Raw genomic sequence first — 72,089 nt, forward strand, 5'->3', positions numbered from 1 at the left:
GTAAAGGGTTAATAAAGTAATGTTGTTGTATATCTAAGCAAGTGTTCCTGCATCCCTCTTCTGCACTATAGGCATGGCTTTTATTCTGTTTGCTCCATTTCTAAAACTTTTTGCTCATGTGCATTTTTGTATTTTTTTACACCTCTAGCACTTTAACGTCCTGAATTTTTATTTGCCTTAATTTGTAGAATGAATTTGAGTTTTAGCCTTAAAAATCTTAAGTTTTCACTATCTTTTGTTTCTTGTCCTACAACTGTTATTATTGATCACCATGACTTCATTCAGCCTTTCCTGAACGTCTATGACAGGCAGAGAGAGTGCTGTTTCTGGTGTGATCTTTTGCAGCTGACATTTCACTGTTTTAAACGAACAAGAAATTAGATTGCTCATAAATCACTTATTCTATATAAATACAGCGTAATTGCCCTCCGAAAATCCTCTTTTTCTTGTTCGTTTTAGAGACCTTGATCGAAACTGATTTTAGATGTCAGAAAGGATGTATTTTCTCTGTATTTCCTACATTGGTTTGTCGAGATTTTAACTTTATATTTAGGCTCAGATTTCAACTATAAATCGTACACTAATTAATAGCAGTAAATACTGATGTTTTGCTCCCTCTTACCACAAAAATATATATGTTTTGTAGCTGGGATGAACTTTATTTCGTACGCGTAGCTACTGCGATTTGGACACGAAGCGGTTAAAGATGGCGGCAAATCAGGCACCCAGAGAGGGGGGGGGGGGGGGGGCGTCTTCTCGCCTCCATAACTAAAATGCCAAATAGGAGTGGCTTAAGCGACATACACAGTCGTGTAACTGACAGTTTGAGGTAGCCTATCGTGTAAATTTCGCTTTGTTGCTGATAGGTTAAGCTTTCGAAACTCTGCCCCAAAGTCATGTGACTGATTTTTCGCCCTGTTTCGTTGGTTAAACGCAATGATCACAAGCACCACCATGGTAACTGGGATGTGTAGATTTTAATTCCGTTTGAATTATAACTGTACGTACTGTCTTCATATTTGGCCAGGGCTTTAAAGAGAAGGCGCGCCAAAAAATTTCGGTGCCGTCGTCTCCGCTTTAAAGGTACAACCGTGCTGGAAGAATTTGACCTCGGAAGTTTGCCCAGCGCACTTCAAGTACTGCACCTTCTCACACGTGTAGCCAGCTGCGTTGAGCCGTGGTTATATGATGTCATCTTTTATTTTATTATTTTATTTTGTGAACTTCCCCCAGATGAGTTCCGTTTTTCTGTATGGAGTTGGCTTTGCGACAGCCCTTGGGGTTTGTGAAGGTGCCCCTGGGGTCACAGGCGGCTCGTTTCTCTGGGGAGCCCTCAGACGCGCTGTGGCCGCCAGTCGGGTGAGACGCCAGCGGCATTTTTAATTTTATTTTCATTACAGATTCGTGTGGCGACATTATATATATATATTATTTCTGTAGTAGTACAGTTGTGTGCCAGATGAATCGCGGTAATGCACGAAGGTGATGTTTAATGCCTCACACGGTGTTGACCCACATGTTGTGTTTTGCTGAGCAGGAGAGAGAGAGACATTCAGCGTGTGACGCCAACGGGTTTTCTGTTCTAGAGGCTGTCATCCGTTGTGTTATAATTGTTTTTTCTTATTTCAGGTGTGTCGATTTTATGAACCAAATGTTAACGTACAACACGGGAAAAGGTGCATTGTCGAGTAAGATAACGGATATCGGGTTGTATCGTGGAGAGGACGTATAATGTGCTGAAAGATGGGAAGAGAAAGGGGCGATTTCTGCGCGCATTCTAATCATTGTGATTGATTTGATATTGATCTGATATGTGTGGTCATGTGAATGTACATAGATGGTGGGTATGGTGTTAATAATATATGATATGATATAATTACTTGTATATATCATATATCATTCTTTCTTTTTTTATATATGGTAATCCTTTATATATGGTAATTTATACAGTGATGAATTTATGAGTCATCTTGGGTATATTTCATATTCATTTTTATACTTGACTAGATGATATTATTTTCAGTATGAAACGCAAGGCGGGCTGAGAACAGCACCTGGGTTCTACCGGACTGTATAGCGGGACGGAGGCTGGGATACAGTCTCTTCCCTTCAGGTGTGTGTGTGTGTGTGTTAGTGAAGGTGCAGCGCTGTAACCCCTGTCCCTGTGTGTGTACCTTTCCCGATTCGAGTTAATAAATGTGTTGTTCAGCCCCAGTCCTGAGTCCCACGCCTGCTCCATTCCGTACCCAAACCCGCGGTCGATACCGCGTAGTTCAACACCGTTTGATGTTCTGTCGTGATTGTTGACGGTAAAGCTTAGATCTACTTGTTTTTAAATTTGATTATAGGTGCTGTATTTGTTGAGTGACACATGCCAAGCTTAGTAGTTAATGTTTCCATTGAGTTCCAGTACACCCAATAACTCTAAATAACAGTTTTTTCTCATGAAATATTGATTCTTAACTATGGCAGCGCGCCAAAAAATATTGCTTTAAATCAAGGACGTCGTGCGGGACGCATACACTGTCCACGCAGTTAATCTTGGTTTTCTTTTACGGCATGTCAGTCATTTCTTTTCTTTGCTCTTAGAAACAATAAGGTCCCTTTTTGTGCCTATCTATATGCTTTTGCTTAAACTATGATGTCAAGTTTACTTCATATTCCTTTTCACAACTTTATTTCATCCCACTGAAGGACCAAAACCGACACCATATAATGAAAGTATTGTCAATCGATTGTTTACATACGTACATACGTACATCGTAAAGTTGCTTGAAAGTCTCTAAGATTAGTTGTTTTCGGGAAACTCACCCCTGTTCTTTATCCTTCTGCTCTCACTGTGTTTATTACCGCCATCTACTGTCTCCTCTAACTGTGTATTGTCATCATGCATATCTTGTGTATTATTTATTGTTGTTGGTTTTGTCATTCTATTAAGAAGCCACCTTTCAAGGCGCTATATAAATTAATGTTTATTATTATTATTATTATTATTATTATTATTATTTATTTTTTTAAAGTTGTACATTCTGACGCCATGATATTTTTAGATTTTGAGATTCTCATATTTTTGGCTTCTACAACAAACAGTAACAATGCGCTTGAATGGTTCTGCAAAAGTTTAGCTGTATCTTTAAAGCCATCCTCATCCTTATCAGGTACAAAGAAAAGAAGGTAGGCTGGCTTCTGTTTGGAATGTTTTAGTTAGTTTTAATTTTTTAAACCCCAAGTAAACATATTTTGTACCTTTCTCTGAACTTTTTTGCATTTCAGTTCAGTTGTTTTTAAGCTTATTTTACAGTTGCTAGGTTCTTGAACTGTGCAGTATTTCTTTTGGGTTTTGTGCAAATCATATTCTAACGGTTGGGGGGAAAAAGCACAGGTGCCATCCCACCATTAAACCCTGAAACTTACCTTAGCCGATTCTTCAACTAAACCAGACATGTTAACTAAGTGTTACAGTATGTTCTTCGAATGTGTGTCAGCCAATCAGATTTCAGGACTGGAATTATTGGTTTTGTAATAGGGAATATAGTATGGAATCACGTATCTAAAGAAATGAATAATGATATTAATTTAAGGATCTGAATATCTAAAAATATGTATCTATATAGCAGGTAGTATTACTGTATTCCACTTTCTTTGTAAATACGGAATAACAGATTCACAACGCGAAGCTGTGTCACTCTTCTGGGTAAAAAAAAAACGTTTTGAACACCCTGTTTTTAATAAGCTGCTGAGTAAAGAACAGGAATGTTCCTGCTGTCAGTCTTTACCGAAGATATCCCTAATAGTATTAATAATGAATGACCTTGGACAAGCTGTAAACTCAAAGTATTACCCTGGTCCACATTCTTTGTAATCGTCTTTGTAAACAAAAAAACTTTATTTTGTGTGACGATATAATGTTTTCACGAAACCTCCTCGAGTTGTGAGAACACGTGCTTTGTGTATACAGCACATTGTGAATGTTTTCACAGCCTTCATTTTGTCGTTTTTATGGCATTTTTTGACCACGCACGAATATTCTTATGTCCATATCTTCGCAGGGGAATCAGTGCGAATTGTAATACTAATTAAATGACCGCGGGCACTTTCCACCCCCTCTACATTCTCCGAGTAGAATAGGCTAACCTAATGAAAGACAGTCCACCCTCCCCCACGGAAAGGAAAAGTGCCCGCAGGCAGGCAGTATGGTCAGTAACAGTGAACAGTTTTAACTGCACTGCATCCCAGAGAATACCAGGGCGCATTTTTTCTACTCCCTGGCGGAAACGGGCTTCCATAAGAATCAGTATAGCTTCTGGGAAATCCATTTTTCCTGCATTAAAGTTGAACTCGTTCAGAGCGCCGTACATTGCAAACTCCAAGTGTTTCATTATGAGCTGAAGACCCTCACAGCTGAAGAAGGATTCACAGCCGAAACAATATTATTAGAGTTCATAAAGCCTGTATTACGTACTATGCCTATGTCTGCAATACACCTTTGCTAGTTAATGCTACAGTACTTCACTTTCTCGGGCGTGATTTTTTTAGGTAAAATCCAGGCTAGCAGGCTTGTTTTGTGATCTTCCTAAGATTGTTGAGCGCGGTGTCAAAATGTTTCCATATGAAAGGCAGTGACGTCACCATCCTGAGGTGTGTGTAGTAGATCTGTGATGTGGTTGAGCGTGACTTGTGGTTCACGAATTGTAATTCTCCTAAAAAGAGAATTAAAGTTTCACATAACAAGGCATGAGGTGTGCTGGCAGCTGTGGGATGCAGTGGTGGCCTGGCACGTTGAGGTGGGCTTTCAGCTGTGTGTGGTCTGACGCAGTGGTGGCCTGGCACGGTGAGGTGTGCTGGCAGCTGTTTGACGCAGTGGTGGCTTGGCACGGTGAGGTGCGCTTTCAGCTGTGTGTGGTCTGACGCAGTGATGGCCTGGCACGGTGAGGTGCGCTGGCAGCTGTGTGGTGTGACGCAGTGGTGGCCTGGCACGGTGAGGTGCGCTGGCAGCTGTGTGACGCAGTGGTGGCCTTGCACGCTCAGGTGTTCTGGCAGGTGTGTGATGCAGTGGTGGTCTTGCACGGTGAGGTGCGCTGGCAGCTGTGTGGTGTGACTCAGTGCTGGCCTGGCATGGTGAGGTACGCTGGCAGCTGTGTGGTGTGACGCATTGGTGGCCGGGTACTTTGAGGTGCGCTGGCAATTCTATGATGAAGTGGTGGCCTGGCACGGTGAGGTGCACTGGCATCTATGTGGTGTGACACAGTGGTGGCCTGGCACGGTGAGGTGCGCTGGTGGCTGTGTGGTGTGACGCAGTGGCGGCCTGACACGCTGAGGTGCACTGGCAGCTGTGTGGTGTGACGCAGTGGTGGCCTGGCACGGTGAGGTGCACTGGCAGCTGTTTGGTGTGACACAGTGGTGTCCTGGCACGGTGAGTTGTGCTTTCAGCTGTGTGATGCAGTGGCTGCTGGGCACAGTGAGGTGCACTGGCACCTGTGTGGTTTGACGTAGTGGTGGCCTGGTATGGTGAGGTGCGCTGGCAGCTGTGTGATGCAGTGGTGGCCGGGCACGGTGAGGTGCTATTTCAGCTGTGTGACGCAGTGGTGGCCTGGCACAGTGAGGTGCGCTGGCAGCTGTGTGGAGTGACGCAGTGGTGGCCTGGCACGGTGAGGTGCGCTGGCAGCTGTGTGATGCAGCTGTGGCCGGGCTCGGTGAGCTGTGCTGGCATCTGTGTGACGCAGTTGTGGCTTGGCACGGTGAGGTGCGCTTTCAGCTGTGTGACGCAGTGGTGGCCTGGCACAGTGAGGTGCGCTGGCGGCTGTGTGGTGTGACTCAGTGGTGGCCTGGCACGGTGAGGTGCGCTGGTGGCTGTGTGGTGTGACTCAGTGGTGGCCTGGCACGGTGAGGTGCGCTGGTGGCTGTGTGGTGTGACGCAGTGGTGGCCCGGCACGGTGAGGTGTGCTGGCAGATGTGTGGTGTGACTCTGTGTGTGCCTGGCATGGTGAGGTGTGCTGGCAGCTGTGTGGTGTGACGCAGTGGTGGCCTGGCATGTTGAGGTGCACTGGCAGCTGTGTGGTGTGACACAGTGGTGTCCTGGCACGGTGAGTTGTGCTTTCAGCTGTGTGATGCAGTGGCTGCTGGGCACAGTGAGGTGCACTGGCACCTGTGTGGTTTGACGCAGTGGTGGCCTGGCACGGTGAGGTGCGCTGGCAGCTGTGTGACGCAGTGGTGGCCTGGCACGGTGAGGTGCGCTGGCAGCTGTGTGACGCAGTGGTGGCCTGGCACGGTGAGGTGCGCTGGCAGCTGTGTGACGCAGTGGTGGCCGGGCACAGTGATGTGCGCTGGCGGCTGTGTCGAGTGACGCAGTGGTGGCCTGGAACGGTGAGGTGCGCTGGCAGCTGTGTGACGCAGTTGTGGCCTTGCACGGTCAGGTGTACTGGCAGTTGTATGATGAAGTGGTGGCCGGGCACGACGAGGTGTGCTGGCAGCTGTGTGACGCAGTGGTGGCAGAATACGGTGAGGTGCGCTGGCAGCTGTGTGATGCAGCTGTGGCCGTGCTCGGTGAGGTGTGCTGGCACCTGTGTGACGCAGTGGTGGTCTGGTACGGTGCGCTGCCACCTGTGTGGTGTGATTCAGTAGTGGCCGGGAACTTTGAGGTGCGCTTGCAGCTGTGTGATGCAGTGGTGGCTGGGCATGGTGAGGTGCGCTGGTAGATGTGTGACGCAGCTGTGGCAGGGTTCAGTGAGGTGCGTTGGCAGATGTGTGACGCAGTGGTGGCCTGGCACGGTGAGGTGCGCTGGTGGCTGTGTGGCGTGACTCAGTGGTGGCCTGGCACGGTGAGGTACGCTGGTGGCAGTGTGGTGTGACGCAGTGGTGGCCTGACACGGTGAGGTGCGCTGGTGGCTGTGTGGCGTGACTCAGTGCTGGCCTGGCACAGTGAGGTGCGCTGGTGGCTGTGTGGTGTGACTCAGTGGTGGCCTGGCACGGTGAGGTGCGCTGGTGGCTGTGTGGTGTGACGCAGTGGTGGCCCGGCACGGTGAGGTGTGCTGGCAGATGTGTGGTGTGACTCTGTGTGTGCCTGGCATGGTGAGGTGTGCTGGCAGCTGTGTGGTGTGACGCAGTGGTGGCCTGGCATGTTGAGGTGCACTGGCAGCTGTGTGGTGTGACACAGTGGTGTCCTGGCATGGTGAGTTGTGCTTTCAGCTGTGTGATGCAGTGGCTGCTAGGCACAGTGAGGTGCACTGGCACCTGTGTGGTTTGACGCAGTGGTGGCCTGGCACGGTGAGGTGCGCTGGCAGCTGTGTGACGCAGTGGTGGCCTGGCACGGTGAGGTGCGCTGGCAGCTGTGTGACGCAGTGGTGGCCTGGCACGGTGAGGTGCGCTGGCAGCTGTGTGACGCAGTGGTGGCCGGGCACGGTGAGGTGTGCTGGCAGCTGTGTGACGCAGTTGTGGCTTGGCACGGTGAGGTGCGCTGGCGGCTGTGTGACGCAGTTGTGGCCTTGCACGGTCAGGTGTACTGGCAGTTGTATGATGAAGTGGTGGCCGGGCACGACGAGGTGTGCTGGCAGCTGTGTGACGCAGTGGTGGCAGAATACGGTGAGGTGCGCTGGCAGCTGTGTGATGCAGCTGTGGCCGTGCTCGGTGAGGTGTGCTGGCACCTGTGTGACGCAGTGGTGGTCTGGTACGGTGCGCTGCCACCTGTGTGGTGTGATTCAGTAGTGGCCGGGAACTTTGAGGTGCGCTTGCAGATGTGTGATGCAGTGGTGGCTGGGCATGGTGAGGTGCGCTGGTAGATGTGTGACGCAGCTGTGGCAGGGTTCAGTGAGGTGCGTTGGCAGATGTGTGACGCAGTGGTGGCCTGGCACGGTGAGGTGCGCTGGTGGCTGTGTGGCGTGACTCAGTGGTGGCCTGGCACGGTGAGGTACGCTGGTGGCAGTGTGGTGTGACGCAGTGGTGGCCTGACACGGTGAGGTGCGCTGGTGGCTGTGTGGCGTGACTCAGTGCTGGCCTGGCACAGTGAGGTGCGCTGGTGGCTGTGTGGTGTGACTCAGTGGTGGCCTGGCACGGTGAGGTGCGCTGGTGGCTGTGTGGTGTGACTCAGTGGTGGCCTGGCACGGTGAGGTGCGCTGGTGGCTGTGTGGTGTGACGCAGTGGTGGCCCGGCACGGTGAGGTGTGCTGGCAGATGTGTGGTGTGACTCTGTGTGTGCCTGGCATGGTGAGGTGTGCTGGCAGCTGTGTGGTGTGACGCAGTGGTGGCCTGGCATGTTGAGGTGCACTGGCAGCTGTGTGGTGTGACACAGTGGTGTCCTGGCACGGTGAGTTGTGCTTTCAGCTGTGTGATGCAGTGGCTGCTAGGCACAGTGAGGTGCACTGGCACCTGTGTGGTTTGACGCAGTGGTGGCCTGGCACGGTGAGGTGCGCTGGCAGCTGTGTGACGCAGTGGTGGCCTGGCACGGTGAGGTGCGCTGGCAGCTGTGTGACGCAGTGGTGGCCTGGCACGGTGAGGTGCGCTGGCAGCTGTGTGACGCAGTGGTGGCCTTGCACGGTCAGGTGTACTGGCAGTTGTATGATGAAGTGGTGGCTGGGCACGGTGAGGTGCGTTGGCAGATGTGTGACGTAGTGGTGGCCTGGCACGGTGAGGTGCGCTGGCAGCTGTGTGACGCAGCTGTGGCAGAATACGGTGAGGTGAGGTGCGCTGGCAGCTGCGTGATGCAGCTGTGGCCGTGCTCGGTGAGGTGTGCTGGCACCTGTGTGACGCAGTGGTGGTCTGGTACGGTGCGCTGCCACCTGTGTGGTGTGATTCAGTAGTGGCTGGGAACTTTGAGGTGCGCTTGCAGCTGTGTGATGCAGTGGTGGCTGGGCATGGTGAGGTGCGCTGGTAGATGTGTGACGCAGCTGTGGCAGGGTTCAGTGAGGTGCGCTGGCAGCTGTGTGACGCAGTTGTGGCCTGGTACGGTGAGGTGTGCTGGCAGCTGTGTGACGCAGTGGTGGCTTGGCACGGTGACGTGCGCTTTCAGCTGTGTGACGCAGTGGTGGCCTGGCACAGTGAGGTGCGCTGGCGGCTGTGTGGTGTGACGCAGTGGTGGCCTGGCACGGTGAGGTGCGCTGGCAGCTGTGTGGTGTGACGCAGTGGTGGCCTGGCATGGTGAGGTGCGCTGGCAGCTGTGTGACGCAGTGGTGGCCTGGCACGGTGAGGTGCGCTTTCAGCTGTGTGTGGTCTGACGCAGTGGTGGCCTGGTACGGTGAGGTGCGCTGGTGGCTGTGTGGTGTGACGCAGTGGCGGCCTGACACGCTGAGGTGCACTGGTAGCTGTGTGGTGTGACGCAGTGGTGGCCTGGCACGGTGAGGTGCACTGGCAGCTGTGTGGTGTGACACAGTGGTGTCCTGGCACGGTGAGTTGTGCTTTCAGCTGTGTGATGCAGTGGCTGCTGGGCATAGTGAGGTGCACTGGCACCTGTGTGGTTTGACGTAGTGGTGGCCTGGTATGGTGAGGTGCGCTGGCAGCTGTGTGATGCAGTGGTGGCCGGGCACGTGAGGTCTACTGGCAGCTGTGTGACGCAGTTGTGTCTTGGCACGGTGAAGTGCGATTTCAGCTGTGTGACGCAGTGGTGGCCTGGCACAGTGATGTGCGCTGGCGGCTGTGTGGAGTGACGCAGTGGTGGCCTGGCACGGTGAGGTGCGCTGGCAGCTGTGTGACGCAGTGGTGGCCTGGCACGGTGAGGTGCGCTGGCAGCTGTGTGGTGTGACGCAGTGGTGGCCTGGCACGGTGAGGTGCGCTGGCAGCTGTATGACGCAGCTGTGGCCGGGCTCGGTGAGGTGTGCTGGCATCTGTGTGACACAGTTGTGGCCTGGTACGGTGAGGTGTGCTGGCAGCTGTGTGATGCAGTGGTGGCTTGGCACGGTGAGGTGCGCTGGCAGCTGTGTGACGCAGTGGTGGCTGGGCACTTTGAGGTGCACTGGCGGCTGTGTGGTTTGACGTAGTGGTGGCCTGGCACGGTGAGGTGCGTTGGCAGATGTGTGACGCAGTGGCGGTCTGGCACGGTGAGGTGCGCTGGTGGCTGTGTGGCGTGACTCAGTGCTGGCCTGGCACGGTGAGGTGCACTGGCGGCTGTGTGGTTTGACGTAGTGGTGGCCTGTTATGGTGAGGTGCGCTGGCAGCTGTGTGACGCAGTGGTGGCTGGGCACTTTGAGGTGCACTGGCGGCTGTGTGGTTTGACGTAGTGGTGGCCTGGCACGGTGAGGTGCGCTGGTGGCTGTGTGGTGTGACTCAGTGGAGGCCTGGCACGCTGAGGTGCACTGGCAGCTGTGTGGTGTGACGCAGCGGTGGCCCGGCACGGTGAGGTGCGCTGGTGGCTGTGTGGCGTGACTCAGTATCTCAAATGAAACTCGCTATAGAAAGACATCTTGTTGAGAAATTCTTTATTTTTTGTAATTCTAAAGAAAAAACATTCATCAAGTCCTTCACAAATGTTTTGTTTGTGATTTTCTCTGTTGTTCCCTTTCACACTCAACTGAACTATGTGTTATGTCTTGTAAACGTAATCAAACATTTCACTTAGGTGTGTGGGTTAACACAAACCCATATTGTATGAAACATTCAGTTTTTCATTCACGTTTTTTCTAACAATTGCATCCATGCTAGGACTACAGTAAACAACACTTTTTACTAAAGTAAATCAAATTGTTCATTAAACAAGACACATTGTTTTAAATGTATGCAATACGACGACACTAAAAACAACACTGAAACTTTTCATTGAAATACTGGACGAGATTGTGCATATTCAATTGATTTCTCCTGGTGCTTTTTTCATCAGTCTTTTCATATTCCTGTTCTCTACTCAGGTGTCTCCTGTTCCTTTGGTGATGTCTGCTGTACACACATGGTATCATACACTTGAGCAAAGTGTGATACCACCGTTTGTTCTTCTCCTAAAATAAATAAATAAATAATAAATAAATAAAAAAAAAATAAAGATGAACATTGACAAAAGTCAGAAGCACTCTTTTCTTTGACAGACGAACAAAACAATGCAAGAATAACCATACTCTCTGTTCCTTACTCATTTCTACCTACCTGTTTGACCACTTTGTCTGCTTCAGTCAGGACAGGGTGCTGGGGCTGACTCTGAGCAATCTGAGAAGAGCTCTCTGTGATCTTCTCCCCTACAGTGGCTACATTGTACTCTGTTTGAAATCAAGGTATCGCCTCCGGTAAGTTCCTCGGTCCTTTTTGGGACTTGAAAGGGTAGAATCATTTTGTGACTACATTTCCTTGTCATGCACTGATATGTTTTGGTTTGTGTTCGATTACTGCAGGCGTTCAAGTACTTTCTTTTTGTTCTAGACTGGCAGTGTTTGAGATGGTAGGAACTTGTCATATTCTCAACTTATTTTCTCTATGAGACTCTGAATGCTCTGTAAACATACTATTTTAGCAATTCTTAGAAATCTGTCCAACACAAGTCCAACATTCCCTACATGATCTCACTCCATATTCAGTGTAGCTCCACTCTACGAAGATGAATTTGCTAATTAATCAGTCAGGGACACAGCTTATACTTCAGTAGTCTTAGATCATGTAATGATGATTATTGTACTTTAAAACTAGCAAAATCCCCATATCCTGTTCATTGCCCCATTCCCGGTCATGTGGATTGACTTATGCCTGAAGTGGTTAATTCTCACCTTGACATCTCGTAGAACAACTGAATCTCTACCAAGGGTGAATGTGTCCTTCCTCTTAATGTCTAAAAGAAAAGGTTAAAATTCATTGAAGCAAAATGCCACAACCCAAAATGTTGGGGAGGTCGTTTCCACAGTTATTTCATAAGACAGTGCTTGGAGTGAAACTACATGACCATGGTGAAGAAGTAAAAACACTTTACCTTGTTCCTCCTGACTGATGTCCTTATGCGTGTTTTGCACAGTTGAGCGTTTTGTGTCTTGTCGTCTGTGTAGGCAACAGCCCTCTTCCCTGGGATAGAACTAGATGATATTTAGACACGTTAATTTGACTTCTCCATTGCTCACATTGATGTGGATATGATTATAATGCTCTGTTTTGTGGGCTTCCCAAGAAAACAATAAATCCCTTACTACTTGTTCGAAATGCAGTAGCACAGATCCTAACAAATACAAGAAAGAGAATATCATTCCTGTTTTGAAAAAACTTCACTGGTCACCTGTATTATCTAGGATAAATTTGAAAGTTCTTTTACTTGTTTTTAAAGCTTTAAGCGACCTAGCACGTCTGTACCTTACTGAATGTCTGTCTTCATATGTTCCTATACGTGACCTGAGATCTGCACATACTGGCCTAATGCAAATACCACATGTGAAATGCAGAAAGAGTGGAGAGGCTGCTTTTTGTTTTTATGCTTCTAAATTATGAAACTCACTTCCACTTTTTATTAGGCAGTCAAGCTCGGTACATTGTTTTAAAAAACATTTGAAAATGTTGCTTTTAGTTAAAGTGGTTCTTTGTTCTTTCTATTTCTGTTTCTTTTTTTAGTTCTCTTTAATTGTTCTTATTTTATTACGACTTTCCTAATTTTTATTTATTTAATTGACATGTATGTTGCTTTACTGTATTGCTGTATTTTCCTTTACAACTGAAAGTATATCTCTCAATTTTAATATTTTATTTTTACGCTTGGTTTTTAAAGCACCAAAGCACTATTTGTATGAAAGGTGCTCTATAGATAAAGTTTATTATTATTATTTTTAATATTATTATTATACTTTGTTACATTTTTGGTTAGGACAAAGATTCTAGTAGAGGTGGCCTCTTTTACCCCGTTCCAAAAAATTGGAAAACTACCTTCAGGATACACTGACAATGACCATCTACTGTCTCCTCTAACTGTGTATTGTCATCATGCATATCTTGTGTATTATTTATTGTAGTTGCTTTTTGTCATTCTGTAAAGAAGCCACCTTTCAAGGCACTATATAAAATAATGTTTGTTATTATTATTTACATTTTTCATCGTAAAATCTGGCGAAGAGTCTTAAGAGAATATCAAAGAACACGTTGCTCTTACCTTTCCATTCCAAGAAATGCCCTCAGCTCGGATTGCAGAGATTGACCTCTCTGTCTCAAATTCTGAGAAACATAGACTCGATTGAAAAATGACCATTTCCTAAGATTTACATAACATCACCAGTCAACATTTGCCACTTGACATCAATAGAAACCATTGAGTACATGACATTTCCAATCAGTTTTCTTTCAAGGTACAATACCAATCGCCTTGCCAGAAGAGTTATACTGCGGTAGATAAATATTACAAATATCAGATGCACGCAGAGTTGTTTGGATTACTATGAAAAGATTGGCAAATATATTTATGTTCATTATATTTCTTGGAGTGACAGAGCTAAAGAGAAAAAAATACTTACCTTTATCTCTGCAGACAGGATCGCAAGGGATTCCCTTATACTGGGTTCCTATATAACAAATAATACATTATTCAAAAAACATGATATTTCTCTGTCCATTGGCAGCATGATTGTTTATCATTACAGTTTTAGTTAGCTTTAATTTTGTAAACCCCAAGTAAACATAGTTTGTGCCTTTCTCTGAACTTTTTGGCATTTCAATTCAGTTGTTTGTAAGCTTATTTTACAGTTGCTAGGTTGATGAAGTTCCTGAACTGTGCAGTATTTCTTTTGGGTTTGGTGCGAATCATATTCTAGCGGTTGGGGGAAAAAAGCACAGGTGCCATCCCACCATTAAACCCTGAAACTTACCTTAGCCGATTCTTCAACTAAACCAGACATGTTAACTAAGTGTTACAGTATGTTTCAAAGTGTGTATTTTAGCAAACACAACTGAAGTTCTGTTGTCTCCTTGGAGACACCTGGAACTGGTGTGATGCTGGTTCTATGACATCATTCGTTCTAAATGTAAATGCAGGTATTGGCACAACATAGTAAATTGATGTAAAGTTATGGATCCATTCATGATTTTCACTCAGTTTGAAAGAGTTCCTGTCGTGTGGTTAAACTTTGTGTTACGGAGGGTTAACTGGGGTTCTGGCTACTAGTTAGGCTTGGTCATTCAGTCATCTGGTTCATGAAATAGGATGCTAAGAGATCTGTGTTTTAGTTTTACTGTTTGTTTTTGTTCCATAGAATAAGAAATGTTTCATTAATATTAGTAATAGAGTAGCTGTTTCTCTAAACAGTGTGTGTCACTTTGCACTGCAGGTGTGCCAGGTAGAGACCATTTAAGAACCCAAAAATATGCTGTCATTTACTGCCGTGGCTAATTTCTGTTAACCTTGTCTCTCACTCACTTTGATGAGCAAAATGTTCATACATAAAGCATACATTTCTGATTGGTCAGAAGAAGCTTCTTAACATATAAGGTATAAACAAAGTCAGAAAGTTAGGCACTTAGGTCAGCCTTAGGCAGTTAACCAAGACCATAATCCGATAAGAAGCTATTCCCTTTCATGTTGCTAAATCACATGTAGGATACATGAGTTACACCTCCACTTAAGAGACCTTAAAGAGACCTTGGCCAGCCAGGAGTGTAGAAAACCGTAAAACAGTTCTTGAGGACCTAATTGTTAACTCTTAACAGGCAAAGGTTCCTTCAGTCCTACGAGAAATATTTTAGAATTGAACTAAAGTGTGTTTCCGATACAGGAGCATATGTCTGTCAGGACCTGTTGGAGAGGCCCTGCATGAGAACCCCTGGCTGCAGTTCCACATCCCCCTGAAAGTAAATAGAGCCATAAGCACGGAGCTAAGGACACTGCTCCAGGACATGCTGGCTGTCAATCCTGACCAGCGACCAGAAGCCATCCAGCAGAAGAAGCAAGTCAGGCAAGCCATGGCACGAGAGAAAACATCTTTGTAGTGACTGATAGCAAGATGTCCGTGACCAAGGGCAATTCGTCTGAGTAAAGTCTGATTTCATTTTTATGTCCCGAAAGGCCACTGCCTTTGTGCTGTAGATTTCTGATTTAGACGGGCATTTCTATGGACAACTTTGACTTTTCTGTGGGTCCAATGAAAATAAGTTTTTTAACTTATTCTTTGTTACAGTTTTCGAAAGTTTAAAGACATTCACTGAGTTGACGATAAAGGAAAAGTTTCATCTTTCACCTCTTGGAAGGTAGGCCGGTCAGAGGTACAATATATGTCTTCATGTCTTCATCCTCCATGTTTGTAACTACAGGTTTCACAGTGTTGAGCTAAGACACAAAAACACCTACAAATGGCAGTTCCAAATGTATAAACCTGGGCTGAAAAAGTGTGTACAGTATATACTCTGTGTAGGTCTGATAAAAGTATTCGAGTCAAAGTGTCATATGGATACAAATTCTCATGATTTTGTATTGTGTGTTTTTTCTCTGTTCTGCTTTATTGAAAGAAATCAGATGCTCTTCCTGAAACTTACCTTAGCTGATTCTTCAGCTAAACCAGACAGACTTCTGAAATTCTCAAATATTATCAAATCTTGTTGGTGCAGAGGTGGTGGAGCCCATTACCAACAGACTCACAGCTGAAATTGCTGTGAAAAGGGCTTCTACCAAATATTAACATGTGGGTGAAAATGTATACAATTGTAATATTTCCTTTTTTCCCATTGAAAGTATAACATATGTGGTGTGAGAAAGAGGTCCTCATTTAATTGCATGAAACTCTGGCACTGGCGCAACAAACTGAACAAAGTTCAAGGGGGTATACGCTTTCTGTAGACACTTTATTTCCTCTTTTTCCATAGTCTAAGAAATGATTTGGGAAACCTGTGGGACACTGGAGGTCATTATACATGAGCCTCTTTCTGCACCTTTTAAGCCATTGAAACCTAGTTGCCTTGTTACAAGGTCTAATATTACAGTAGGTGTGGTTTCCGTCTCCTAATTTCTGAGAATGATCAAATTGGGGAATAAGTTGTAGGGAATACCACTCTTGCACTTCTAAGAAAAGACTATCTCAAATGAAACTCGCTATAGAAAGACATCTTGTTGAAAAATTCTTTATTTTTTGTCATTTCTAAAGAAAAAACATTCATCAAGTCCTTCACAAATGTTTTGTTTGTGACTTTCTCTGTTGTTCCCTTTCACACTCAACTGAACTATGTGTTATGTCTTGTAAACGTAATCAAACATTTCACTTAGGTGTGTGGGTTAACACAAACCCATGTTGTATTAAACATTCAGTTTTTCATTCCCGTTTTTTCTAACAATTGCATCCATGCTAGGACTACAGTAAACAACACTTTTTACTAAAGTAAATGAAATTGTTCATTAAACAAGACACATTGTTTTAAATGTATGCAATACGACGACACTAAAAACAACACTGAAACTTTTCATTGAAATACTGGACGAGATTGTGCATATTCAATGGATTTCTCCTGGTGCTTTTTTTCATCAGTCTTTTCATATTCTTGTTCTCTACTCAGGTGTCTCCTGTTCCTTTGGTGATGTCTGCTGTACACACATGGCATCATACACTTGAGCAAAGTGTGATACCACCGTTTGTTCTTCTCCTAAAATAAAGATGAACATTGACAAAAGTCAGAAGCACTCTTTTCTTTGACAGACGAACAAACAATGCAAGAATAACCATACTCTCTGTTCCTTACTCATTTCTACCTACCTGTTTGACCACTTTGTCTGCTTCAGTCAGGACAGGGTGCTGGGGCTGACTCTGAGCAATCTGAGAAGAGCTCTCTGTGATCTTCTCCCCTACAGTGGCTACATTGTACTCTGTTTGAAATCCAGGTATCGCCTCCGGTAAGTTCCTCGGTCCTTTTTGGGACTTGAAAGGGTAGAATCATTTTGTGACTACATTTCATTGTCATGCACTGATATGTTCTGGTTTGTGTTCGATTACTGCAGGCGTTCAAGTACTTTCTTTTTGTTCTAGATTGGCAGTGTTTGAGATGGTAGGAACTTGTCATATTCTCAACTTATTTTCTCTATGAGACTGAATGCTCTGTAAACATACTATTTTAGCAATTCTTAGAAATCTGAAAGCAGTGTTACCTGTATCATTTTTTGTCTTGGTAGTAGTATTGCAGCTCCAACATCAGCACTTAAATAATGGTTTGTGATGTTACTTGTCCTTGGAGTTAGTATACTCCTGAGAAGTCAAGAGAAATCTTACGTAAGCATTAATTATGTTTCACTTTTGAAAGCAAGTACGTGTCAAGTACTTTGAAGGCATTTGTTGATACTTTTAAGCACTTTCGTTGATTATTATCATCCTTCAATTAGTTATTACAAGTCCAACATTCTTACATGATCTCACTCCATATTCTGAATGTGGGAATACAGTTGTTTTAAGGAAATGCCACTGAATAGATAGTAGCTGCACTCTACAAAGATGAATTTGCTAATTAATCAGTCAGGGACACAGCTTATACTTCAGTAGTCTTAGATCATGTAATGATGATTATTGTACTTTATAACTAGCAAAATCCCCATATCCTGTTCATTGCCCCATTCCCGGTCATGTGGATTGACTTATGCCTGAAGTGGTTAATTCTCACCTTGACATCTCGTAGAACAACTGAATCTCTACCAAGGGTGAATGTGTCCTTCCTCTTAATGTCTAAAAGAAAAGGTTAAAATTCATTGAAGCAAAATGCCACAACCCAAAATGTTGGGGAGGTCGTTTCCACAGTTATTTCATAAGACAGTGCTTGGAGTGAAACTACATGACCATGGTGAAGAAGTAAAAACACTTTACCTTGTTCCTCCTGACTGATGTCCTTATGCGTGTTTTGCACAGTTGAGCGTTTTGTGTCTTGTCGTCTGTGTAGGCAACAGCCCTCTTCCCTGGGATAGAACTAGATGATATTTAGACACGTTAATTTGACTTCTCCATTGCTCACATTGATGTGGATATGATTATAATGCTCTGTTTTGTGGGCTTCCCAAGAAAACAATAAATCCCTTACTACTTGTTCGAAATGCAGTAGCACAGATCCTAACAAATACAAGAAAGAGAATATCATTCCTGTTTTGAAAAAACTTCACTGGTCACCTGTATTATCTAGGATAAATTTGAAAGTTCTTTTACTTGTTTTTAAAGCTTTAAGCGACCTAGCACGTCTGTACCTTACTGAATGTCTGTATTCATATGTTCCTATACGTGACCTGAGATCTGCACATACTGGCCTACTGCAAATACCACATGTGAAATGCAGAAAGAGTGGAGAGGCTGCTTTTTGTTTTTATGCTTCTAAATTATGAAACTCACTTCCACTTTTTATTAGGCAGTCAAGCTCGGTACATTGTTTTAAAAAACATTTGAAAATGTTGCTTTTAGTTAAAGTGGTTCTTTGTTCTTTCTATTTCTGTTTCTTTTTTTAGTTCTCTTTAATTGTTCTTATTTTATTACGACTTTCCTAATTTTTATTTATTTAATTGACATGTATGTTGCTTTACTGTATTGCTGTATTTTCCTTGACAACTGAAAGTATATCTCTCAATTTTAATATTTTATTTTTACGCTTGCTTTTTAAAGCACCAAAGCACTATTTGTATGAAAGGTGCTCTATAAATAAAGTTTATTATTATTATTTTTAATATTATTATTATACTTTGTTACATTTTTGGTTAGGACAAAGATTCTAGTAGAGGTGGCCTTTTTTACCCCGTTCCAAAAAATTGGAAAACTACCTTCAGGATACACTGACAATGACCATCTACTGTCTCCTCTAACTGTGTATTGTCATCATGCATATCTTGTGTATTATTTATTGTAGTTGGTTTTGTCATTCTGTAAAGAAGCCACCTTTCAAGGCACTATATAAAATAATGTTTGTTATTATTATTTACATTTTTCATCGTTAAATCTGGCGAAGAGTCTTAAGAGAATATCAAAGAACACGTTGCTCTTACCTTTCCATTCCAAGAAATGCCCTCAGCTCGGATTGCAGAGATTGACCTCTCTGTCTCAAATTCTGAGAAACATAGACTCGATTGAAAAATGACCATTTCCTAGGATTCACATAACATCACCAGTCAACATTTGCCACTTGACATCAATAGAAACCATAGAGTACATGACATTTCCAATCAGTTTTCTTTCAAGGTACAATACCAATCGCCTTGCCAGAAGAGTTATACTGCGGTAGATAAATATTACAAATGTCAGATGCACGCAGAGTTGTTTGGATTACTATGAAAAGATTGGCAAATATATTTATGTTCATTATATTTCTTGGAGTGACAGAGCTAAAGAGAAAAAAATACTTACCTTTATCTCTGCAGACAGGATCGCAAGGGATTCCCTTATACTGGGTTCCTATATAACAAATAATACATTATTCAAAAAACATGATATTTCTCTGTCCATTGGCAGCATGATTGTTTATCATTACAGTTTTAGTTAGCTTTAATTTTGTAAACCCCAAGTAAACATAGTTTGTGCCTTTCTCTGAACTTTTTGGCATTTCAATTCAGTTGTTTGTAAGCTTATTTTACAGTTGCTAGGTTGATGAAGTTCCTGAACTGTGCAGTATTTCTTTTGGGTTTGGTGCGAATCATATTCTAGCGGTTGGGGGAAAAAAGCACAGGTGCCATCCCACCATTAAACCCTGAAACTTACCTTAGCCGATTCTTCAACTAAACCAGACATGTTAACTAAGTGTTACAGTATGTTTCAAAGTGTGTATTTTAGCAAACACAACTGAAGTTCTGTTGTCTCCTTGGAGACACCTGGAACTGGTGTGATGCTGGTTCTATGACATCATTCGTTCTAAATGTAAATGCAGGTATTGGCACAACATAGTAAATTGATGTAAAGTTATGGATCCATTCATGATTTTCACTCAGTTTGAAAGAGTTCCTGTCGTGTGGTTAAACTTTGTGTTACGGAGGGTTAACTGGGGTTCTGGCTACTAGTTAGGCTTGGTCATTCAGTCATCTGGTTCATGAAATAGGATGCTAAGAGATCTGTGTTTTAGTTTTACTGTTTGTTTTTGTTCCATAGAATAAGAAATGTTTCATTAATATTAGTAATAGAGTAGCTGTTTCTCTAAACAGTGTGTGTCACTTTGCACTGCAGGTGTGCCAGGTAGAGACCATTTAAGAACCCAAAAATATGCTGTCATTTACTGCCGTGGCTAATTTCTGTTAACCTTGTCTCTCACTCACTTTGATGAGCAAAATGTTCATACATAAAGCATACATTTCTGATTGGTCAGAAGAAGCTTCTTAACATATAAGGTATAAACAAAGTCAGAAAGTTAGGCACTTAGGTCAGCCTTAGGCAGTTAACCAAGACCATAATCCGATAAGAAGCTATTCCCTTTCATGTTGCTAAATCACATGTAGGATACATGAGTTACACCTCCACTTAAGAGACCTTAAAGAGACCTTGGCCAGCCAGGAGTGTAGAAAACCGTAAAACAGTTCTTGAGGACCTAATTGTTAACTCTTAACAGGCAAAGGTTCCTTCAGTCCTACGAGAAATATTTTAGAATTGAACTAAAGTGTGTTTCCGATACAGGAGCATATGTCTGTCAGGACCTGTTGGAGAGGCCCTGCATGAGAACCCCTGGCTGCAGTTCCACATCCCCCTGAAAGTAAATAGAGCCATAAGCACGGAGCTAAGGACACTGCTCCAGGACATGCTGGCTGTCAATCCTGACCAGCGACCAGAAGCCATCCAGCAGAAGAAGCAAGTCAGGCAAGCCATGGCACGAGAGAAAACATCTTTGTAGTGACTGATAGCAAGATGTCCGTGACCAAGGGCAATTCGTCTGAGTAAAGTCTGATTTCATTTTTATGTCCCGAAAGGCCACTGCCTTTGTGCTGTAGATTTCTGATTTAGACGGGCATTTCTATGGACAACTTTGACTTTTCTGTGGGTCCAATGAAAATAAGTTTTTTAACTTATTCTTTGTTACAGTTTTCGAAAGTTTAAAGACATTCACTGAGTTGACGATAAAGGAAAAGTTTCATCTTTCACCTCTTGGAAGGTAGGCCGGTCAGAGGTACAATATATGTCTTCATGTCTTCATCCTCCATGTTTGTAACTACAGGTTTCACAGTGTTGAGCTAAGACACAAAAACACCTACAAATGGCAGTTCCAAATGTATAAACCTGGGCTGAAAAAGTGTGTACAGTATATACTCTGTGTAGGTCTGATAAAAGTATTCGAGTCAAAGTGTCATATGGATACAAATTCTCATGATTTTGTATTGTGTGTTTTTTCTCTGTTCTGCTTTATTGAAAGAAATCAGATGCTCTTCCTGAAACTTACCTTAGCTGATTCTTCAGCTAAACCAGACAGACTTCTGAAATTCTCAAATATTATCAAATCTTGTTGGTGCAGAGGTGGTGGAGCCCATTACCAACAGACTCACAGCTGAAATTGCTGTGAAAAGGGCTTCTACCAAATATTAACATGTGGGTGAAAATGTATACAATTGTAATATTTCCTTTTTTCCCATTGAAAGTATAACATATGTGGTGTGAGAAAGAGGTCCTCATTTAATTGCATGAAACTCTGGCACTGGCGCAACAAACTGAACAAAGTTCAAGGGGGTATACGCTTTCTGTAGACACTTTATTTCCTCTTTTTCCATAGTCTAAGAAATGATTTGGGAAACCTGTGGGACACTGGAGGTCATTATACATGAGCCTCTTTCTGCACCTTTTAAGCCATTGAAACCTAGTTGCCTTGTTACAAGGTCTAATATTACAGTAGGTGTGGTTTCCGTCTCCTAATTTCTGAGAATGATCAAATTGGGGAATAAGTTGTAGGGAATACCACTCTTGCACTTCTAAGAAAAGACTATCTCAAATGAAACTCGCTATAGAAAGACATCTTGTTGAAAAATTCTTTATTTTTTGTCATTTCTAAAGAAAAAACATTCATCAAGTCCTTCACAAATGTTTTGTTTGTGACTTTCTCTGTTGTTCCCTTTCACACTCAACTGAACTATGTGTTATGTCTTGTAAACGTAATCAAACATTTCACTTAGGTGTGTGGGTTAACACAAACCCATGTTGTATTAAACATTCAGTTTTTCATTCCCGTTTTTTCTAACAATTGCATCCATGCTAGGACTACAGTAAACAACACTTTTTACTAAAGTAAATGAAATTGTTCATTAAACAAGACACATTGTTTTAAATGTATGCAATACGACGACACTAAAAACAACACTGAAACTTTTCATTGAAATACTGGACGAGATTGTGCATATTCAATGGATTTCTCCTGGTGCTTTTTTTCATCAGTCTTTTCATATTCTTGTTCTCTACTCAGGTGTCTCCTGTTCCTTTGGTGATGTCTGCTGTACACACATGGCATCATACACTTGAGCAAAGTGTGATACCACCGTTTGTTCTTCTCCTAAAATAAAGATGAACATTGACAAAAGTCAGAAGCACTCTTTTCTTTGACAGACGAACAAACAATGCAAGAATAACCATACTCTCTGTTCCTTACTCATTTCTACCTACCTGTTTGACCACTTTGTCTGCTTCAGTCAGGACAGGGTGCTGGGGCTGACTCTGAGCAATCTGAGAAGAGCTCTCTGTGATCTTCTCCCCTACAGTGGCTACATTGTACTCTGTTTGAAATCCAGGTATCGCCTCCGGTAAGTTCCTCGGTCCTTTTTGGGACTTGAAAGGGTAGAATCATTTTGTGACTACATTTCCTTGTCATGCACTGATATGTTCTGGTTTGTGTTCGATTACTGCAGGCGTTCAAGTACTTTCTTTTTGTTCTAGATTGGCAGTGTTTGAGATGGTAGGAACTTGTCATATTCTCAACTCTGAATGCTCTGTAAACATACTATTTTAGCAATTCTTAGAAATCTGAAAGCAGTGTTACCTGTATCATTTTTTGTCTTGGTAGTAGTATTGCAGCTCCAACATCAGCACTTAAATAATGGTTTGTGATGTTACTTGTCCTTGGAGTTAGTATACTCCTGAGAAGTCAAGAGAAATCTTACGTAAGCATTAATTATGTTTCACTTTTGAAAGCAAAGTACGTGTCAAGTACTTTGAAGGCATTTGTTGATACTTTTAAGCACTTTCGTTGATTATTATTATCCTTCAATTAGTTATTACAAGTCCAACATTCCCTACATGATCTCACTCCATATTCAGTGTAGCTCCACTCTACGACGATGAATTTGCTAATTAATCAGTCAGGGACACAGCTTATACTTCAGTAGTCTTAGATCATTTAATGATGATTATTGTACTTTATAACTAGCAAAATCCCCATATCCTGTTCATTGCCCCATTTCCGGTCATGTGGATTGACTTATGCCTGAAGTGGTTAATTCTCACCTTGACATCTCGTAGAACAACTGAATCTCTACCAAGGGTGAATGTGTCCTTCCTCTTAATGTCTAAAAGAAAAGGTTAAAATTCATTGAAGCAAAATGCAACAACCCAAAATGTTGGGGAGGTCGTTTCCACAGTTATTTCATAAGACAGTGCTTGGAGTGAAACTACATGACCATGGTGAAGAAGTAAAAACACTTTACCTTGTTCCTCCTGACTGATGTCCTTATGCGTGTTTTGCACAGTTGAGCGTTTTGTGTCTTGTCGTCTGTGTAGGCAACAGCCCTCTTCCCTGGGATAGAACTAGATGATATTTAGACACGTTAATTTGACTTCTCCATTGCTCACATTGATGTGGATATGATTATAATGCTCTGTTTTGTGGGCTTCCCAAGAAAACAATAAATCCCTTACTACTTGTTCGAAATGCAGTAGCACAGATCCTAACAAATACAAGAAAGAGAATATCATTCCTTTTTTGAAAAAACTTCACTGGTCACCTGTATTATCTAGGATAAATTTGAAAGTTCTTTTACTTGTTTTTAAAGCTTTAAGCGACCTAACACGTCTGTACCTTACTGAATGTCTGTCTTCATATGTTCCTATACGTGACCTGAGATCTGCACATACTGGCCTACTGCAAATACCACATGTGAAATGCAGAAAGAGTGGAGAGGCTGCTTTTTGTTTTTATGCTTCTAAATTATGAAACTCACTTCCACTTTTTATTAGGCAGTCAAGCTCGGTACATTGTTTTAAAAAACATTTGAAAATGTTGCTTTTAGTTAAAGTGGTTCTTTGTTCTTTCTATTTCTGTTTCTTTTTTTAGTTCTCTTTAATTGTTCTTATTTTATTACGACTTTCCTAATTTTTATTTATTTAATTGACATGTATGTTGCTTTACTGTATTGCTGTATTTTCCTTGACAACTGAAAGTATATCTCTCAATTTTAATATTTTATTTTTACGCTTGCTTTTTAAAGCACCAAAGCACTATTTGTATGAAAGGTGCTCTATAAATAAAGTTTATTATTATTATTATTTTTAATATTATTATTATACTTTGTTACATTTTTGGTTAGGACAAAGATTCTAATAATAATAATAATAATAATAATAAACTTTATTTTATATAGCGCCTTTAAAGGTGGCTTCTCAAAGCGCTTTACAGGATGACAATAACAATAAATAAGAAGACTACAACAATAAATAAGAAAAATTTCACAAGACAGGACACAATTATAATTACAGCAATACAACAATAACAATAGAGGAGACCGTGGAAGATGGTATTAAGAAGAGCAGAGGGGTGAAGAATGGAACCAGTTAAGTAAAGGCTTTTCTGAAAAGGAGGGTTTTGAGTCTGGATTTGAAGGAGTTTAGAGAAGGTGACTCTCTAATATCCTTGGGCAAGGAGTTCCAGAGCTTGGGGGCATAGCAGGAGAAGGCCCTGTCGCCCATACAATGTAGACGGGCTTGGGGGACAGTAAGGAGGGCAGAATTTGAAGAGCGGAGGTTGTGAGGTGGGGAGTAGGGCGATAAAAGTTCAGACAGGTATTGAGGTGCCAAGCCATGTAAAGCCTTGTAGGTGAGCATGAGGATTTTAAAGTCTACGCGGAATTTGACCGGAAGCCAGTGCAAGGACTCCAGGATAGGAGTAATGTGAACACTTGCACTAGATCTGGTCTGGATTCTGGCTGCTGAATTTTGGACATACTGCAGCTTGTTCAGAGTAGATTTAGATACCCCAGGGAGCAGAGCATTGCAGTAGTCAATTCGAGAGAATACAAATATGTTGATCAGCTTTTCAGCCACAGTTAATGATAGCATAGGGCGTAGTCTTGCGATATTTCTAAGGTGAAAAAAAGATGTTTTGACAGTATGCTGTACATGTGGGTCGAATGTTAAGCCAGAATCGAATATAACCCCAAGGTTTTTCAATTTTGATTGGAGCTCAAGTACAGAGCCATCTACAGACAGGGTTACAGGACTGGCTTTGCGAAGTTGATGGGGGGTACCAATAAGCATGACTTCAGTCTTGTCACAGTTAAGATGAAGGAAGTTTTGAGTCATCCAAATTTTTATGTCAGAGATGCAATTAGATAGAATAGAGACAGCCACATCAGTGTCGGGTTTGGTATGGATGTATATTTGAGTATCGTCAGCGTAAAAATGAAAGCTGAGGCCATGTGATCTTAAAAGCTGACCAAGTGGGAACATGTAAATGCTGAAGAGCAAGGGGCCCAGTATTGAGCCCTGAGGGACACCAGACTTGACAAGACCAATTTCAGACCTGTACCCATTGAGAGAGACAAAGTGACAGCGATCAGTGAGGTAAGACTTAAACCATTTGAGGGCAGTGTCAGAGACTCCAAACACAGTCTCGAGACGAGAAAGCAAGATGTTATGGTCAACAGTGTCAAAGGCAGCACTGAGATCAAGAAGGATGAGTATGGAAAGAGAACCAGAATCAGAAGCTATTAGGAGATCGTTGGTGACTTTGACTAGGGCGGTTTCTGTGCTGTGAAGTTGACGGAAGCCAGATTGGAGGGGTTCGAAAAGGTTGTTTGTCATGAGGTGGTTATGTAACTGAAGTGTGACAGCACGTTCTAGAATTTTAGAGAGAAAGGGTAAGTTGGAGATGGGGCGAAAGTTGTTAAGATTGTCGAGAGCCATGTTAGGCTTCTTTGGCACTGGGGTAATAGCAGCAGTTTTGAGGACCGTTGGTACAATGCCGGTGCTCAAGGATTCATGTATTATATTGAGGACAATGGGACAGAGAGAAGAGAAACAGGACTGGAATAAAGTGGTGGGAATGGGATCTAAAATAGATGTGGTGGGTTTCATGCGCGTAACTAGTTTGTTTAGGGATGCTGAGTCAAGAAGAGAGAAGCTGGAGAGACGGGAACCAGAGAAGTTGGATGAGGAGGGAGGAGGTGTGGAAATTATATCCGTAGTGGAGAGAATGTGATGCCGGATGTTGTCAATCTTAGAACTAAAGAAATCTAAGAATGTGTTGCAAAGTTTTGATGAGGCAGGTAATGTGGTGGGGCAGTTTGGCTTGAGCAGTCTGTTGATGGTGGAGAAAAGATGTCTGGGATTGTTTTGGTGATTTTCAATGATGTGAGAGAAGTAGGTGGATCTAGCAGACTCTATAGTAACCTTATAATCAGATAAGTAATCTCTCCAGGCCTGATAATGTACATTTAGGCCGGAAAGACGCCACCTACGCTCAAGTTTGCGAGAGGCTGCCTTCATGAAACGCAGATGGTCATTGTACCAGGGGGCAGGGCGAGAGAAGGAGATGGTTCGAGTTTTTAAAGGAGCAAAGGTGTCGAGGGTAGATAAAAGAGCATTGTCAAGTAACTGTATTTTGTCCTCTAGAGGGTCAGAGGAAGAGAAACAGGATAAGGAGGACAGAACAGAATTTGCAAACCTTGGGTGATCAATTGATCGCCAGTTGCGGAAATTTACAGAGCGTGAGGGGGAAGTGTTAGAAACAGGTAATTCCAGATTGAAGAGAATGGCTAAGTGGTCAGAGAGGCCTAGATCAAGGGGGGAGCAGTGGGAGACAAAGGAGTCATTTGCAATAATTAGATCTAAGGTGTGTCCTTTGTTATGTGTAGGGGTACAAACAAACTGAGCAAGGTCAAAGCATCCCAAAAGAGAAAGGAAGTCTTTAGCCAGACTGGAGGAAGTTGAATCAATGTGTATATTAAAGTCCCCTAGAATAAGGATCCTTTTAAATGTAAGGGATAAGAATGAGAGAAAATCAGCAAACTCACCTAAGAAGACTCCACTGGGTTTGGGTGGTCTGTAAACTGTGGCAATAATAGTAGATTGGGGGATAGAAACATTTAAAACAAGACACTCAAAAGAAGAGGGAGGAGGTATAGCTATAGGACTTAGACTGTAAAAAAGGTTGTAAATAACAATGATGCCCCCGCCTCTGCCTGAAAGACGCGGAAGGTCAAAGAAACCATATCCAGGAGGAACTAGTTGGTTGAACAGGAGTCCATCGTTTTGTTTGTGCCATGTTTCGGTTAAGCACAGAAGGTCCAGTTGTTTTTCTTTGATAATGTCACATAAAAGAAGAGCCTTGCTGTTAACGGAGCGGGTGTTGAGTAGCGCTGATCTGGCCAGTCTCGGGGATGCGGGGGGAAGCGGAGTGCGGTCCAGGTGCGGTAGTGAGAGGAGATTTTTTAGATCGGCGCCGGTACGTGATGGACTTACAGACGTGCGGCGAAAGGCAGGGATAGAGACTCCGCAGGCAGACGAACGTAGAGAACGGTGTCCTGTGCTGCGATGGATGTAGCGAGTCGGTCGTAAAATCCCAGTAAAACGGCAGTAATCGAATGTGTCTTTGACCAGGAAGTAGCTTTGTTTTAGTTGAAGAAGTTGCAGTGCAGTGTACCTCAGAGACATGATTGATGAAACGAGACGGGAAGGAAATCCAGAGAAGGCGGTAGCAAGAGGTGAAAGTCTTCAGTTGAGTAAGTTCACAATGCAGTGGAAGTCGCACCTGTGAACTTGTAACGTGAAGCGGATGAAAATAGATAAACTAGAAATCAGTGCAATCGAGGAGAAAAAGGGAAAAAAAACATAAATAAGTAGATAGAAATGAAAAACTGGTGAGAGGAGCGGCAGCCAAATGCGCCAGCGTTCCCTCTCGACCGGAACCGGAATGACCTGGCCTCTTTTACCCCGTTCCAAAAAATTGGAAAACTACCTTCAGGATACACTGACCAGGATGACCATCTACTGTCTCCTCTAACTGTGTATTGTCATCATGCATATCTTGTGTATTATTTATTGTAGTTGGTTTTGTCATTCTGTAAAGAAGCCACCTTTCAAGGCACTATATAAAATAATGTTTGTTATTATTATTTACATTTTTCATCGTAAAATCTGGCGAAGAGTCTTAAGAGAATATCAAAGAACACGTTGCTCTTACCTTTCCATTCCAAGAAATGCCCTCAGCTCGGATTGCAGAGATTGACCTCTCTGTCTCAAATTCTGAGAAACATAGACTCGATTGAAAAATGACCATTTCCTAAGATTCACATAACATCACCAGTCAACATTTGCCACTTGACATCAATAGAAACCATAGAGTACATGACATTTCCAATCAGTTTTCTTTCAAGGTACAATACCAATCGCCTTGCCAGAAGAGTTATACTGCGTTAGATAAATATTACAAATGTCAGATGCACGCAGAGTTGTTTGGATTACTATGAAAAGATTGGCAAATATATTTATGTTCATTATATTTCTTGGAGTGACAGAGCTAAAGAGAAAAAAATACTTACCTTTATCTCTGCAGACAGGATCGCAAGGGATTCCCTTATACTGGGTTCCTATATAACAAATAATACATTATTCAAAAAACATGATATTTCTCTGTCCATTGGCAGCATGATTGTTTATCATTCCAGTTTTAGTTAGCTTTAATTTTGTAAACCCCAAGTAAACATAGTTTGTGCCTTTCTCTGAACTTTTTGGCATTTCAATTCAGTTGTTTGTAAGCATATTTTACAGTTGCTAGGTTGATGAAGTTCCTGAACTGTGCAGTATTTCTTTTGGGTTTGGTGCGAATCATATTCTAGCGGTTGGGGGAAAAAAGCACAGGTGCCATCCCACCATTAAACCCTGAAACTTACCTTAGCCGATTCTTCAACTAAACCAGACATGTTAACTAAGTGTTACAGTATGTTTCAAAGTGTGTATTTTAGCAAACACAACTGAAGTTCTGTTGTCTCCTTGGAGACACCTGGAACTGGTGTGATGCTGGTTCTATGACATCATTCGTTCTAAATGTAAATGCAGGTATTGGCACAACATAGTAAATTGATGTAAAGTTATGGATCCATTCATGATTTTCACTCAGTTTGAAAGAGTTCCTGTCGTGTGGTTAAACTTTGTGTTACGGAGGGTTAACTGGGGTTCTGGCTACTAGTTAGGCTTGGTCATTCAGTCATCTGGTTCATGAAATAGGAAGCTAAGAGATCTGTGTTTTAGTTTTACTGTTTGTTTTTGTTCCATAGAATAAGAAATGTTTCATTAATATTAGTAATAGAGTAGCTGTTTCTCTAAACAGTGTGTGTCACTTTGCACTGCAGGTGTGCCAGGTAGAGACCATTTAAGAACCCAAAAATATGCTGTCATTTACTGCCGTGGCTAATTTCTGTTAACCTTGTCTCTCACTCACTTTGATGAGCAAAATGTTCATACATAAAGCATACATTTCTGATTGGTCAGAAGAAGCTTCTTAACATATAAGGTATAAACAAAGTCAGAAAGTTAGGCACTTAGGTCAGCCTTAGGCAGTTAACCAAGACCATAATCCGATAAGAAGCTATTCCCTTTCATGTTGCTAAATCACATGTAGGATACATGAGTTACACCTCCACTTAAGAGACCTTAAAGAGACCTTGGCCAGCCAGGAGTGTAGAAAACCGTAAAACAGTTCTTGAGGACCTAATTGTTAACTCTTAACAGGCAAAGGTTCCTTCAGTCCTACGAGAAATATTTTAGAATTGAACTAAAGTGTGTTTCCGATACAGGAGCATATGTCTGTCAGGACCTGTTGGAGAGGCCCTGCATGAGAACCCCTGGCTGCAGTTCCACATCCCCCTGAAAGTAAATAGAGCCATAAGCACGGAGCTAAGGACACTGCTCCAGGACATGCTGGCTGTCGATCCTGACCAGCGACCAGAAGCCATCCAGCAGAAGAAGCAAGTCAGGCAAGCCATGGCACGAGAGAAAACATCTTTGTAGTGACTGATAGCAAGATGTCCGTGACCAAGGGCAATTCGTCTGAGTAAAGTCTGATTTCATTCTTATGTCCCGAAAGGCCACTGCCTTTGTGCTGTAGATTTCTGATTTAGACGGGCATTTCTATGGACAACTTTGACTTTTCTGTGGGTCCAATGAAAATAAGTTTTTTAACTTATTCTTTGTTACAGTTTTCGAAAGTTTAAAGACATTCACTGAGTTGACGATAAAGGAAAAGTTTCATCTTTCACCTCTTGGAAGGTAGGCCGGTCAGAGGTACAATATATGTCTTCATGTCTTCATCCTCCATGTTTGTAACTACAGGTTTCACAGTGTTGAGCTAAGACACAAAAACACCTACAAATGGCAGTTCCAAATGTATCAAATGTATAAACCTGGGCTGAAAAAGTGTGTACAGTATATACTCTGTGTAGGTCTGATAAAAGTATTCGAGTCAAAGTGTCATATGGATACAAATTCTCATGATTTTGTATTGTGTGTTTTTTCTCTGTTCTGCTTTATTGAAAGAAATCAGATGCTCTTCCTGAAACTTACCTTAGCTGATTCTTCAGCTTAACCAGACAGACTTCTGAAATTCTCAAATATTATCAAATCTTGTTGGTGCAGAGGTGGTGGAGCCCATTACCAACAGACTCACAGCTGAAATTGCTGTGAAAAGGGCTTCTACCAAATATTAACATGTGGGTGAAAATGTAATATTTCCTTTTTTCCCATTGAAAGTATAACATATGTGGTGTGAGAAAGAGGTCCTCATTTAATTGCATGAAACTCTGGCACTGGCGCAACAAACTGAACAAAGTTCAAGGGGGTATACGCTTTCTGTAGACACTTTATTTCCTCTTTTTCCATACTCTAAGAAATGATTTGGGAAACCTGTGGGACACTGGAGGTCATTATACATGAGCCTCTTTCTGCACCTTTTAAGCCATTGAAACCTAGTTGCCTTGTTACAAGGTCTAATATTACAGTAGGTGTGGTTTCCGTCTCCTAATTTCTGAGAATGATCAAATTGGGGAATAAGTTGTAGGGAATACCACTCTTGCACTTCTAAGAAAAGACTATCTCAAATGAAACTCGCTATAGAAAGACATCTTGTTGAAAAATTCTTTATTTTTTGTCATTTCTAAAGAAAAAACATTCATCAAGTCCTTCACAAATGTTTTGTTTGTGATTTTCTCTGTTGTTCCCTTTCACACTCAACTGAACTATGTGTTATGTCTTGTAAACGTAATCAAACATTTCACTTAGGTGTGTGGGTTAACACAAACCCATATTATATGAAACATTCAGTTTTTCATTCCCGTTTTTTCTAACAATTGCATCCATGCTAGGACTACAGTAAACAACACTTTTTACTAAAGTAAATGAAATTGTTCATTAAACAAGACACATTGTTATAAATGTATGCAATACGACGACACTAAAAACAACACTGAAACTTTTCATTGAAATACTGGACGAGATTGTGCATATTCAATGGATTTCTCCTGGTGCCTTTTTTCATCAGTCTTTTCATATTCTTGTTCTCTACTCAGGTGTCTCCTGTTCCTTTGGTGATGTCTGCTGTACACACATGGTATCATACACTTGAGCAAAGTGTGATACCACCGTTTGTTCTTCTCCTAAAATAAAGATGAACATTGACAAAAGTCAGAAGCACTCTTTTCTTTGACAGACGAACAAAACAATGCAAGAATAACCATACTCTCTGTTCCTTACTCATTTCTACCTACCTGTTTGACCACTTTGTCTGCTTCAGTCAGGACAGGGTGCTGGGGCTGACTCTGAGCAATCTGAGAAGAGCTCTCTGTGATCTTCTCCCCTACAGTGGCTACATTGTACTCTGTTTGAAATCCAGGTATCGCCTCCGGTAAGTTCCTCGGTCTTTTTTGGGACTTGAAAGGGTAGAATCATTTTGTGACTTTATTTCCTTGTCATGCACTGATATGTTCTGGTTTGTGTTCGATTACTGCAGGCGTTCAAGTACTTTCTTTTTGTTCTAGATTGGCAGTGTTTGAGATGGTAGGAACTTGTCATATTCTCAACTCTGAATGCTCTGTAAACATACTATTTTAGCAATTCTTAGAAATCTGAAAGCAGTGTTACCTGTATCATTTTTTGTCTTGGTAGTAGTATTGCAGCTCCAACATCAGCACTTAAATAATGGTTTGTGATGTTACTTGTCCTTGGAGTTAGTATACTCCTGAGAAGTCAAGAGAAATCTTACGTAAGCATTAATTATGTTTCACTTTTGAAAGCAAAGTACGTGTCAAGTACTTTGAAGGCATTTGTTGATACTTTTAAGCACTTTCGTTGATTATTATTATCCTTCAATTAGTTATTACAAGTCCAACATTCTTACATGATCTCACTCCATATTCAGAATGTGGGAATACAATTGTTTTAAGGAAATGCCACTGAATAGATAGTAGCTGCACTCTACAAAGATGAATTTGCTAATTAATCAGTCAGGGACACAGCTTATACTTCAGTAGTCTTAGATCATGTAATGATGATTATTGTACTTTATAACTAGCAAAATCCCCATATCCTGTTCATTGCCCCTTTTTCAGTCATGTGGATTGACTTATGCCTGAGGTGGTTAATTCTCACCTTGACATCTCATAGAACAACTGAATCTCTACCAAGGGTGAATGTGTCCTTCCTCTTAATGTCTAAAAGAAAAGGTTAAAATTCATTGAAGCAAAATGCAACAACCCAAAATGTTGGGGAGGTCGTTTCCACAGTTATTTCATATGACAGTACTTGGAGTGAAACTACATGACCATGGTGAAGAAGTAAAAACACTTTACCTTGTTCCTCCTGACTGATGTCCTTATGCGTGTTTTGCACAGTTGAGCGTTTTGTGTCTTGTCGTCTGTGTAGGCAACAGCCCTCTTCCCTGGGATAGAACTAGATGATATTTAGACACGTTAATTTGACTTCTCTATTGCTCACATTGATGTGGATATGATTATAATGCTCTGTTTTGTGGGCTTCCCAAGAAAACAATAAATCCCTTACTACTTGTTCGAAATGCAGTAGCACAGATCCTAACAAATACAAGAAAGAGAATATCATTCCTGTTTTGAAAAAACTTCACTGGTCACCTGTATTATCTAGGATAAATTTGAAAGTTCTTTTACTTGTTTTTAAAGCTTTAAGCGACCTAGCACGTCTGTACCTTACTGAATGTCTGTCTTCATATGTTCCTATATTTGACCTGAGATCTGCACATACTGGCCTACTGCAAATACCACATGTGAAATGCAGAAAGAGTGGAGAGGCTGCTTTTTGTTTTTATGCTTCTAAATTATGAAACTCACTTCCACTTTTTATTAGGCAGTCAAGCTCGGTACATTGTTTTAAAAAACATTTGAAAATCTTGCTTTTAGTTAAAGTGGTTCTTTGTTCTTTCTATTTATGTTTCTTGTTTTAGTTCTCTTTAATTGTTCTTATTTTATTACGACTTTCCTAATTTGTATTTATTTAATTGACATGTATGTTGCTTTACTGTATTGCTGTATTTTCCTTTACAACTGAAAGTATATCTCTCTATTTTAATATTTTATTTTTACGCTTGCTTTTTAAAGCACCAAAGCACTATTTGTATGAAAGGTGCTCTATAAATAAAGTTTATTATTATTATTATTATTTTTAATATTATTATTATACTTTGTTACATTTTTGGTTAGGACAAAGATTCTAGTAGAGGTGGCCTCTTTTACCCTGTTCCAAAAAATTGGAAAACTACCTTCAGAATGCACTGACAATGACCATCTACTGTCTCCTCTAACTGTGTATTGTCATCATGCATATCTTGTGTGTTATTTATTGTAGTTGGTTCTGTCATTCTGTAAAGAAGCCACCTTTCAAGGCACTATATAAAATAATGTTTGTTATTATTATTTACATTTTTCATCGTAAAATCTGGCGAAGAGTCTTAAGAGAATATCAAAGAACACGTTGCTCTTACCTTTCCATTCCAAGAAATGCCCTCAGCTCGGATTGCAGAGATTGACCTCTCTGTCTCAAATTCTGAGAAACATAGACTCGATTGAAAAATGACCATTTCCTAAGATTCACATAACATCACCAGTCAACATTTGCCACTTGACATCAATAGAAACCATAGAGTACATGACATTTCCAATCAGTTTTCTTTCAAGGTACAATAGCAATCGCCTTGCCAGAAGAGTTATACTGCGGTAGATAAATATTACAAATGTCAGATACACGCAGAGTTGTTTGGATTACTATGAAAAGATTGGCAAATATATTTATGTTCATTATATTTCTTGGAGTGACAGAGCTAAAGAGAAAAAAATACTTACCTTTATCTCTGCAGACAGGATCGCAAGGGATTCCCTTATACTGGGTTCCTATATAACAAATAATACATTATTCAAAAAACATGATATTTCTCTGTCCATTGGCAGCATGATTGTTTATCATTACAGTTTTAGTTAGCTTTAATTTTGGAAACCCCAAGTAAACATAGTTTGTGCCTTTCTCCGAACTTTTTGGCATTTCAATTCAGTTGTTTGTAAGCTTATTTTACAGTTGCTAGGTTGATGAAGTTCCTGAACTGTGCAGTATTTCTTTTGGGTTTGGTGCGAATCATATTCTAGCGGTTGGGGGAAAAAAGCACAGGTGCCATCCCACCATTAAACCCTGAAACTTACCTTAGCCGATTCTTCAACTAAACCAGACATGTTAACTAAGTGTTACAGTATGTTTCAAAGTGTGTATTTTAGCAAACACAACTGAAGTTCTGTTGTCTCCTTGGAGACACCTGGAACTGGTGTGATGCTGGTTCTATGACATCATTCGTTCTAAATGTAAATGCAGGTATTGGCACAACATAGTAAATTGATGTAAAGTTATGGATCCATTTATGATTTTCACTCAGTTTGAAAGAGTTCCTGTCGTGTGGTTAAAGTTTGTGTTACGGAGGGTTAACTGGGGTTCTGGCTACTAGTTAGGCTTGGTCATTCAGTCATCTGGTTCATGAAATAGGAAGCTAAGAGATCTGTGTTTTAGTTTTACTGTTTGTTTTTGTTCCATAGAATAAGAAACGTTTCATTAATATTAGTAATAGAGTAGCTGTTTCTCTAAGCAGTGTGTGTCAGTTTGCACTGCAGGTGTGCCAGGTAGAGACCATTTAAGAACCCAAAAATATGCTGTCATTTACTGCCGTGGCTAATTTCTGTTAACCTTGTCTCTCACTCACTTTGATGAGCAAAATGTTCATACATAAAGCATACATTTCTGATTGGTCAGAAGAAGCTTCTTAACATATAAGGTATAAAGAAAGTCAGAAAGTTAGGCACTTAGGTCAGCCTTAGGCAGTTAACCAAGACCATAATCCGATAAGAAGCTATTCCCTTTCATGTTGCTAAATCACATGTAGGATACATGAGTTACACCTCCACTTAAGAGACCTTAAAGAGACCTTGGCCAGCCAGGAGTGTAGAAAACCGTAAAACAGTTCTTGAGGACCTAATTGTTAACTCTTAACAGGCAAAGGTTCCTTCAGTCCTATGAGAAATATTTTAGAATTGAACTAAAGTGTGTTTCCGATACAGGAGCATATGTCTGTCAGGGCCTGTTGGAGAGGCCCTGCGTGAGAACCCCTGGCTGCAGTTCCACATCCCCCTGAAAGTAAATAGAGCCATAAGCACGGAGCTAAGGACACTGCTCCAGGACATGCTGGCTGTCGATCCTGACCAGCGACCAGAAGCCATCCAGCTGAAGAAGCAAGTCAGGCAAGCCATGGCACGAGAGAAAACATCTTTGTAGTGACTGATAGCAAGATGTCCGTGACCAAGGGCAATTCGTCTGAGTAAAGTCTGATTTCATTCTTATGTCCCGAAAGGCCACTGCCTTTGTGCTGTAGATTTCTGATTTAGACGGGCATTTCTATGGACAACTTTGACTTTTCTGTGGGTCCAATGAAAATAAGTTTTTTAACTTATTCTTTGTTACAGTTTTCGAAAGTTTAAAGACATTCACTGAGTTGACGATAAAGGAAAAGTTTCATCTTTCACCTCTTGGAAGGTAGGCCGGTCAGAGGTACAATATATGTCTTCATGTCTTCATCCTCCATGTTTGTAACTACAGGTTTCACAGTGTTGAGCTAAGACACAAAAACACCTACAAATGGCAGTTCCAAATGTATCAAATGTATAAACCTGGGCTGAAAAAGTGTGTACAGTATATACTCTGTGTAGGTCTGATAAAAGTATTCGAGTCAAAGTGTCATATGGATACAAATTCTCATGATTTTGTATTGTGTGTTTTTTCTCTGTTCTGCTTTATTGAAAGAAATCAGATGCTCTTCCTGAAACTTACCTTAGCTGATTCTTCAGCTAAACCAGACAGACTTCTGAAATTCTCAAATATTATCAAATCTTGTTGGTGCAGAGGTGGTGGAGCCCATTACCAACAGACTCACAGCTGAAATTGCTGTGAAAAGGGCTTCTACCAAATATTAACATGTGGGTGAAAATGTATACAATTGTAATATTTCCTTTTTTCCCATTGAAAGTATAACATATGTGGTGTGAGAAAGAGGTCCTCATTTAATTGCATGAAACTCTGGCACTGGCGCAACAAACTGAACAAAGTTCAAGGGGGTATACGCTTTCTGTAGACACTTTATTTCCTCTTTTTCCATACTCTAAGAAATGATTTGGGAAACCTGTGGGACACTGGAGGTCATTATACATGAGCCTCTTTCTGCACCTTTTAAGCCATTGAAACCTAGTTGCCTTGTTACAAGGTCTAATATTACATTAGGTGTGGTTTCCGTCTCCTAATTTCTGAGAATGATCAAATTGGGGAATAAGTTGTAGGGAATACCACTCTTGCACTTCTAAGAAAAGACTATCTCAAATGAAACTCGCTATAGAAAGACATCTTGTTGAAAAATTCTTTATTTTTTGTAATTTCTAAAGAAAAAACATTCATCAAGTCCTTCACAAATGTTTTGTTTGTGACTTTCTCTGTTGTTCCCTTTCACACTCAACTGAACTATGTGTTATGTCTTGTAAACGTAATCAAACATTTCACTTAGGTGTGTGGGTTAACACAAACCCATGTTGTATTAAACATTCAGTTTTTCATTCCCGTTTTTTCTAACAATTGCATCCATGCTAGGACTACAGTAAACAACACTTTTTACTAAAGTAAATGAAATTGTTCATTAAACAAGACACATTGTTTTAAATGTATGCAATACGACGACTAAAAACAACACTGAAACTTTTCATTGAAATACTGGACGAGATTGTGCATATTCAATGGATTTCTCCTGGTGCTTTTTTTCATCAGTCTTTTCATATTCTTGTTCTCTACTCAGGTGTCTCCTGTTCCTTTGGTGATGTCTGCTGTACACACATGGCATCATACACTTGAGCAAAGTGTGATACCACCGTTTGTTCTTCTCAACTTATTTCTCTATGAGACTCTGAATGCTCTGTAAACATACTATTTTAGCAATTCTTAGAAATCTGAAAGCAGTGTTACCTGTATCATTTTTTGTCTTGGTAGTAGTATTGCAGCTCCAACATCAGCACTTAAATAATGGTTTGTGATGTTACTTGTCCTTGGAGTTAGTATACTCCTGAGAAGTCAAGAGAAATCTTACGTAAGCATTAATTATGTTTCACTTTTGAAAGCAAAGTACGTGTCAAGTACTTTGAAGGCATTTGTTGATACTTTTAAGCACTTTCGTTGATTATTATCATCCTTCAATTAGTTATTACAAGTCCAACATTCTTACATGATCTCACTCCATATTCTGAATGTGGGAATACAGTTGTTTTAAGGAAATGCCACTGAATAGATAGTAGCTCCACTCTACGAAGATGAATTTGCTAATTAATCAGTCAGGGACACAGCTTATACTTCAGTAGTCTTAGATCATGTAATGATGATTATTGTACTTTAAAACTAGCAAAATCCCCATATCCTGTTCATTGCCCCATTCCCGGTCATGTGGATTGACTTATGCCTGAAGTGGTTAATTCTCACCTTGACATCTCGTAGAACAACTGAATCTCTACCAAGGGTGAATGTGTCCTTCCTCTTAATGTCTAAAAGAAAAGGTTAAAATTCATTGAAGCAAAATGCCACAACCCAAAATGTTGGGGAGGTCGTTTCCACAGTTATTTCATAAGACAGTGCTTGGAGTGAAACTACATGACCATGGTGAAGAAGTAAAAACACTTTACCTTGTTCCTCCTGACTGATGTCCTTATGCGTGTTTTGCACAGTTGAGCGTTTTGTGTCTTGTCGTCTGTGTAGGCAACAGCCCTCTTCCCTGGGATAGAACTAGATGATATTTAGACACGTTAATTTGACTTCTCCATTGCTCACATTGATGTGGATATGATTATAATGCTCTGTTTTGTGGGCTTCCCAAGAAAACAATAAATCCCTTACTACTTGTTCGAAATGCAGTAGCACAGATCCTAACAAATACAAGAAAGAGAATATCATTCCTGTTTTGAAAAAACTTCACTGGTCACCTGTATTATCTAGGATAAATTTGAAAGTTCTTTTACTTGTTTTTAAAGCTTTAAGCGACCTAGCACGTCTGTACCTTACTGAATGTCTGTCTTCATATGTTCCTATACGTGACCTGAGATCTGCACATACTGGCCTACTGCAAATACCACATGTGAAATGCAGAAAGAGTGGAGAGGCTGCTTTTTGTTTTTATGCTTCTAAATTATGAAACTCACTTCCACTTTTTATTAGGCAGTCAAGCTCGGTACATTGTTTTAAAAAACATTTGAAAATGTTGCTTTTAGTTAAAGTGGTTCTTTGTTCTTTCTATTTATGTTTCTTGTTTTAGTTCTCTTTAATTGTTCTTATTTTATTACGACTTTCCTAATTTGTATTTATTTAATTGACATGTATGTTGCTTTACTGTATTGCTGTATTTTCCTTTACAACTGAAAGTATATCTCTCAATTTTAATATTTTATTTTTACGCTTGCTTTTTAAAGCACCAAAGCACTATTTGTATGAAAGGTGCTCTATAAATAAAGTTTATTATTATTATTTTTAATATTATTATTATACTTTGTTACATTTTTGGTTAGGACAAAGATTCTAGTAGAGGTGGCCTCTTTTACCCTGTTCCAAAAAATTGGAAAACTACCTTCAGAATGCACTGACAATGACCATCTACTGTCTCCTCTAACTGTGTATTGTCATCATGCATATCTTGTGTGTTATTTATTGTAGTTGGTTCTGTCATTCTGTAAAGAAGCCACCTTTCAAGGCACTATATAAAATAATGTTTGTTATTATTATTTACATTTTTCATCGTAAAATCTGGCGAAGAGTCTTAAGAGAATATCAAAGAACACGTTGCTCTTACCTTTCCATTCCAAGAAATGCCCTCAGCTCGGATTGCAGAGATTGACCTCTCTGTCTCAAATTCTGAGAAACATAGACTCGATTGAAAAATGACCATTTCCTAAGATTCACATAACATCACCAGTCAACATTTGCCACTTGACATCAATAGAAACCATAGAGTACATGACATTTCCAATCAGTTTTCTTTCAAGGTACAATAGCAATCGCCTTGCCAGAAGAGTTATACTGCGGTAGATAAATATTACAAATGTCAGATACACGCAGAGTTGTTTGGATTACTATGAAAAGATTGGCAAATATATTTATGTTCATTATATTTCTTGGAGTGACAGAGCTAAAGAGAAAAAAATACTTACCTTTATCTCTGCAGACAGGATCGCAAGGGATTCCCTTATACTGGGTTCCTATATAACATATAATACATTATTCAAAAAACATGATATTTCTCTGTCCATTGGCAGCATGATTGTTTATCATTACAGTTTTAGTTAGCTTTAAGTTTGTAAACCCCAAGTAAACATAGTTTGTGCCTTTCTCTGAACTTTTTGGCATTTCAATTCAGTTGTTTGTAAGCTTATTTTACAGTTGCTAGGTTGATGAAGTTCCTGAACTGTGCAGTATTTCTTTTGGGTTTGGTGCGAATCATATTCTAGCGGTTGGGGGAAAAAAAGCACAGGTGCCATCCCACCATTAAACCCTGAAACTTACCTTAGCCGATTCTTCAACTAAACCAGACATGTTAACTAAGTGTTACAGTATGTTTCAAAGTGTGTATTTTAGCAAACACAACTGAAGTTCTGTTGTCTCCTTGGAGACACCTGGAACTGGTGTGATGCTGGTTCTATGACATCATTCGTTCTAAATGTAAATGCAGGTATTGGCACAACATAGTAAATTGATGTAAAGTGATGGATCCATTTATGATTTTCACTCAGTTTGAAAGAGTTCCTGTCGTGTGGTTAAAGTTTGTGTTACGGAGGGTTAACTGGGGTTCTGGCTACTAGTTAGGCTTGGTCATTCAGTCATCTGGTTCATGAAATAGGAAGCTAAGAGATCTGTGTTTTAGTTTTACTGTTTGTTTTTGTTCCATAGAATAAGAAATGTTTCATTAATATTAGTAATAGAGTAGCTGTTTCTCTAAACAGTGTGTGTCAGTTTGCACTGCAGGTGTGCCAGGTAGAGACCATTTAAGAACCCAAAAATATGCTGTCATTTACTGCCGTGGCTAATTTCTGTTAACCTTGTCTCTCACTCACTTTGATGAGCAAAATGTTCATACATAAAGCATACATTTCTGATTGGTCAGAAGAAGCTTCTTAACATATAAGGTATAAAGAAAGTCAGAAAGTTAGGCACTTAGGTCAGCCTTAGGCAGTTAACCAAGACCATAATCCGATAAGAAGCTATTCCCTTTCATGTTGCTAAATCACATGTAGGATACATGAGTTACACCTCCACTTAAGAGACCTTAAAGAGACCTTGGCCAGCCAGGAGTGTAGAAAACCGTAAAACAGTTCTTGAGGACCTAATTGTTAACTCTTAACAGGCAAAGGTTCCTTCAGTCCTATGAGAAATATTTTAGAATTGAACTAAAGTGTGTTTCCGATACAGGAGATTATGTCTGTCAGGGCCTGTTGGAGAGGCCCTGGATGAGAACCCCTGGCTGCAGTTCCACATCCCCCTGAAAGTAAATAGAGCCATAAGCACGGAGCTAAGGACACTGCTCCAGGACATGCTGGCTGTCGATCCTGACCAGCGACCAGAAGCCATCCAGCAGAAGAAGCAAGTCAGGCAAGCCATGGCACGAGAGAAAACATCTTTGTAGTGACTGATAGCAAGATGTCCGTGACCAAGGGCAATTCGTCTGAGTAAAGTCTAATTTCATTTTTATGTCCCGAAAGGCCACTGCCTTTGTGCTGTAGATTTCTGATTTAGACGGGCATTTCTATGGACAACTTTGACTTTTCTGTGGGTCCAATGAAAATAAGTTTTTTAACTTATTCTTTGTTACAGTTTTCGAAAGTTTAAAGACATTCACTGAGTTGACGATAAAGGAAAAGTTTCATCTTTCACCTCTTGGAAGGTAGGCCGGTCAGAGGTACAATATATGTCTTCATGTCTTCATCCTCCATGTTTGTAACTACAGGTTTCACAGTGTTGAGCTAAGACACAAAAACACCTACAAATGGCAGTTCCAAATGTATAAACCTGGGCTGAAAAAGTGTGTACAGTATATACTCTGTGTAGGTCTGATAAAAGTATTCGAGTCAAAGTGTCATATGGATACAAATTCTCATGATTTTGTATTGTGTGTTTTTTCTCTGTTCTGCTTTATTGAAAGAAATCAGATGCTCTTCCTGAAACTTACCTTAGCTGATTCTTCAGCTAAACCAGACAGACTTCTGAAATTCTCAAATATTATCAAATCTTGTTGGTGCAGAGGTGGTGGAGCCCGTTACCAACAGACTCACTGCTGAAATTGCTGTGAAAAGGGCTTCTACCAAATATTAACATGTGGGTGAAAATGTATACAATTGTAATATTTCCTTTTTTCCCATTGAAAGTATAACATATGTGGTGTGAGAAAAAGGTCCTCATTTAATTGCATGAAACTCTGGCACTGGCGCAACAAACTGATCAAAGTTCAAGGGGGTTTACGCTTTCTGTAGACACTTTATTTCCTCTTTTTCCATACTCTAAGAAATGATTTGGGAAACCTGTGGGACACTGGAGGTCATTATACATGAGCCTCTTTCTGCACCTTTTAAGCCATTGAAACCTAGTTGCCTTGTTACAAGGTCTAATATTACAGTAGGTGTGGTTTCCGTCTCCTTATTTCTGAGAATGATCAAATTGGGGAATAAGTTGTAGGGAATACCACTCTTGCACTTCTAAGAAAAGACTATCTCAAATGAAACTCGCTATAGAAAGACATCTTGTTGAAAAATTCTTTATTTTTTGTCATTTCTAAAGAAAAAACATTCATCAAGTCCTTCACAAATGTTTTGTTTGTGACTTTCTCTGTTGTTCCCTTTCACACTCAACTGAACTATGTGTTATGTCTTGTAAACGTAATCAAACATTTCACTTAGGTGTGTGGGTTAACACAAACCGATATTGTATGAAACATTCAGTTTTTCATTCAAGTTTTTTCTAACAATTGCATCCATGCTAGGACTACAGTAAACAACACTTTTTACTAAAGTAAATGAAATTGTTCATTAAACAAGACACATTGTTTTAAATGTATGCAATACGACGACACTAAAAACAACACTGAAACTTTTCATTGAAATACTGGACGAGATTGTGCATATTCAATGGATTTCTCCTGGTGCTTTTTTTCATCAGTCTTTTTATGTTCTTGTTCTCTACTCAGGTGTCTCCTGTTCCTTTGGTGATGTCTGCTGTACACACATGGTATCATACACTTGAGCAAAGTGTGATACCACCGTTTGTTCTTCTCCTAAAATAAAGATGAACATTGACAAAAGTCAGAAGCACTCTTTTCTTTGACAGACGAACAAAACAATGCAAGAATAACCATACTCTCTGTTCCTTACTCATTTCTACCTACCTGTTTGACCACTTTGTCTGCTTCAGTCAGGACAGGGTGCTGGGGCTGACTCTGAGCAATCTGAGAAGAGCTCTCTGTGATCTTCTCCCCTACAGTGGCTACATTGTACTCTGTTTGAAATCCAGGTATCGCCTCCGGTAAGTTCCTCGGTCCTTTTTGGGACTTGAAAGGGCAGAATCATTTTGTGACTACATTTCCTTGTCATGCACTGATATGTTCTGGTTTGTGTTCGATTACTGCAGGCGTTCAAGTACTTTCTTTTTGTTCTAGATTGGCAGTGTTTGAGATGGTAGGAACTTGTCATATTCTCAACTCTGAATGCTCTGTAAACATACTATTTTAGCAATTCTTAGAAATCTGAAAGCAGTGTTACCTGTATCATTTTTTGTCTTGGTAGTAGTATTGCAGCTCCAACATCAGCACTTAAAGAATGGTTTGTGATGTTACTTGTCCTTGGAGTTAGTATACTCCTGAGATGTCAAGAGAAATCTTACGTAAGCATTAATTATGTTTCACTTTTGAAAGCAAAGTCCGTGTCAAGTACTTTGAAGGCATTTGTTGATACTTTTAAGCACTTTCGTTGATTATTATTATCCTTCAATTAGTTATTACAAGTCCAACATTCTCTACATGATCTCACTCCATATTCAGAATGTGGGAATACAATTGTTTAAAGGAAATGCCACTGAATAGATAGTAGCTGCACTCTACAAAGATGAATTTGCTAATTAATCAGTCAGGGACACAGCTTATACTTCAGTAGTCTTAGATCATGTAATGATGATTATTGTACTTTATAACTAGCAAAATCCCCATATCCTGTTCATTGCCCCTTTTTCAGTTATGTGGATTGACTTATCCCTGAAGTGGTTAATTCTCACCTTGACATCTCATAGAACAACTGAATCTCTACCAAGGGTGAATGTGTCCTTCCTCTTAATGTCTAAAAGAAAAGGTTAAAATTAATTGAAGCAAAATGCAACAACCCAAAATGCTGGGGAGGTCGTTTCCACAGTTATTTCATATGACAGTGCTTGGAGTGAAACTACATGACCATGGTGAAGAAGAAAAAACACTTTACCTTGTTCCTCCTGACTGATGTCCTTATGCGTGTTTTGCACAGTTGAGCGTTTTGTGTCTTGTCGTCTGTGTAGGCAACAGCCCTCTTCCCTGCGATAGAGCTAGATGATATTTAGACACGTTAATTTGACTTCTCCATTGCTCACATTGATGTGGATATGATTATAATGCTCTGTTTTGTGGGCTTCCCAAGAAAACAATAAATCCCTTACTACTTGTTCGAAATGCAGTAGCACAGATCCTAACAAATACAAGAAAGAGAATATCATTCCTGTTTTGAAAAAACTTCACTGGTCACCTGTATTATCGAGGATAAATTTGAAAGTTCTTTTACTTGTTTTTAAAGCTTTAAGCGACCTAGCACGTCTGTACCTTACTGAATGTCTGTCTTCATATGTTCCTATACGTGACCTGAGATCTGCACATACTGGCCTACTGCAAATACCACATGTGAAATGCAGAAAGAGTGGAGAGGGTGCTTTTTGTTTTTATGCTTCCAAATTATGAAACTCACTTCCACTTTTTATTAGGCAGTCAAGCTCGGTACATTGTTTTAAAAAACATTTGAAAATGTTGCTTTTAGTTAAAGTGGTTCTTTGTTCTTTCTATTTCTGTTTCTTTTTTTAGTTCTCTTTAATTGTTCTTATTTTATTACGACTTTCCTAATTTTTATTTATTTAATTGACATGTATGTTGCTTTACTGTATTGCTGTATTTTCCTTTACAACTGAAAGTATATCTCTCAATTTTAATATTTTATTTTTACGCTTGGTTTTTAAAGCACCAAAGCACTATTTGTATGAAAGGTGCTCTATAGATAAAGTTTATTATTATTATTTTTAATATTATTATTATACTTTGTTACATTTGTGGTTAGGACAAAGATTCTAGTAGAGGTGGCCTCTTTTACCCCGTTCCAAAAAATTGGAAAACTACCTTCAGAATACACTGACAATGACCATCTACTGTCTCCTCTAACTGTGTATTGTCATCATGCATATCTTGTGTATTATTTATTGTAGTTGGTTTTGTCATTCTGTAAAGAAGCCACCTTTCAAGGCACTATATAAAATAATGTTTGTTCTTATTATTTACATTTTTCATAGTTAAATCTGGCGAAGAGTCTTAAGAGAATATCAAAGAACAAGTTGCTCTTACCTTTCCATTCCAAGAAATGCCCTCAGCTCGGATTGCAGAGATTGACCTCTCTGTCTCAAATTCTGAGAAACATAGACTCGATTGAAAAATGACCATTTCCTAAGATTCACATAACATCACCAGTCTTCTGAGAATTCAGAAGTCACAAAGATCCATTTATTCTGTCTGGCAAATGTGCCTTTGCGGCAGTTTTTCAGAAGAGTACTTCATAAAACACTTATTTATTGTTTACATTGATTTATAAGCTGAGTCTGACTCTAGGAGAAAACAAGGGAAGCTTGGAAAGAGTTTAAGGATAGCCCTTACCACGATTGGATTTTAACCTTCTTCTTATGGATGTATGTCTCCAGTTCTGTTCCCTTGGCCCTGTGCTTGAAAGAGTCAGAAACCTTCCTCTTTGAATTCTGAAGCTTCTTGCAGATCTTGCTGTGTTCCTCCAACCTCTCTACAGCAAACTTCCTGTGACACAGTTCACAGGGCACCAGCTGAGGGTTTCCACTCTGGCTATTCTCATATGGAAATTGCTCAGCGGTACTCCCTACCCAATGACATGAAAGGTAGGCCCAGAAAGCTAAGTTATTACTGTATTGATATTTTCTTGCCTTGTGAATGGTTTGCGACCAGACTGTGTACGCAGTGCTAGTCTGGACTTTTTCTGGACGCTGTTTCATTGGTTTCATTTCCTGTTCCCAGCTGAGAAAGAACAACTGGAGGCAGAAGCACGAGGATTTCATTCGGAGCATCAAATAGGCCAGGGAGGTGCAGCAGGTGATCACGCAAGGAGGGAAGGTTGTGAACCTGCCCCAGCCCCCCGCGAATCCAAACCCCGACTACGTGCCCTGCCCTCACTGCGGCCGGCGCTTTGCCCCCAGGCCGGCACAGAGGCACATCCCCAAGTGTCAGCACATCAGGAGCCGCCCCCCTCCTCCTCCTCACAGATGAAAACTGATGTGAAGAAGAATAAAAGAGTCATGATCTTGGCTCACGACTCACGTCCTGCTTTTTCTTTTTAGAAATATATTTAGCACAGTTCATCCGTATGATGATAAAAAAAATGTTACCTTGTTTTAATAAAATGATTTTTTTTTGGTGGACTGGTGTTTGCGTAAGTGTGGTTATTTCAGTTTTTTTCCCTTGCGAAAATGTGTGCCGACCGTGAAAATAAATTTCAAGCTGTTCTTATCATTCATACACCTTGACCTCCTAAAAATAATTGTTCAACCTGGAACGTACAATTAGCAGGCAATAGAAAAGGTCACATTGGCCTTGGAACCATCAAAAAGTAGTATTCACACATTCTCTGCATCAATTTTCCTTTAAAACAACTGAAAAAGCAAGGTAAAGTGTGATTGATTTTTTTAATGAAAGTTATTTGATTTAATTTATTTAATTTTCATAATATTTGAAATATGTTGGGATTAATGTGACTCAATATTATCTGCAGCTCTTACACTCCAGGCACCTGATAAAGTGGAACGCAGTGTCTTTGCCTTACATGGCGCTCAGCTCTTCCTCAATCCCAGCAGAAGCAGCAGCCTCCGGGTCCTGCCTCATGCACAGCTTAAAATGCAACACCGAGTAATACAACAAACAACAGGGAAAACCATTCACGATCAGACACATCCGTTGATTGCTGGCTCTCAGTAAAGGGACATTGCTGTGGTCCACGCATGAATCTGTTTTCTAAGTGCCTTATCCAATACAGTGTTGAGGCCAGTTTTCCCAGAAGCCATCTAAAGGGGAACACACAATAACTTGTAAAACCTCCAATTTACATCACAAAATAGACTACATTTCAAGGTTAAAGAATTACCATGTTCTGCGATTCAGAACGAGGCAGCAAAACTTCCTGTAATCTGATGTGGCCCTGTGACATTGTAAAGGAGCAGGCTTGTGAATACATCTCGTTTAATCCAATGGAAATATTGCTCTCAACTTTTTTACGTTTTTGCCAATAAATAATATTACATTGTTAACTCTGCATAAAGAACCTTGGAATGGAACGTTTTTTGCAGTGAAATGTTTGCTGCATAACCTATACCTTTTCTCTCCTACATCACATTGCATTAGTCATTACAGTGATTAGTGAGCAGGAAGGGCTGCATCACATCGCAATTTATGTGGATTTTGAATGCGAATTTGTTACAACATGGCGTAACTTACAGTACTTTCACAAAATTCATGATTTTGTGCTCAATTTTGAGTTTGTAAAGTTTTTCTATAATGTCAATGATTTTATTTTGTGACTGAAATTAAATACTTTTGTGTCTGCAAAATTGGGACTGTAGTTCCACCTTAACCTACTAGTACTGTATGTCTTTGGACTGTGGGAAGAAACTGGAGCACCTGGAAGAAATCCACACAAATGAAGGGAGAACATACAATTCTATCCAGACTGCACCCCAGGAATTGAACCCAGGACCCCAGCTCTGTGAACCACAGTGCCACCTCATTGCTATAGTCACTATAATTAATGTCAAAACTCATTTGCAAATGAGCAGCCTGGGATCCAAAAGGATCAAGACAAGGATCCAAACAAAGCACTATCCCAAAGCTTGGCTTTGTACAGTATATCATACAGGGCTTGATGCAGAAGGCAGATAATCTAAGTCCATGCAATAATTGCTAAGGGAAAGTGACTTTGTGTTTTTGGAGGGAAGTCACTCAACATGGAGCTGTGTTAGTGAAATGATTGTTCTGATATACGGCTGATGTCCAAACACTGAAAACATGATTGTGTATGCAATCGCACTCCTGAGCTCCATTGGGTATGGTTAAAATAACTTTTTATAGTTCATCACATTCAAAGTGTGTGTACCCGATGAAAGTGTAACACGCATTTGGAGGAGTTATTCAGGATTTTCTTTCATTCAACTATTTCAAGACCCATTATTTTCAGATGTTGTAGTATACGTGAATAATGAAAGGCCTTCATATTACACAATGAAGGAATGACTTCGCAGGTGTGAAGAATAAAAGATTAATTCAGCTCACTTTGGGGAGTTTCACAATGGCCCTCCTTATAGAAATGTGGGTTTGATTAAAGGAGTGAAGAAAAAGCACTGAATAATATTTGCTTCTGTAAACGTAATCATCTCAAAATATGGTTGAAGAAATTGAAGAAGGTTAAACATAATCCAAAACGTATAAGGTCAATTTAAGTACAACCAGAATTCTAGTGTTTATGCAATGCATCTGTGGGTTGATATGAAATATGGCCGTACTTAAACTAAACGAGGTTATCGAGAGCATATTCCGAATACGGCTTTGGCCAGTTGTACTGTGAACTGCGAGGACCGTATCTTATCCTGAACGGGCTGTGCGAATACCGTCCTCTGCTGGCAGAAGGAATAGATTACAACGGCACTGTATTGGCGATTAGTCCTATTGCTAGAATATTGAAACAACAAGGAGTCCGCGGAGTCAAGCAATGCTGAATAAACAAGTACCTGAAATTCAATAGGATTTTGTGTATTGATTACAAATAGGTGTGGAATTCTCATGTACAGTGGTATTCATGGATTCCTTACACAAGCAGCCGTTGTTATGATACTTTCGTAATCTGAATATAAATCTGTTATCTACTTGAAACTGTAATTATTGAATAGATTAATGTCTTTGAAATGCTTCATTAACTGGGCAGTTTCCATGTTTGGAAATGTTTTTATTTTGATTGCTGATTGCTAGATACTGTATGTTTAATAGGCATGCTGTTAATATTTTCTACAAGAGCCAAATAAGACAGTTATGCTGTAGTAAGTTCTATATAAGTTATATAACATAAGTTATATTTTGTTCTGAGGTCAATTTGAATCTCATACTAAATTACTGGTGTCCTTTTATCTGAGAAACACTGCCTGATTGATCACCTGATTCCTAGAAATTAGCATGCACAGTAGCCCAGCGTTTAGCATTGCTAGCTCACAGTGCTGAGGCCCTGGGTACACTTCTGGACCTGGGGTGCTATCTGTATGGAGCTTGTATGTTCTCCCCATGTTTGCATGAGTTTGCTTTGGGTGCTCCGGCTTCCTCCCACAGTTCAAAGAACTACTGGTAGGTTAATTGGCTTCTGGGATAATTGGTGAGTGTCTGTGTCTTCCCTGCATTGGACTACCATCCAGTCCCAGGTATCTCCTGCTTATTACTTTCTGAGGCTCTGGCTCCCCCGTTCCCCGCGACCCCCTGACCCCCTGACCCTGAATTGGATGAAGCGGTTAGAAAATGGGTGGTTTCTGTTATGCTCTGGTCATGCTCTGCCATAGGAACAACTTGTAAAAAATGCAGATGCTAGGATTTAACTCAAAGAAGGAGCTCAGATCACTGTGTTGGCATCGCTGTACAGGTGTCCGGTTTGTTTTAGAACATGTGCTAAAATCTTATTTACTCACTTCTAGACTTTTTACCCCCCATATCAGCCTGCAGGTGCACAGTGGTCTGTGGACACCCTCCTTGCTCTGTCGTAAAACAGGAAATAAAAAGCAACTGGTTTTGACTTTAATGCACTGAGACTGTGGAACTCACAGAACTCTCTTGTCAGAAAGGCAGCTTCTAACAGCTTTTAAGTGAAGACTAAGAACACTTTTCTATTTTATTCAAATAGATTATATATATTTTGTTTAAATATATGTTATAAATGTTAAAATGACAGCTCGTATAAGCTTGTATTTTTACCTTTCGATCATTTTTATAATTGCTTTGAGTTGCTTTTACCACGATAAACAGTACAAAATATGAGGTGTTGAACTTGTCAAAAGTTTTAAAGCGCTTTATGACGTAAAGTGTGATGACAGTCCTTGGCGGTCTATGTAACAATTCTTCTTGATGTAGGTCATCGGGCCAACAGTATATAAACATTACAGCTCAAGTGCTTTTGTATCTGAACGCTTTTAGGTAAGTAATTTAGCAGCTGCGGTATTAATAATGATTTTAATGGCAAATTCAATTGCAGGTAAAATAAAAATGGCGGATAACTTTCTTTCTAGCTTCGTGAAGCGGTCGCGCTATATTATACATATATACCATAATAAGAAACATAATATGTACAGTAGAATTTTTCACTTTAAGCTGGCATTATCCAGAACCGGGTCAGGGCCCGGACCCGGACCGTGCAGTGTGGTCCGTCGGCCTTCTAAAGATGTTTAGGAGATGGAGGCGCCCTTGGATTTGATTAGAAACTTGCATAATTTCTTAACTTGACCCCATTATCTTAAAAAAAACGGCCAGGCCAAGACCAAAGCATGAAGGCTGCGAGGATCGGGGGACTCTCATTTTTGGTCACAGCGTACAGTAGTAGATCAGTAACCTCTGTTTATCGTGATAACCTTTAATTATTTTCCAGTACTTTTTTAAATGATAAAACACATTGTCTCGCCAGTTTTGCTAAAGATATGGTTTTAGTGTTTACGCATAAATTTGTAAGCCGTAGGTTTAAATCTCGTGGTCTTATTTTCTGCATTTTCATCGTAAGGGAAGGCGCTCGTTTGCGATTTACGCGCTGAACATTGTAAGCAGAGGAGCCTTAAGGCACAGCCTCGCCTTAACACCATCGTTTGCATTGTCATTGTCATCCAGAAAAGCAGTCGTAAGAAAATGAATCTGTGGCGGCTCCGAACATTAAAAAAACTATATCTAGACTGCAAATACATCCCAATCTTACTATCAACACGTTTTAAGAGCCCTCTCCTTTCCACCGGTATACAAGCTAAGAGAGAAATATTGGAAATCCCATCTGAAGTAGCCCTCGTCTCACCTTCGGAGCTGTGAGCGATGGGGATCATAATTAAAAGGGATACAGTTACTTTGAAAATGTGTATGTGATACTTAAATTTAAATAAAATAAAAAGATAAATTATATAACACAGACTGCTATCTATGTCCATGTGTTTAAGACGTATGAATCGGTTTTAAAACAGGCACACCCCTTTACTTCTCACAAATCCAACTGGAGTCTCAGTCCGTCGTCGCGATGAATTAGGAGCTCAGATGTAGGCTAAGTGATTGCAATTTACTTATTTAAAAGAACCACTTCAAATCAAAAGGGAGCCATTTTGTAATGGTAGTTATCGTATTATACAGTATACGTAATTGTAGATATACAGTACATAAAGGGTATGAATAGGTGTGAGCTTTTACTGTATATTTAATATTTTATCTGACCCACTTGTAGAAACCGCCTACTCAGATTTAGTTAAGTGGTCTGCCACCATAAAGACAGAAAAATATAATGACACCCTGTTACATTAACTGTAAAATAAACGCCGTAACTGCGGCCATATGAAAATTTGGATACAAATTATACAAACATCCTAAGGAGCTCTATGACATATGAGCGTCGTAATAATGGTTGGTGACCTGACGTACAGTAACAGTGCTCCCTGAATTACATGATCTGTATATACCCAAATACAGATATATCACTCAACACGGAGCTGTGTTAGTGAAATGATTGTTCTGATGTACGGCTGATGTCCAAACACTGAAAACATGATTGTGTATGCAATCGCACTCCCGAGCTCCATTGGGTATGGTTAAAATAACTTTTTATAGTTCATCACATTCAAAGTGTGTGTACTTGATGAAAGTGTAACACGCATTTGGAGGAGTTATTCAGGATTTTCTTTCATTCAACTATTTCAAGACCCATTATTTTCAGATGTTGTAGTATACGTGAATAATGAAAGGCCTTCATATTACACAATGAAGGAATGACTTCGCAGGTGTGAAGAATAAAAGATTAATTCAGATCACTTTGGGGAGTTTCACAATGGCCCTCCTTATAGAAATGTGGGTTTGATTAAAGGAGTGAAGAAAAAGCACTGAATAATATTTGCTTCTGTAAACGTAATCATCTCAAAATATGGTTGAAGAAATTGAAGAAGGTTAAACATAATCCAAAACGTATAAGGTCAATTTAAGTACAACCAGAATTCTAGTGTTTATGCAATGCATCTGTGGGTTGATATGAAATACGGCCGTACTTAAACTAAACGAGGTTATCGAGAGCATATTCCGAGTACGGCTGTGGCCAGTTGTACTGTGAACTGCGAGGACCGTATCTTATCCTGAACGGGCTGTGCGAATACCGTCCTCTGCTGGCAGAAGGAATAGATTACAACGGCACTGTATTGGCGATTAGTCCTATTGCTAGAATATTGAAACAACAAGGAGTCCGCGGAGTCAAGCAATGCTGAATAAACAAGTACCTGAAATTCAATAGGATTTTGTGTATTGATTACAAATAGGTGTGGAATTCTCATGTACAGTGGTATTCATGGATTCCTTACACAAGCAGCCGTTGTTATGATACTTTCGTAATCTGAATATAAATCTGTTATCTACTTAAAACTGTAATTATTGAATAGATTAATGTCTTTGAAATGCTTCATTAACTGGGCAGTTTCCATGTTTGGAAATGTTTTTATTTTGATTGCTGATTGCTAGATACTGTATGTTTAATAGGCATGCTGTTAATATTTTCTACAAGAGCCAAATAAGACAGTTATGCTGTAGTAAGTTATACATAAGTTATATAACATAAGTTATACAGTTTTTTGTTCTGAGGTCAATTTGAATCTCATACTAAATTACTGGTGTCCTTTTATCTGAGAAACACTACCTGATTGATCACCTGATGCCTAGAAATTAGCATGCACAGTAGCCCAGCGTTTAGCATTGCTAGCTCACAGTGCTGAGGCCCTGGGTACACTTCTGGACCTGGGGTGCTATCTGTATGGAGCTTGTATGTTCTCCCCATGTTTGCATGAGTTTGCTTTGGGTGCTCCGGCTTCCTCCCACACTTCAAAGAACTACTGGTAGGTTAATTGGCTTCTGGGATAATTGGTGAGTGTCTGTGTCTTCCCTGAATTGGACTACCATCCAGTCCCAGGTATCTCCTGCTTATTACTTTCTGAGGCTCTGGCTCCCCCGTGCCCCGCGACCCCCTGACCCCCTGACCCTGAATTGGATGAAGCGGTTAGAAAATGGGTGGTTTCTGTTATGCTCTGGTCATGCTCTGCCATAGCAACAACTTGTAAAAAATGCAGATGCTAGGATTTAACTCAAAGAAGGAGCTCAGATCACTGTGTTGGCATCGCTGTACAGGTGTCCGGTTTGTTTTAGAACATGTGCTAAAATCTTATTTACTCACTTCTAGACTTTTTACCCCCCATATCAGCCTGCAGGTGCACAGTGGTCTGTGGACACCCTCCTTGCTCTGTCGTAAAACAGGAAATAAAAAGCAACTGGTTTTGACTTTAATGCACTGAGACTGTGGAACTCACAGAACTCTCTTGTCAGAAAGGCAGCTTCTAACAGCTTTTAAGTGAAGACTAAGAACACTTTTCTATTTTATTCAAATAGATTATATATATTTTGTTTAAATATATGTTATAAATGTTAAAATGACAGCTCGTATAAGCTTGTATTTTTACCTTTCGATCATTTTTATAATTGCTTTGAGTTGCTTTTACCACGATAAACAGTACAAAATATGAGGTGTTGAACTTGTCAAAAGTTTTAAAGCGCTTTATGACGTAAAGTGTGATGACAGTCCTTGGCGGTCTATGTAACAATTCTTCTTGAAGTAGGTCATCGGGCCAACAGTATATAAACATTACAGCTCAAGTGCTTTTGTATCTGAACGCTTTTAGGTAAGTAATTTAGCAGCTGCGGTATTAATAATGATTTTAATGGCAAATTCAATTGCAGGTAAAATAAAAATGGCGGATAACTTTCTTTCTAGCTTCGTGAAGCGGTCGCGCCACATTATACATATATACAATAATAAGAAACATAATATGTACAGTAGAATTTTTCACTTTAAGCTGGCATTATCCAGAACCGGGTCAGGGCCCGGACCCGGACCGTGCAGTGTGGTCCGTCGGCCTTCTAAAGATGTTTAGGAGATGGAGGCGCCCTTGGATTTGATTAGAAACTTGCATAATTTCTTAACTTGACCCCATTATCTTAAAAAAAAACGGCCAGGCCAAGACCAAAGCATGAAGGCTGCGAGGATCGGGGGACTCTCATTTTTGGTCACAGCGTACAGTAGTAGATCAGTAACCTCTGTTTATCGTGATAACCTTTAATTATTTTCCAGTACTTTTTTAAATGATAAAACACATTGTCTCGCCAGTTTTGCTAAAGATACGGTTTTAGTGTTTACGCATAAATTTGTAAGCAGTAGGTTTAAATCTCGTGGTCTTATTTTCTGCATTTTCATCGTAAGGGAAGGCGCTCGTTTGCGATTTACGCGCTGAACATTGTAAGCAGAGGAGCCTTAAGGCACAGCCTCGCCTTAACACCATCGTTTGCATTGTCATTGTCATCCAGAAAAGCAGTCGTAAGAAAATGAATCTGTGGCGGCTCCGAACATTAAAAAAACTATATCTAGACTGCAAATACATCCCAATCTTACTATCAACACGTTTTAAGACCCCTCTCCTTTCCACCGGTATACAAGCTGAGAGAAATATTGGAAATCCCATCTGAAGTAGCCCTCGTCTCACCTTCGGAGCTGTGAGCGATGGGGATCATAATTAAAAGGGGTACAGTTACTTTGAAAATGTGTATGTGATACTTAAATTTAAATAAAATAAAAAGATAAATTATATAACACAGACTGCTATCTATGTCCATGTGTTTAAGACGTATGAATCGGTTTTAAAACAGGCACACCCCTTTACTTCTCACAAATCCAACTGGAGTCTCAGTCCGTCGTCGCGATGAATTAGGAGCTCAGATGTAGGCTAAGTGATTGCAATTTACTTATTTAAAAGAACCACTTCAAATCAAAAGGGAGCCATTTTGTAATGGTAGTTATCGTATTATACAGTATACGTAATTGTAGATATACAGTACATAAAGGGTATGAATAGGTGTGAGCTTTTACTGTATATTTAATATTTTATCTGACCCACTTGTAGAAACCGCCTACTCAGATTTAGTTAAGTGGTCTGCCACCATAAAGACAGAAAAATATAATGACACCCTGTTACATTAACTGTAAAATAAACGCCGTAACTGCGGCCATATGAAAATTTGGATAAAGATTATACAAACATCCTAAGGAGCTCTATGACATATGAGCGTCGTAATAATGGTTGGTGACCTGACGTAACAGTGCTCCCTGAATTACGTGATCTGTATATACCCAAATACAGATATATCACTCAACACGGAGCTGTGTTAGTGAAATGATTGTTCTGATGTACGGCTGATGTCCAAACACTGAAAACATGATTGTGTATGCAATCGCACTCCCGAGCTCCATTGGGTATGGTTAAAATAACTTTTTATAGTTCATCACATTCAAAGTGTGTGTACTTGATGAAAGTGTAACGCATTTGGAGGAGTTATTCAGGATTTTCTTTCATTCAACTATTTCAAGACCCATTATTTTCAGATGTTGTAGTATACGTGAATAATGAAAGGCCTTCATATTACACAATGAAGGAATGACTTCGCAGGTGTGAAGAATAAAAGATTAATTCAGCTCACTTTGGGGAGTTTCACAATGGCCCTCCTTATAGAAATGTGGGTTTGATTAAAGGAGTGAAGAAAAAGCACTGAATAATATTTGCTTCTGTAAACGTAATCATCTCAAAATATGGTTGAAGAAATTGAAGAAGGTTAAACATAATCCAAAACGTATAAGGTCAATTTAAGTACAACCAGAATTCTAGTGTTTATGCAATCCATCTGTGGGTTGATATGAAATATGGCCGTACTTAAACTAAACGAGGTTATCGAGAGCATATTCCGAATACGGCTTTGGCCAGTTGTACTGTGAACTGCGAGGACCGTATCTTATCCTGAACGGGCTGTGCGAATACCGTCCTCTGCTGGCAGAAGGAATAGATTACAACGGCACTGTACTGGCGATTAGTCCTATTGCTAGAATATTGAAACAACAAGGAGTCCGCGGAGTCAAGCAATGCTGAATAAACAAGTACCTGAAATTCAATAGGATTTTGTGTATTGATTACAAATAGGTGTGGAATTCTCATGTACAGTGGTATTCATGGATTCCTTACACAAGCAGCCGTTGTTATGATACTTTCGTAATCTGAATATAAATCTGTTATCTACTTAAAACTGTAATTATTGAATAGATTAATGTCTTTGAAATGCTTCATTATCTGGGCAGTTTCCATGTTTGGAAATGTTTTTATTTTGATTGCTGATTGCTAGATACTGTATGTTTAATAGGCATGCTGTTAATATTTTCTACAAGAGCCAAATAAGACAGTTATGCTGTAGTAAGTTATACATAAGTTATATAACATAAGTTATACAGCTTTTTGTTCTGAGGTCAATTTGAATCTCATACTAAATTACCGGTGTCCTTTTATCTGAGAAACACTACCTGATTGATCACCTGATGCCTAGAAATTAGCATGCACAGTAGCCCAGCGTTTAGCATTGCTAGCTCACAGTGCTGAGGCCCTGGGTACACTTCTGGACCTGGGGTGCTATCTGTATGGAGCTTGTATGTTCTCCCCATGTTTGCATGAGTTTGCTTTGGGTGCTCCGGCTTCCTCCCACACTTCAAAGAACTACTGGTAGGTTAATTGGCTTCTGGGATAATTGGTGAGTGTCTGTGTCTTCCCTGCATTGGACTACCATCCAGTCCCAGGTATCTCCTGCTTATTACTTTCTGAGGCTCTGGCTCCCCCGTGCCCCGCGACCCCCTGACCCCCTGACCCTGAATTGGATGAAGCGGTTAGAAAATGGGTGGTTTCTGTTATGCTCTGGTCATGCTCTGCCATAGCAACAACTTGTAAAAAATGCAGATGCTAGGATTTAACTCAAAGAAGGAGCTCAGAGCACTGTGTTGGCATCGCTGTACAGGTGTCCGGTGTGTTTTAGAACATGTGCTAAAATCTTATTTACTCACTTCTAGACTTTTTACCCCCCATATCAGCCTGCAGGTGCACAGTGGTCTGTGGACACCCTCCTTGCTCTGTCGTAAAACAGGAAATAAAAAGCAACTGGTTTTGACTTTAATGCACTGAGACTGTGGAACTCACAGAACTCTCTTGTCAGAAAGGCAGCTTCTAACAGCTTTTAAGTGAAGACTAAGAACACTTTTCTATTTTATTCAAATAGATTATATATATTTTGTTTAAATATATGTTATAAATGTTAAAATGACAGCTCGTATAAGCTTGTATTTTTACCTTTCGATCATTTTTATAATTGCTTTGAGTTGCTTTTACCACGATAAACAGTACAAAATATGAGGTGTTGAACTTGTCAAAAGTTTTAAAGCGCTTTATGACGTAAAGTGTGATGACAGTCCTTGGCGGTCTATGTAACAATTCTTCTTGAAGTAGGTCATCGGGCCAACAGTATATAAACATTACAGCTCAAGTGCTTTTGTATCTGAACGCTTTTAGGTAAGTAATTTAGCAGCTGCGGTATTAATAATGATTTTAATGGCAAATTCAATTGCAGGTAAAATAAAAATGGCGGATAACTTTCTTTCTAGCTTCGTGAAGCGGTCGCGCCACATTATACATATATACAATAATAAGAAACATAATATGTACAGTAGAATTTTTCACTTTAAGCTGGCATTATCCAGAACCGGGTCAGGGCCCGGACCCGGACCGTGCAGTGTGGTCCGTCGGCCTTCTAAAGATGTTTAGGAGATGGAGGCGCCCTTGGATTTGATTAGAAACTTGCATAATTTCTTAACTTGACCCCATTATCTTAAAAAAAAACGGCCAGGCCAAGACCAAAGCATGAAGGCTGCGAGGATCGGGGGACTCTCATTTTTGGTCACAGCGTACAGTAGTAGATCAGTAACCTCTGTTTATCGTGATAACCTTTAATTATTTTCCAGTACTTTTTTAAATGATAAAACACATTGTCTCGCCAGTTTTGCTAAAGATACGGTTTTAGTGTTTACGCATAAATTTGTAAGCAGTAGGTTTAAATCTCGTGGTCTTATTTTCTGCATTTTCATCGTAAGGGAAGGCGCTCGTTTGCGATTTACGCGCTGAACATTGTAAGCAGAGGAGCCTTAAGGCACAGCCTCGCCTTAACACCATCGTTTGCATTGTCATTGTCATCCAGAAAAGCAGTCGTAAGAAAATGAATCTGTGGCGGCTCCGAACATTAAAAAAACTATATCTAGACTGCAAATACATCCCAATCTTACTATCAACACGTTTTAAGACCCCTCTCCTTTCCACCGGTATACAAGCTGAGAGAAATATTGGAAATCCCATCTGAAGTAGCCCTCGTCTCACCTTCGGAGCTGTGAGCGATGGGGATCATAATTAAAAGGGGTACAGTTACTTTGAAAATGTGTATGTGATACTTAAATTTAAATAAAATAAAAAGATAAATTATATAACACAGACTGCTATCTATGTCCATGTGTTTAAGACGTATGAATCGGTTTTAAAACAGGCACACCCCTTTACTTCTCACAAATCCAACTGGAGTCTCAGTCCGTCGTCGCGATGAATTAGGAGCTCAGATGTAGGCTAAGTGATTGCAATTTACTTATTTAAAAGAACCACTTCAAATCAAAAGGGAGCCATTTTGTAATGGTAGTTATCGTATTATACAGTATACGTAATTGTAGATATACAGTACATAAAGGGTATGAATAGGTGTGAGCTTTTACTGTATATTTAATATTTTATCTGACCCACTTGTAGAAACCGCCTACTCAGATTTAGTTAAGTGGTCTGCCACCATAAAGACAGAAAAATATAATGACACCCTGTTACATTAACTGTAAAATAAACGCCGTAACTGCGGCCATATGAAAATTTGGATAAAGATTATACAAACATCCTAAGGAGCTCTATGACATATGAGCGTCGTAATAATGGTTGGTGACCTGACGTAACAGTGCTCCCTGAATTACATGATCTGTATATACCCAAATACAGATATATCACTCAACACGGAGCTGTGTTAGTGAAATGATTGTTCTGATGTACGGCTGATGTCCAAACACTGAAAACATGATTGTGTATGCAATCGCACTCCCGAGCTCCATTGGGTATGGTTAAAATAACTTTTTATAGTTCATCACATTCAAAGTGTGTGTACTTGATGAAAGTGTAACACGCATTTGGAGGAGTTATTCAGGATTTTCTTTCATTCAACTATTTCAAGACCCATTATTTTCAGATGTTGTAGTATACGTGAATAATGAAAGGCCTTCATATTACACAATGAAGGAATGACTTCGCAGGTGTGAAGAATAAAAGATTAATTCAGCTCACTTTGGGGAGTTTCACAATGGCCCTCCTTATAGAAATGTGGGTTTGATTAAAGGAGTGAAGAAAAAGCACTGAATAATATTTGCTTCTGTAAACGTAATCATCTCAAAATATGGTTGAAGAAATTGAAGAAGGTTAAACATAATCCAAAACGTATAAGGTCAATTTAAGTACAACCAGAATTCTAGTGTTTATGCAATGCATCTGTGGGTTGATATGAAATACGGCCGTACTTAAACTAAACGAGGTTATCGAGAGCATATTCCGAGTACGGCTGTGGCCAGTTGTACTGTGAACTGCGAGGACCGTATCTTATCCTGAACGGGCTGTGCGAATACCGTCCTCTGCTGGCAGAAGGAATAGATTACAACGGCACTGTATTGGCGATTAGTCCTATTGCTAGAATATTGAAACAACAAGGAGTCCGCGGAGTCAAGCAATGCTGAATAAACAAGTACCTGAAATTCAATAGGATTTTGTGTATTGATTACAAATAGGTGTGGAATTCTCATGTACAATGGTATTCATGGATTCCTTACACAAGCAGCCGTTGTTAAGATACTTTCGTAATCTGAATATAAATCTGTTATCTACTTAAAACTGTAATTATTGAATAGATTAATGTCTTTGAAATGCTTCATTAACTGGGCAGTTTCCATGTTTGGAAATGTTTTTATTTTGATTGCTGATTGCTAGATACTGTATGTTTAATAGGCATGCTGTTAATATTTTCTACAAGAGCCAAATAAGACAGTTATGCTGTAGTAAGTTATACATAAGTTATATAACATAAGTTATACAGTTTTTTGTTCTGAGGTCAATTTGAATCTCATACTAAATTACTGGTGTCCTTTTATCTGAGAAACACTACCTGATTGATCACCTGATGCCTAGAAATTAGCATGCACAGTAGCCCAGCGTTTAGCATTGCTAGCTCACAGTGCTGAGGCCCTGGGTACACTTCTGGACCTGGGGTGCTATCTGTATGGAGCTTGTATGTTCTCCCCATGTTTGCATGAGTTTGCTTTGGGTGCTCCGGCTTTCTCCCACACTTCAAAGAACTACTGGTAGGTTAATTGGCTTCTGGGATAATTGGTGAGTGTCTGTGTCTTCCCTGCATTGGACTACCATCCAGTCCCAGGTATCTCCTGCTTATTACTTTCTGAGGCTCTGGCTCCCCCGTTCCCCGCGACCCCCTGACCCCCTGACCCTGAATTGGATGAAGCGGTTAGAAAATGGGTGGTTTCTGTTATGCTCTGGTCATGCTCTGCCATAGCAACAACTTGTAAAAAATGCAGATGCTAGGATTTAACAAAGAAGGAGCTCAGATCACTGTGTTGGCATCGCTGTACAGGTGTCCGGTTTGTTTTAGAACATGTGCTAAAATCTTATTTACTCACTTCTAGACTTTTTACCCCCCATATCAGCCTGCAGGTGCACAGTGGTCTGTGGACACCCTCCTTGCTCTGTCGTAAAACAGGAAATAAAAAGCAACTGGTTTTGACTTTAATGCACTGAGACTGTGGAACTCACAGAACTCTCTTGTCAGAAAGGCAGCTTCTAACAGCTTTTAAGTGAAGACTAAGAACACTTTTCTATTTTATTCAAATAGATTATATATATTTTGTTTAAATATATGTTATAAATGTTAAAATGACAGCTCGTATAAGCTTGTATTTTTACCTTTCGATCATTTTTATAATTGCTTTGAGTTGCTTTTACCATGATAAACAGTACAAAATATGAGGTGTTGAACTTGTCAAAAGTTTTAAAGCGCTTTATGACGTAAAGTGTGATGACAGTCCTTGGCGGTCTATGTAACAATTCTTCTTGAAGTAGGTCATCGGGCCAACAGTATATAAACATTACAGCTCAAGTGCTTTTGTATCTGAACGCTTTTAGGTAAGTAATTTAGCAGCTGCGGTATTAATAATGATTTTAATGGCAAATTCAATTGCAGGTAAAATAAAAATGGCGGATAACTTTCTTTCTAGCTTCGTGAAGCGGTCGCGCTATATTATACATATATACCATAATAAGAAACATAATATGTACAGTAGAATTTTTCACTTTAAGCTGGCATTATCCAGAACCGGGTCAGGGCCCGGACCCGGACCGTGCAGTGTGGTCCGTCGGCCTTCTAAAGATGTTTAGGAGATGGAGGCGCCCTTGGATTTGATTAGAAACTTGCATAATTTCTTAACTTGACCCCATTATCTTAAAAAAAAAACGGCCAGGCCCAGACCAAAGCATGAAGGCTGCGAGGATCGGGGGACTCTCATTTTTGGTCACAGCGTACAGTAGTAGATCAGTAACCTCTGTTTATCGTGATAACCTTTAATTATTTTCCAGTACTTTTTTAAATGATAAAACACATTGTCTCGCCAGTTTTGCTAAAGATATGGTTTTAGTGTTTACGCATAAATTTGTAAGCCGTAGGTTTAAATCTCGTGGTCTTATTTTCTGCATTTTCATCGTAAGGGAAGGCGCTCGTTTGCGATTTACGCGCTGAACATTGTAAGCAGAGGAGCCTTAAGGCACAGCCTCGCCTTAACACCATCGTTTGCATTGTCATTGTCATCCAGAAAAGCAGTCGTAAGAAAATGAATCTGTGGCGGCTCCGAACATTAAAAAAACTATATCTAGACTGCAAATACATCCCAATCTTACTATCAACACGTTTTAAGAGCCCTCTCCTTTCCACCGGTATACAAGCTAAGAGAGAAATATTGGAAATCCCATCTGAAGTAGCCCTCGTCTCACCTTCGGAGCTGTGAGCGATGGGGATCATAATTAAAAGGGGTACAGTTACTTTGAAAATGTGTATGTGATACTTAAATTTAAATAAAATAAAAAGATAAATTATATAACACAGACTGCTATCTATGTCCATGTGTTTAAGACGTATGAATCGGTTTTAAAACAGGCACACCCCTTTACTTCTCACAAATCCAACTGGAGTCTCAGTCCGTCGTCGCGATGAATTAGGAGCTCAGATGTAGGCTAAGTGATTGCAATTTACTTATTTAAAAGAACCACTTCAAATCAAAAGGGAGACATTTTGTAATGGTAGTTATCGTATTATACAGTATACGTAATTGTAGATATACAGTACATAAAGGGTATGAATAGGTGTGAGCTTTTACTGTATATTTAATATTTTATCTGACCCACTTGTAGAAACCGCCTACTCAGATTTAGTTAAGTGGTCTGCCACCATAAAGACAGAAAAATATAATGACACTCTGTTACATTAACTGTAAAATAAACGCCGTAACTGCGGCCATATGAAAATTTGGATAAAGATTATACAAACATCCTAAGGAGCTCTATGACATATGAGCGTCGTAATAATGGTTGGTGACCTGACGTAACAGTGCTCCCTGAATTACATGATCTGTATATACCCAAATACAGATATATCACTCAACACGGAGCTGTGTTAGTGAAATGATTGTTCTGATGTACGGCTGATGTCCAAACACTGAAAACATGATTGTGTATGCAATCGCACTCCCGAGCTCCATTGGGTATGGTTAAAATAACTTTTTATAGTTCATCACATTCAAAGTGTGTGTACTTGATGAAAGTGTAACACGCATTTGGAGGAGTTATTCAGGATTTTCTTTCATTCAACTATTTCAAGACCCATTATTTTCAGATGTTGTAGTATACGTGAATAATGAAAGGCCTTCATATTACATAATGAAGGAATGACTTCGCAGGTGTGAAGAATAAAAGATTAATTCAGCTCACTTTGGGGAGTTTCACAATGGCCCTCCTTATAGAAATGTGGGTTTGATTAAAGGAGTGAAGAAAAAGCACTGAATAATATTTGCTTCTGTAAACGTAATCATCTCAAAATATGGTTGAAGAAATTGAAGAAGGTTAAACATAATCCAAAACGTATAAGGTCAATTTAAGTACAACCAGAATTCTAGTGTTTATGCAATGCATCTGTGGGTTGATATGAAATACGGCCGTACTTAAACTAAACGAGGTTATCGAGAGCATATTCCGAGTACGGCTGTGGCCAGTTGTACTGTGAACTGCGAGGACCGTATCTTATCCTGAACGGGCTGTGCGAATACCGTCCTCTGCTGGCAGAAGGAATAGATTACAACGGCACTGTATTGGCGATTAGTCCTATTGCTAGAATATTGAAACAACAAGGAGTCCGCGGAGTCAAGCAATGCTGAATAAACAAGTACCTGAAATTCAATAGGATTTTGTGTATTGATTACAAATAGGTGTGGAATTCTCATGTACAGTGCTTTTCATGGATTCCTTACACAAGCAGCCGTTGTTATGATACTTTCGTAATCTGAATATAAATCTGTTATCTACTTAAAACTGTAATTATTGAATAGATTAATGTCTTTGAAATGCTTCATTAACTGGGCAGTTTCCATGTTTGGAAATGTTTTTATTTTGATTGCTGATTGCTAGATACTGTATGTTTAATAGGCATGCTGTTAATATTTTCTACAAGAGCCAAATAAGACAGTTATGCTGTAGTAAGTTATACATAAATTATATAACATAAGTTATACAGTTTTTTGTTCTGAGGTCAATTTGAATCTCATACTAAATAACTGGTGTCCTTTTATCTGAGAAACACTACCTGATTGATCACCTGATGCCTAGAAATTAGCATGCACAGTAGCCATGCGTTTAGCATTGCTAGCTCACAGTGCTGAGGCCCTGGGTACACTTCTGGACCTGGGGTGCTATCTGTATGGAGCTTGTATGTTCTCCCCATGTTTGCATGAGTTTGCTTTGGGTGCTCCGGCTTCCTCCCACACTTCAAAGAACTACTGGTAGGTTAATTGGCTTCTGGGATAATTGGTGAGTGTCTGTGTCTTCCCTGCATTGGACTACCATCCAGTCCCAGGTATCTCCTGCTTATTACTTTCTGAGGCTCTGGCTCCCCCGTTCCCCGCGACCCCCTGACCCCCTGACCCTGAATTGGATGAAGCGGTTAGAAAATGGGTGGTTTCTGTTATGCTCTGGTCATGCTCTGCCATAGCAACAACTTGTAAAAAATGCAGATGCTAGGATTTAACTCAAAGAAGGAGCTCAGATCACTGTGTTGGCATCGCTGTACAGGTGTCCGGTTTGTTTTAGAACATGTGCTAAAATCTTATTTACTCACTTCTAGACTTTTTACCCCCCATATCAGTCTGCAGGTGCACAGTGGTCTGTGGACACCCTCCTTGCTCTGTCGTAAAACAGGAAATAAAAAGCAACTGGTTTTGACTTTAATGCACTGAGACTGTGGAACTCACAGAACTCTCTTGTCAGAAAGGCAGCTTCTAACAGCTTTTAAGTGAAGACTAAGAACACTTTTCTATTTTATTCAAATAGATTATATATATTTTGTTTAAATATATGTTATAAATGTTAAAATGACAGCTCGTATAAGCTTGTATTTTTACCTTTCGATCATTTTTATAATTGCTTTGAGTTGCTTTTACCACGATAAACAGTACAAAATATGAGGTGTTGAACTTGTCAAAAGTTTTAAAGCGCTTTATGACGTAAAGTGTGATGACAGTCCTTGGCGGTCTATGTAACAATTCTTCTTGAAGTAGGTCATCGGGCCAACAGTATATAAACATTACAGCTCAAGTGCTTTTGTATCTGAACGCTTTTAGGTAAGTAATTTAGCAGCTGCGGTATTAATAATGATTTTAATGGCAAATTCAATTGCAGGTAAAATAAAAATGGCGGAAAACTTTCTTTCTAGCTTCGTGAAGCGGTCGCGCTATATTATACATATATACCATAATAAGAAACATAATATGTACAGTAGAATTTTTCACTTTAAGCTGGCATTATCCAGAACCGGGTCAGGGCCCGGACCCGGACCGTGCAGTGTGGTCCGTCGGCCTTCTAAAGATGTTTAGGAGATGGAGGCGCCCTTGGATTTGATTAGAAACTTGCATAATTTCTTAACTTGACCCCATTATCTTAAAAAAAAAACGGCCAGGCCAAGACCAAAGCATGAAGGCTGCGAGGATCGGGGGACTCTCATTTTTGGTCACAGCGTACAGTAGTAGATCAGTAACCTCTGTTTATCGTGATAACCTTTAATTATTTTCCAGTACTTTTTTAAATGATAAAACACATTGTCTCGCCAGTTTTGCTATAGATATGGTTTTAGTGTTTACGCATAAATTTGTAAGCCGTAGGTTTAAATCTCGTGGTCTTATTTTCTGCATTTTCATCGTAAGGGAAGGCGCTCGTTTGCGATTTACGCGCTGAATATTGTAAGCAGAGGAGCCTTAAGGCACAGCCTCGCCTTAACACCATCGTTTGCATTGTCATTGTCATCCAGAAAAGCAGTCGTAAGAAAATGAATCTGTGGCGGCTCTGAACATTAAAAAAACTATATCTAGACTGCAAATATATCCCAATCTTACTATCAACACGTTTTAAGAGCCCTCTCCTTTCCACCGGTATACAAGCTAAGAGAGAAATATTGGAAATCCCATCTGAAGTAGCCCTCGTCTCACCTTCGGAGCTGTGAGCGATGGGGATCATAATTAAAAGGGGTACAGTTACTTTGAAAATGTGTATGTGATACTTAAATTTAAATAAAATAAAAAGATAAATTATATAACACAGACTGCTATCTATGTCCATGTGTTTAAGACGTATGAATCGGTTTTAAAACAGGCACACCCCTTTACTTCTCACAAATCCAACTGGAGTCTCAGTCCGTCGTCGCGATGAATTAGGAGCTCAGATGTAGGCTAAGTGATTGCAATTTACTTATTTAAAAGAACCACTTCAAATCAAAAGGGAGACATTTTGTAATGGTAGTTATCGTATTATACAGTATACGTAATTGTAGATATACAGTACATAAAGGGTATGAATAGGTGTGAGCTTTTACTGTATATTTAATATTTTATCTGACCCACTTGTAGAAACCGCCTACTCAGATTTAGTTAAGTGGTCTGCCACCATAAAGACAGAAAAATATAATGACACCCTGTTACATTAACTGTAAAATAAACGCCGTAACTGCGGCCATATGAAAATTTGGATAAAGATTATACAAACATCCTAAGGAGCTCTATGACATATGAGCGTCGTAATAATGGTTGGTGACCTGACGTAACAGTGCTCCCTGAATTACATGATCTGTATATACCCAAATACAGATATATCACTCAACACGGAGCTGTGTTAGTGAAATGATTGTTCTGATGTACGGCTGATGTCCAAACACTGAAAACATGATTGTGTATGCAATCGCACTCCCGAGCTCCATTGGGTATGGTTAAAATAACTTTTTATAGTTCATCACATTCAAAGTGTGTGTACTTGATGAAAGTGTAACACGCATTTGGAGGAGTTATTCAGGATTTTCTTTCATTCAACTATTTCAAGACCCATTATTTTCAGATGTTGTAGTATACGTGAATAATGAAAGGCCTTCATATTACACAATGAAGGAATGACTTCGCAGGTGTGAAGAATAAAAGATTAATTCAGCTCACTTTGGGGAGTTTCACAATGGCCCTCCTTATAGAAATGTGGGTTTGATTAAAGGAGTGAAGAAAAAGCACTGAATAATATTTGCTTCTGTAAACGTAATCATCTCAAAATATGGTTGAAGAAATTGAAGAAGGTTAAACATAATCCAAAACGTATAAGGTCAATTTAAGTACAACCAGAATTCTAGTGTTTATGCAATGCATCTGTGGGTTGATATGAAATACGGCCGTACTTAAACTAAACGAGGTTATCGAGAGCATATTCCGAGTACGGCTGTGGCCAGTTGTACTGTGAACTGTGAGGACCGTATCTTATCCTGAACGGGCTGTGCGAATACCGTCCTCTGCTGGCAGAAGGAATAGATTACAACGGCACTGTATTGGCGATTAGTCCTATTGCTAGAATATTGAAACAACAAGGAGTCCGCGGAGTCAAGCAATGCTGAATAAACAAGTACCTGAAATTCAATAGGATTTTGTGTATTGATTACAAATAGGTGTGGAATTCTCATGTACAATGGTATTCATGGATTCCTTACACAAGCAGCCGTTGTTAAGATACTTTCGTAATCTGAATATAAATCTGTTATCTACTTAAAACTGTAATTATTGAATAGATTAATGTCTTTGAAATGCTTCATTAACTGGGCAGTTTCCATGTTTGGAAATGTTTTTATTTTGATTGCTGATTGCTAGATACTGTATGTTTAATAGGCATGCTGTTAATATTTTCTACAAGAGCCAAATAAGACAGTTATGCTGTAGTAAGTTATACATAAGTTATATAACATAAGTTATACAGTTTTTTGTTCTGAGGTCAATTTGAATCTCATACTAAATTACTGGTGTCCTTTTATCTGAGAAACACTACCTGATTGATCACCTGATGCCTAGAAATTAGCATGCACAGTAGCCCAGCGTTTAGCATTGCTAGCTCACAGTGCTGAGGCCCTGGGTACACTTCTGGACCTGGGGTGCTATCTGTATGGAGCTTGTATGTTCTCCCCATGTTTGCATGAGTTTGCTTTGGGTGCTCCGGCTTTCTCCCACACTTCAAAGAACTACTGGTAGGTTAATTGGCTTCTGGGATAATTGGTGAGTGTCTGTGTCTTCCCTGCATTGGACTACCATCCAGTCCCAGGTATCTCCTGCTTATTACTTTCTGAGGCTCTGGCTCCCCCGTTCCCCGCGACCCCCTGACCCCCTGACCCTGAATTGGATGAAGCGGTTAGAAAATGGGTGGTTTCTGTTATGCTCTGGTCATGCTCTGCCATAGCAACAACTTGTAAAAAATGCAGATGCTAGGATTTAACAAAGAAGGAGCTCAGATCACTGTGTTGGCATCGCTGTACAGGTGTCCGGTTTGTTTTAGAACATGTGCTAAAATCTTATTTACTCACTTCTAGACTTTTTACCCCCCATATCAGCCTGCAGGTGCACAGTGGTCTGTGGACACCCTCCTTGCTCTGTCGTAAAACAGGAAATAAAAAGCAACTGGTTTTGACTTTAATGCACTGAGACTGTGGAACTCACAGAACTCTCTTGTCAGAAAGGCAGCTTCTAACAGCTTTTAAGTGAAGACTAAGAACACTTTTCTATTTTATTCAAATAGATTATATATATTTTGTTTAAATATATGTTATAAATGTTAAAATGACAGCTCGTATAAGCTTGTATTTTTACCTTTCGATCATTTTTATAATTGCTTTGAGTTGCTTTTACCATGATAAACAGTACAAAATATGAGGTGTTGAACTTGTCAAAAGTTTTAAAGCGCTTTATGACGTAAAGTGTGATGACAGTCCTTGGCGGTCTATGTAACAATTCTTCTTGAAGTAGGTCATCGGGCCAACAGTATATAAACATTACAGCTCAAGTGCTTTTGTATCTGAACGCTTTTAGGTAAGTAATTTAGCAGCTGCGGTATTAATAATGATTTTAATGGCAAATTCAATTGCAGGTAAAATAAAAATGGCGGATAACTTTCTTTCTAGCTTCGTGAAGCGGTCGCGCTATATTATACATATATACCATAATAAGAAACATAATATGTACAGTAGAATTTTTCACTTTAAGCTGGCATTATCCAGAACCGGGTCAGGGCCCGGACCCGGACCGTGCAGTGTGGTCCGTCGGCCTTCTAAAGATGTTTAGGAGATGGAGGCGCCCTTGGATTTGATTAGAAACTTGCATAATTTCTTAACTTGACCCCATTATCTTAAAAAAAAAACGGCCAGGCCCAGACCAAAGCATGAAGGCTGCGAGGATCAGGGGACTCTCATTTTTGGTCACAGCGTACAGTAGTAGATCAGTAACCTCTGTTTATCGTGATAACCTTTAATTATTTTCCAGTACTTTTTTAAATGATAAAACACATTGTCTCGCCAGTTTTGCTAAAGATATGGTTTTAGTGTTTACGCATAAATTTGTAAGCCGTAGGTTTAAATCTCGTGGTCTTATTTTCTGCATTTTCATCGTAAGGGAAGGCGCTCGTTTGCGATTTACGCGCTGAACATTGTAAGCAGAGGAGCCTTAAGGCACAGCCTCGCCTTAACACCATCGTTTGCATTGTCATTGTCATCCAGAAAAGCAGTCGTAAGAAAATGAATCTGTGGCGGCTCCGAACATTAAAAAAACTATATCTAGACTGCAAATACATCCCAATCTTACTATCAACACGTTTTAAGAGCCCTCTCCTTTCCACCGGTATACAAGCTAAGAGAGAAATATTGGAAATCCCATCTGAAGTAGCCCTCGTCTCACCTTCGGAGCTGTGAGCGATGGGGATCATAATTAAAAGGGGTACAGTTACTTTGAAAATGTGTATGTGATACTTAAATTTAAATAAAATAAAAAGATAAATTATATAACACAGACTGCTATCTATGTCCATGTGTTTAAGACGTATGAATCGGTTTTAAAACAGGCACACCCCTTTACTTCTCACAAATCCAACTGGAGTCTCAGTCCGTCGTCGCGATGAATTAGGAGCTCAGATGTAGGCTAAGTGATTGCAATTTACTTATTTAAAAGAACCACTTCAAATCAAAAGGGAGACATTTTGTAATGGTAGTTATCGTATTATACAGTATACGTAATTGTAGATATACAGTACATAAAGGGTATGAATAGGTGTGAGCTTTTACTGTATATTTAATATTTTATCTGACCCACTTGTAGAAACCGCCTACTCAGATTTAGTTAAGTGGTCTGCCACCATAAAGACAGAAAAATATAATGACACTCTGTTACATTAACTGTAAAATAAACGCCGTAACTGCGGCCATATGAAAATTTGGATAAAGATTATACAAACATCCTAAGGAGCTCTATGACATATGAGCGTCGTAATAATGGTTGGTGACCTGACGTAACAGTGCTCCCTGAATTACATGATCTGTATATACCCAAATACAGATATATCACTCAACACGGAGCTGTGTTAGTGAAATGATTGTTCTGATGTACGGCTGATGTCCAAACACTGAAAACATGATTGTGTATGCAATCGCACTCCCGAGCTCCATTGGGTATGGTTAAAATAACTTTTTATAGTTCATCACATTCAAAGTGTGTGTACTTGATGAAAGTGTAACACGCATTTGGAGGAGTTATTCAGGATTTTCTTTCATTCAACTATTTCAAGACCCATTATTTTCAGATGTTGTAGTATACGTGAATAATGAAAGGCCTTCATATTACATAATGAAGGAATGACTTCGCAGGTGTGAAGAATAAAAGATTAATTCAGCTCACTTTGGGGAGTTTCACAATGGCCCTCCTTATAGAAATGTGGGTTTGATTAAAGGAGTGAAGAAAAAGCACTGAATAATATTTGCTTCTGTAAACGTAATCATCTCAAAATATGGTTGAAGAAATTGAAGAAGGTTAAACATAATCCAAAACGTATAAGGTCAATTTAAGTACAACCAGAATTCTAGTGTTTATGCAATGCATCTGTGGGTTGATATGAAATACGGCCGTACTTAAACTAAACGAGGTTATCGAGAGCATATTCCGAGTACGGCTGTGGCCAGTTGTACTGTGAACTGCGAGGACCGTATCTTATCCTGAACGGGCTGTGCGAATACCGTCCTCTGCTGGCAGAAGGAATAGATTACAACGGCACTGTATTGGCGATTAGTCCTATTGCTAGAATATTGAAACAACAAGGAGTCCGCGGAGTCAAGCAATGCTGAATAAACAAGTACCTGAAATTCAATAGGATTTTGTGTATTGATTACAAATAGGTGTGGAATTCTCATGTACAGTGCTATTCATGGATTCCTTACACAAGCAGCCGTTGTTATGATACTTTCGTAATCTGAATATAAATCTGTTATCTACTTAAAACTGTAATTATTGAATAGATTAATGTCTTTGAAATGCTTCATTAACTGGGCAGTTTCCATGTTTGGAAATGTTTTTATTTTGATTGCTGATTGCTAGATACTGTATGTTTAATAGGCATGCTGTTAATATTTTCTACAAGAGCCAAATAAGACAGTTATGCTGTAGTAAGTTATACATAAATTATATAACATAAGTTATACAGTTTTTTGTTCTGAGGTCAATTTGAATCTCATACTAAATAACTGGTGTCCTTTTATCTGAGAAACACTACCTGATTGATCACCTGATGCCTAGAAATTAGCATGCACAGTAGCCCAGCGTTTAGCATTGCTAGCTCACAGTGCTGAGGCCCTGGGTACACTTCTGGACCTGGGGTGCTATCTGTATGGAGCTTGTATGTTCTCCCCATGTTTGCATGAGTTTGCTTTGGGTGCTCCGGCTTCCTCCCACACTTCAAAGAACTACTGGTAGGTTAATTGGCTTCTGGGATAATTGGTGAGTGTCTGTGTCTTCCCTGCATTGGACTACCATCCAGTCCCAGGTATCTCCTGCTTATTACTTTCTGAGGCTCTGGCTCCCCCGTTCCCCGCGACCCCCTGACCCCCTGACCCTGAATTGGATGAAGCGGTTAGAAAATGGGTGGTTTCTGTTATGCTCTGGTCATGCTCTGCCATAGCAACAACTTGTAAAAAATGCAGATGCTA

At 40.1% G+C, this 72,089-nt stretch overlaps 6 long non-coding RNA genes across 6 annotated transcripts; all 6 read right to left on the reverse strand.

The window, feature by feature from the left end:
- Nucleotides 1–11,671: 11,671 nt before the first annotated feature.
- Nucleotides 11,672–13,360, reverse strand: LOC148632151 (uncharacterized). Its single transcript, XR_015934454.1, has 3 exons — nt 13,030–13,360; nt 11,872–11,971; nt 11,672–11,733 (listed from the first exon to the last, which is right to left on the reverse strand). It is a non-coding gene; the product is annotated as an uncharacterized LOC148632151 (long non-coding RNA).
- Nucleotides 13,361–16,213: 2,853 nt separating this feature from the next.
- On the reverse strand, nt 16,214–18,925 carry LOC148632152 (uncharacterized). Its single transcript, XR_015934442.1, has 6 exons — nt 18,859–18,925; nt 17,702–17,801; nt 17,502–17,563; nt 16,996–17,092; nt 16,607–16,768; nt 16,214–16,496 (listed from the first exon to the last, which is right to left on the reverse strand). It is a non-coding gene; the product is annotated as an uncharacterized LOC148632152 (long non-coding RNA).
- Nucleotides 18,926–22,042: 3,117 nt separating this feature from the next.
- LOC148632153 (uncharacterized) lies at nt 22,043–28,298 on the reverse strand. Its single transcript, XR_015934445.1, has 6 exons — nt 28,224–28,298; nt 23,473–23,572; nt 23,273–23,334; nt 22,809–22,905; nt 22,436–22,597; nt 22,043–22,325 (listed from the first exon to the last, which is right to left on the reverse strand). It is a non-coding gene; the product is annotated as an uncharacterized LOC148632153 (long non-coding RNA).
- A 2,531-nt stretch (nt 28,299–30,829) lies between these two features.
- On the reverse strand, nt 30,830–34,242 carry LOC148632154 (uncharacterized). Its single transcript, XR_015934447.1, has 6 exons — nt 34,044–34,242; nt 32,881–32,980; nt 32,681–32,742; nt 32,174–32,270; nt 31,801–31,962; nt 30,830–31,689 (listed from the first exon to the last, which is right to left on the reverse strand). It is a non-coding gene; the product is annotated as an uncharacterized LOC148632154 (long non-coding RNA).
- Nucleotides 34,243–37,597: 3,355 nt separating this feature from the next.
- Nucleotides 37,598–39,741, reverse strand: LOC148632155 (uncharacterized). The gene is made up of 4 exons (XR_015934465.1): nt 39,462–39,741; nt 38,305–38,404; nt 38,105–38,166; nt 37,598–37,694 (listed from the first exon to the last, which is right to left on the reverse strand). It is a non-coding gene; the product is annotated as an uncharacterized LOC148632155 (long non-coding RNA).
- A 3,075-nt stretch (nt 39,742–42,816) lies between these two features.
- Nucleotides 42,817–44,237, reverse strand: LOC148632156 (uncharacterized). Its single transcript, XR_015934448.1, has 5 exons — nt 44,122–44,237; nt 43,922–43,983; nt 43,414–43,510; nt 43,041–43,202; nt 42,817–42,929 (listed from the first exon to the last, which is right to left on the reverse strand). It is a non-coding gene; the product is annotated as an uncharacterized LOC148632156 (long non-coding RNA).
- Nucleotides 44,238–72,089: the final 27,852 nt, after the last annotated feature.

This window comes from Lepisosteus platostomus, unplaced genomic scaffold, assembly GCF_059453375.1.
Source record: "Lepisosteus platostomus isolate fLepPlt1 unplaced genomic scaffold, fLepPlt1.hap1 Scaffold_65_H1, whole genome shotgun sequence".
In the NCBI taxonomy this organism is placed as follows: domain Eukaryota; kingdom Metazoa; phylum Chordata; class Actinopteri; order Semionotiformes; family Lepisosteidae; genus Lepisosteus; species Lepisosteus platostomus.